This window comes from Salmo salar, chromosome 11 (genome assembly GCF_965601325.2).
Source record: "Salmo salar chromosome 11, fSalSal1, whole genome shotgun sequence".
Lineage (NCBI taxonomy): Eukaryota > Metazoa > Chordata > Actinopteri > Salmoniformes > Salmonidae > Salmo > Salmo salar.
The window spans coordinates 98,300,248-98,361,195 of record NC_138301.1 but is presented as its reverse complement, the minus strand read 5'-3'; the positions used below and the strand labels follow the sequence as shown (position 1 = coordinate 98,361,195).

The window sequence follows — 60,948 nt, the reverse complement described above, 5'->3', positions numbered from 1 at the left end:
CCTATCAAATAAGACATTTGACAAGAGTACAATTGTTGGATATCATCATCACATCATACCATTCTATATTTGTAATATGTTTATACATAAATATTTATTTTCATTCTGAAATTACATCCCTGGCTACATGATGTCAATTTGTTCTCATAAACAAAACAGTCTCGAGGATGAGAAAGAGTACAGTTACAACTCCCACAGAGCGACAAATGATGATTGTAGCAATATTGGCCTCAAGAGGGCGGTGTGGTCCCCAGTTGGTTTTGACATAAATATGTTATACTGAGGTGAGATTCTTCCAAAACCTAGGGATCATCATCATCATCATCCCATCTGAGATTATAAGGACACAACCCCTTTACTCTTGATAATACGTAACATTTTGGGTTATTGCTATGTTATTACATTGTAATAAACCATGTTGAATGGGTTATGGAAAGACCAAACTCATGCTTCTGTGATTTATACCTTATTTTCTTTCATTAGGCTGCTACCGGTCGACCATATCTCATTGTTGTCGATTCACCTGCGATGCAAAATCTCAAAGAAATCCCTACTATTACCTTGAGTCAGCCTGAAAGTGTCTCTCACAATGTTCTGTGCTGACAAGCAGTGCGGGTATTGACGTCAGTCACCGGCATTAGCACCAGCGCGCGAAACTCTTGTCTTTGGGAGTGGTACGAAAGTAAATCTGCGCTTCCCCGCCCGCCCAGCTACACTAGAAAGTTTATGAGCGTTTACATGACTGACTGCTTCTTTTGCACTCGTGGATTATACCCGCAATTTAAAAGGGACAGTCTCCATTGATATGTGAGTTTCTTTTAATCAATGCTTTGCTGACAGCTTTAGCTGTTGTCCCTGATACAATGTATTCTCTTGATGTGTTGTTTATTTGAAGCCAATGATAGGTGACAATTAGGTAAGATAAGTTGTTAACATGAATTATAAAGTTGTGAACTATGAGCTATTGTCAGATAAACGTATAGCCTATAGCCGTATTATCGTACATTTCTGAAAACCAGAACTATGAGTTTCACTTATCCATCCTATTTATTTCAGCCAAATAAAAAAAATAACGGTGCTGCTTTTGTTTCACTTTAATAGCCCGTCTTCCGTTTACCTGAAATATTCAACTACTTTCTAATGACCGTTTTCTATAGTTAAACCGTTATTAGGCATTTGACTCAATAATTCGTGTTTGTCTGGTTAAGGAAGTAGTCAAAGTTACTTTTGTTTTGCTTTGGTTGCATAAACAGTTTATATAGTCTTTTCCCCTCGCTCTATATGAATCATATAACAAGAGCAGTCTCCCCCGCTTATCAGATCTCCCTATTGTAACATTATTTAAAGAAAGCGACGCCATACTGTTTCCTGGCAGACTGGGCCAGCAGTTACTGACCACTGGATAACCCTAGAGCTCTGGGCCCCGATGATAATATTCTAGGCTATCCAAGAACAGACAATCTCATTGGAAGTATAAGTGTAATACGTTTGTAGCCTATCATTAGTTGCACATGCAGAAGTTGATGGCAATGTCACGTGTCAAGTTTTAACTAATTATCCCATTCTTTATCTGAATTTGGTATGGTAGCAACAGTTCTAACTAATCAAGCGCCTTACTAGAAATGGGGGGTAGTTGAGTAGAGAGACTACAGTACATACATTGCTCAGAAATGGCCTTGTTAATCATCACTAACATAGATGTTAATCAGTGTACTTCATCTGATCCTGGACGTTTATTAAGAGGCCCTCTGGAGAGAACATTTTATCCTATAATATTCTCAGATGCCACTATTCCAGATAAAAGACAGAAAAAAGATAGTGATGCGGTTTATAATCTTGGCAACACCATTTCACAATTTAATTTTCAACAGGAAAGGTTCTTGAGAGGATTTGTTAAGCTTGCCAGCATTGAGTGTAGAGGATGAGTATTACATTGATTAATATGCATTGACATTATATTAATTCTACTCTGATGTAATTATATAAATGTGCAGCATCAGTAATATCAGAGGTATAGACTATTCCTTATTGATTGGATATTTTCAGTATTCACCTCATCTATGACTTTGCTTGGCAGTTGGCAATCTCCTACTGATGCCCAGCCTCTTTTCTCCTAGCTGACCTTTGACCTATCAAGGCTGGATTTGTGTAGTCACCCCTCTGGAGCGGAACCACTGCCACCACAGTCACAGCCGTGCTGCCATTGGACGAGGACGCTGCCCGAGCACCTAGACACCAGCAAGTTCTTCATTGAGACTCCCACAGATATCTGACTTAGAGATGGAGAGCAGCAACATGTCACTTTTACCTCTGCTTCTACTCTGCCTTGCCATCGCCACTTCAGGTAAGACCAACGGTTGGTTGAACCTCCAACTTCCATCTCTTCTTAATGGTTGTGTAAGTGAAGAGCTGTTTGGTTGACTGCTAGGGTGCTAGACTCGACTTGGAGACTGGTGCTGAATTGAAGCCTAGAGGGTCTTTCCTTCTGTGTAAGCAAAGTTCAAAAACCGGCATTAACCTTGATTTGAACTGTCATGATTTACTTATTCTAACCTCATCTCTTTTTAAAAAAACAACCAGGGCTTTATTTTCACTGCTTTTTTCAGTGGTTGTCTCTCAGGATTACCAGTTGATTGGATGAGTCTGTATATAGATGTGTATAGTGACTGACAATATTTCCTAAAGACTACTTTCATTAAAAGTCGTATAGTATAAGGATGAAATGAGAAATGTGTGCATCAGTTTATTATTGTGCTGGTATACGCTATAGGTAGCCTAGATTTGTCTTGGTTTGCGTGTTTATTTGACATATTTATCAAGTACGTTTTTGGGGCGTATGATAAAACAAATAGGTATGTTAAATAGAGCTCGCCAGCTTGTAGTCCTAAAAAATGGAAATTAAACTTCAGGTTTGTTCAGCCATTGCTAAAAATCAATGGGGAATGAATGGGGTTTTGGGATAAACACAGAAAATAAGATTTGAGGTTAACACAGGCTTAGATCTTATACATTTGTAAATATCAGTCAGTTAACATGACCTTTATGAATTATGAAGCATTTATCTGCTTTATGTGCTTATTTTCATTACATAAATGTTTCAAAATTCACAAAAATTGACATTAGCTGATGGAGATGTCATAGAACAAAACTAATAAGATCTCCTAAGCCTGCGTTTACCACAGGTCTTATTTTCCTCTTTTATCCCAAAACCCTACAAAAAAACATTCATTTCCCCATAGGCTTTGGCCAACAAGCGATGGTGGTCCCCTGCATTAGTTCCTACCAAAAGGAGCCATTACAATTGCTCTCTGTGGCTACAGTGGTTAGTTGGCAGTTAGCCGGAGTGTTATGTAGGAAATGGAAGAGTATCTGCAGTGTTCAGTTATGCTCTGACAGGTCTTGTGTTATGCTCTGGCCGCTAACATGTGTGGATCCTTGGAGTGATGCTTATTTCAGATAGTTACGTCAGAGAGCAGGTGTAGTTCATGCGATTCCAGTGGCTCCTCAGGTTTATGCACTGATATCCTCCTTGTGCTCAAGTGGTACTTTTGACTCAATATGCACATTTGTTGTATTTGGCTCTAGCAGACAAAGGAAAGCTGTCCAAAACAGTTAGTATTATTTTTTAAATTGTATTTCTTATTGTTGTACCATTGTGGAGAAGGAACCTGCAAGTAGCATTTTGTTGGACGGTATATACCATGTGTATCCTGTACATACGACTAATACAACTTGAAACTGCAACTGAAACATAACCGAGACATGCCAAGACATTTATTGGAATATTCTGTGAGACTTCCAAATAGGAATCCTATAGCAACGTTTCTGAACACAGCATTTTTTACACCCATCACTAGTGAGTGGCTGAGGTTGTGGCTACAACTGTGACTGTCTGTCGACAGTGTAGCCCTCTGTAGTGGATTCTAGTTGGGAATCTGTGTCGACTGCTTTGGTCTCACTGGATTAAATCCCTGTTGGCCCTGTTGGGGGCCTCCGTTTGGGCTCCAGACGGTAGTTGGACTCCAGACTTCTGTTCTGTAGTTCCATGGGGGCCATCAGCTGTACAGGCCCTCTCTGGGGGTGTCCCTACAGGAGGCTAGGTTGACTGTAGGCCCCATCGGCTCCCCAGTGCAGTTAGTTCCCTGTGGGAGCCTGACGTGATGGTTGTCGACTCTTGGCCTCCCGCTGCACTTCCTCCCAGCCGGGTCCTTCTCCACAGACTGGAGGAAAAGTACAAAAGTGATTAGGCAGCTGCTGTTGAGGGAGGGGAGCCTGAAGGAGAGCTTGGGGGAAGCTGACAGACTAGGGGGGAGGGAGATGGAGGGAAGAAAGGTAAGGAGAGTAGCAGAACAGCAGGCAGGGAAGCCACTAGGACCACATCCTGAGGAAGCTATGGTGGGGGGTGGGGGGGGGTGTTGAGGGGTGGAGATGGTGGTGGTGGTGGTGGTTAGGGGTGGATTATGTAACTATCCAACAACACATCAGTGAAAAAGTGGGTTGATCGGGAAAGGGGTGCAGAGAGAGAGAAAGGGATGAAAGGAGAGAGAGAGAGAGAGAGAGAGAGAGAGAGAGAGAGAGAGAGAGGAGGGTGAAGTGAGGGATGAGGCAGAGCAATTGAGAGACAGATGATGCTAAGGAAAGGTAGAACAGAAAGAGGGGGAGGGACTAAAGAGAGGGAGAGATTGTATGTGAGAGAGAAATACACTATGGCAAGATGCAGAGAGAGATGAGAGCGAAAGAGAAGGAGAGAGGGATAAAAAGAGGTGACAGACAGCTCCTTAGTAGGGCCTTGCAGAGGGAAATAACAAAAAAAAAAAAAACCTGCTGCCTCTGTTAAAAATGGCGTTGAGAGTCTAAATAGCCCACTTCCCCACACTGCAGCCAGACTGGGTGGCAGGACCAGGGAGACATAGTGACGCGACCACTTGTCGCTGCTGCAGACCGATTTCTATCTCACTGTTGCAATCAACAATCCATTTCTGACTGCCTCTTTTTCTCTCTTTGACTAGCAGTGCTGAGCAGGACTAGCTACCCAGTGGGCACACGCTGGTTGAATAAATGTTGTTTCCACGTCATTTCAATGAAATTACATTGAACCAACGATGTTAGATGTTGAATGTTGAATTGATGTCTGTGCCCAGTGAGTATGCTACAGTGTGTTGTTCACCTCTCTACCTATTTCTGTCTGTTGTACCTAAAAGGGAGAGTAAGCGCTTGATGAGTTACAATAATGTTTGCTGCCGGATAACTTTTCCTGTTTGTGTATAGATTATGAAGGATGTGTGATGGTTCACTTTATCTCTGGAGTAAAGCAGGGCAGCAGCAGTGTCAAGTAAAATGTTTAGAGAGCCAAATTATTTTTTTCCAGCTTGTGAGTTGTTTTTCTTGAAGTAAGTTGTTAACAAGGCAACCCTCATGCGGTAAGGCATATATCAAAGCACTGTAAAACACATCTAGCTCACTCTATTTAGGCTATGCATCACCAAATGTTGATAGGCACACTTTCATCTTAGAAACCATTTAATTTAAGACTTATTTCATATCTAGGAAAAACATTTTGCGAGTAACATACACAATCGTTTCTCATCTGCAAGGAGATGTTTGAGCCTCAGTAATTATTCTATTACTTGGCTGTGAGGCAAAGAGAGAGAGAGCACTAGTTCCATTGAGCTCTTAACAAATACACACATAATTATTTACGTGGAGTACTTTAGTTAACAAAAGATGACCATGTTAAATGAAAACATAGTCATTGATATTTAAGTGTCCACTCGTTTCAGCCACTGTTTCTGGACCTTGCCTGCCTCTCTTTCTCATCGTGGTGCACTATCCCTGGGGATTGGTAAGGCCCAGGTCCCCCAGGTCGGTTTGGTCGGCTGACAGTGGCGTGCGACCTGAATGGCTCATTAGTACATGGCGCTGAGATAAAACTCCTCATCAGAATGGCGACCGCTATGTGCCCATGCCAGCGGCGGCCGTCTGCACACTGTGGACAGATAAGGCATGGCGTTGTGTAGCTATTATCTCTGGCCAGTCTGTCCATACTCAGCCAAGGGTCTGCCCAATCAAAAGAAGTCTTGAAAGGGGATTTGTACCTGTCCCTTTAAAAATTATTTTGGGGTTATCTTCCCCAAATCCCAGAGAGAGTAGTACTTGGGTTGACTGTTTGGTACCTATTCTTTATTTCCCACTATGCAAATTCATAAACTATTTAGTGTGCTATGTTGATGTGCTGCTTTCTTCAGGCAGAACACAGATAGTTGTCAGCTAAGCTTCTAAAGGACAGGAAATTATTATTGAAGAGTTGATGCTTTGAAGCAATGACAGGTGTCATGGGCTTTAGTTGAAGCTTGTTGCGATGTGTCTCACAAATCTTAAAAACCGCGATTGAATGGTGTTCAGAATTGAAACAACGTAGGGTAGCTACAGTCACTTGTTATTTGACCCTAATGGTAGAGCTATGCAAGCCTGGGTGTATAAAGTTGTACGTTCGTGTTGATTCAGGTGTCATGCTGCTTTCTCTGGATTCATGTGGTGAAGCGCTCAAAATTCTCTTTGATTCATGACAAACTTGGTGTGTGTGCTTGTGTGTGTGCACGCATGAGTGTGCTCCTGTGTGTGTTGGCGTGTTAATGTAGGGGCCACATTTAGGGTTATAGAGAGTCCCTCTGAATATGATGGAAAGCTTTTGATAGAGTCTTTTCCCATTATTAATACATTGAAAAGTAGAAAGTGTGATCAAGGGAGAGGCTTTAATTAAAGGCTCTGGATTGCAGATGTTTGTCATGTGACTCCAACAAATCCCAATGCCATGCTCAGGGCTCTTAACAGTCTGTACTTATCTTCCTGAGGGAATATAGTCAAGCTTGTTGACAGCTTTCCACTCTCAGACTATTTCATTACTCTTAGAGGAAGAAAAATAAAACTTGGCACTGCAAAGCAGCACAATCTTTCTGTCTTTGCTCCAGACTCTACCTAACTCCACTTCTTCAACTTCTCAAACGTGTCGAAAAGTAGCAGAACCTTCATAGCTATGCTATCTATGATGCGACGATCCCAAAGTGGGCTCGTTAATATTTTCTGGGAAATCAGTGGAGAAAAACGGGGTAATGTCTGTTGGTTCTATGAGCAACATATGCTGTGCAAAGCGACATCAATCTTGAATGATTGGAAGCACCCAGTGTGCAATGCGTCTCTGCCGCTTCCATCTGCTCGGTGGAACGGAGTTAGCACAGCGACCGCTAAATTAGTCTTTCCCTCCAAAAGCCACATTTGCTAATTAATGCCTGGAAGATGAATAGACTCTCACTATAGAGCAAATTCACAATGTCTCGCCATTTAGTGATAAATTAATTTGTTCACACTGCGACCAACCTGAAGACAGAGAGCTAATAGAGTGTTTATGGAACACCTTGTCAATTTGAAGGAAGAGGCAACCAAAGCAACGAAACGGAAACATTGCACACGCTGATGCTGCCTGGAATATGACAGATATATGTTTCTGTATGTGTGTGTTTGTGTGTGTCTGTGAGAGAGACAGAGATAGAGAGCCTGTAGGGTATCAATGGGGAACGGCAATGTATTTAACATTCGTCATATCTAAAGTTCCTAGCATCACCATTCTAGGAAAGAACTGCTAGTATAGTGAATGACAAGAGCACACTAAGTTTTTCAACATCAAAGCATCAGATTGCCTTAGGAACAGCAACAGACAGACAAACCATAAAGATGAATTGAGAGACAGCTCTCAAGCTTCTAAGAGATACGTGTGTGTGTGTGTGGGTGAGCCATAGGCCCTCCATGGATTTGTTGTACTACTTCTGACATGAGGAGATATCTGACAAGAGGTGTAAACAAAGCCAATTATATATGAAGACAAGCTGTCTACAGACCAGCTTTCACATCCTCAATGCCAGTGGTGTAAAAATACTTGAAAGTACTACTTAAGTAGTTTTTTGGGGTATCTGTACTTTAATTTACTATTTATATTTTTTCACAACTTTTACTTTTACTTCACTACATTCCTAAAGAAAATGATGTACTTTCTACTCTGTACATTTTCCCTGACACCCAAAAGTACTCGTTACATTTTGATAGGAAAATGGTCTAATTCACACATTTATCAAGAGAACATTCCTGGTCATCCCTACTGCCTCTTATCTGGTGGACTCACCAAACACATGCTTCGTTTGTAAATTATGTCTTAGTGTTGGAGCGTGCCCCTGGCTATCCGTAAATTAAAAAAATAAGAAAATGGTGCCATCTGGTTTGCTTAATATAAGGAATTTGAATTGATTTATACTTTTACTTTTGATACTTGAGTATATTTTAGGAATTACATTTACTTTTGATTCTTAAGTACATTTAAAACCAAATACTTTTCGAATTTTACTCAAGTAGGATTTTACTTGGTGACTTTCACTTTTATGTGAGTCATTTTCTATTAAGCCATCTTTACTTTTACTCAAGTATGACAATCGGGTTCTTTTTCTACCACAGCTCAATTCCATTAACACACCTAAATAACCACACACACGCGTGAGCGTACACACACAACAGGGCTGTCCCCAATGTAAAAAATCTTGGTCGACCAAAAGTCGGCTGTTCTTTCAACCCAATTGACTGGTTGAAATTTTACCATATATAGACACATATGTGTTTTAAGAAAATCTACGATATACTGTAGGCAATGCATTGAGCTTTTCTGATGCTTTAAGCACACTATTTGATGAAATAAGACACAAATGACTCGAGGGAGCCAGAGATCAAGAGAGCCAGAATTTTTATTTTTTTACCTGACCCGACCATCCTTCTCCTGCTCCTACTGGGTTTCGCAGATTCTGCCTTTACACTGCTGAAGTTGCCGGTCATAGGCTACATGAGGAATCTGGAACCATTTTCATGTGGAATGCCAGTTTATTTGATCATTTCTACCGATATGCGTGCCAGTTATGTTTTCATGTGCACATTTTCATGGAACAGTTTCATTTAATTTATAATAAGGTCTACGTATCTCACAATCATTGTCATGTGGTTAATCCTAATTCTATACAAATCTAAAGGAAAATTATACAAACCTAAAAGATAACTTCTATTGCCATTGCCAACTATGTAAAAACCGCCTATAAAGCCAACAAATGAAAACATTGCAGCCTGCAGGTAGAGAATATCCTGATAAAAATAAATATCCTATAAATCAAATTGGCTACACATGGCCTGTCTGCAACGAACTTGAAACATTGTATCAACTATTACCTTGAGTCAGCCTGAAGCTCCTGCTAGCAAACTTGCAACATTGTTTAAAATATTCTGGGCCCTCAGAGTTTCCGGTGCCAGTGAGCTTGGGACAGACACAGCTGTAGGCTATTTGCACAAGTGATAAATAGTAATCAGGTAGGCCTATTTCATGACGCTTCCACTGGATCTGAGCATAACATTTTTCCCTTTCATGACCGTAACCAAACAAACATTGTATATTAGAAATTATAGGAATTATTGGGAAATGTACTACTGGTGATATATGGAATCAGGAATAGATAGACACTAACAATCAAACGCAAACAATGAATGTGCACAAATTGTCGAGAGAGAGCGCATTCTGGAGAGATACATGCATTGTGAATTTAGCCACACTTCTTGGACTGTGCCATCCCCGCGGCCTCCTTAATGCATTAGTCTCAGCCTCCGCAATGGATTAGTTCACATTAGTTCACAAGACATGTTTCGTCTGCCATAAATTAAATTATAAATAAATAATAAAAAATATATACAGTGCATTCGGAAAATATTCAGACCCCTTGACTTTTTCCACATTTTATTACGTTAAAGCCTTATTCTAAAATTTATTAAATCCTTTTTTCCCCCCACCATCCATCTGCATACAATACCCAATAATGACAAATCAAAAACAGTTTTTTAGAAAAGTTAGCAAATTTATTCCAAATAAAAAACAGAAATATCACATTTACATAAGTATTCAGACCCTTTACTCAGTACTTTGTTGAAGCGCCTTTGGCAACTATGACAGCCTTGAATCATTTTGGGTATCACGCTACAATCTTGGCACACCTGTATTTGGGGAGTTTTTCCCATTCTTCTTTGCAGATCCTCTCAAGCTCTGTTCGCTTGGATGGGGAGGTAAATGTAAATATGGTATTTCTGTTTTTTATTTGTTATACATTTGCAAACATTTCTAAAAACCTGTTTTCGTTTTTTTTTGGGGCATTAATTTAATCCATTTGAGAATAAGGCTGTAACGTAACAAAATGTGGAAAAAGTCAAGGGGTCTGAATACTTTCCCGAATGCAGTGTATATACTGTATATACAAAAATATGTGGACACGCCTTCAAATTAGTGGATTCAGCTATTTCAGCCACACCCGTTGCTGACAGGTGTATAAAACCGAGCACACATCCATGCAATCTCCATAGAAAGACATTAGCAGTAGAATGGCTTTACTGAAGACCTCAGTGACTTTCAACGAGACACCGTCATAGGATGCCACCTTTCCAACAAGTCAGTTTGTCAAATTTCTGTTGGAGCTGCCCTGGTCAACTGTAAATGCTGTTATTGTGAAGTGGAAACGTCTAGGAGCAACAACGTCGAAGTGGTAGACCACACAAGCTCACAGAACGCGACCGCTGAGTGCTGAAGTACGTAGTGTGTAAAAATGTCTGTCCTCGGTTCGAACACTCACTACAAAGTTCCAAACTGCCTCTGGAAGCAACGTCAGCACAAGAACTGTTCGTTGGGAGTTTCATGAAATGGGTTTCCATGGTCGAGCAGCCGCACACAAGCATAAGATCACCATGTGCAATGCCAAGCGTCGGCTGGAGTGGTGTAAAGCTTGCTGGCATTGGACTCTGGAGCAGTGAAAATGCTTTCTTGGGCGTGATGAAGGAGAATGCTACCTGCACGAATGCATATTTCCAAATTCCCCGATTTAGGTCAGTTAGGATTACCACTTTATTTTAAGAATGTGAAATGTCAGAATAATAGTAGAGAGTGATTTATTTCAGCTTTTATTTCTTTCATCACATTCTCAGTGGGTCAGAAGTTTACATACACTAAATTAGTATTTGGTAGCATTGCCTTTAAATTGTTTAACTTGGGTCAAATGTTTTGGGTAGCCTTCCACAAGCTTCCCACAATAAATTGGGGGAATTTTGGCCCAATCCTCCTGACAGAGCAGGTGTAACTGAGTCAGGTTTGTTGGCCTCCTTGCTCGCACACACTTTTTCAGTTCTGCCCACACATTTTCTATAGGGTTGAGGTCAGGGCTTTGTGATGGCCACTCCAATACCTTGACTTTGTTGTCCTTAAGCCATTTTGTCACAACTTTGGAAGTATGCTTGGGGTCATTATTCATTTGCAAGACCCATTTGCGACCAAGCTTTAACTTCCTGACTGATGACTTGAGATATTGCGTCAATACATCCACATAATTTTCCGTCCTCATGATGCCATCTATTTTGTGAAGTGCACCAGTCCTTCCTGCAGCAAAGCACCCCCACAACATGATGCTGCAACCCCCGTGCTTCCCCCTTTTTCCTCCAAACATAACAATGGTCATTATGGCCAAACAGTTCTGTATTTGTTTCATCAGACCAGAGGACATTTCTCCAAAAAGCCTTTCAGGTTATGTCGATATAGGACTCGTTTTACTGTGGATATAGATACTTTTGTACCGGTTTCCTCCAGCATCTTCACAAGTTCCTTTGCTGTTGTTCTGGGATTGATTTGCACTTTTCACACCAAAATACGTTCATCTCTAGGAGACAGAAAGTGTCTCCTTTCTGAGCGGTATGACGGCTGCGTGATCCCATGGTGTTTATACTTGCGTACTATTGTTTGTACAGATGAACGTGGTACCTTCAGGTATTTGGAAATTGCTCCTAAGGATGAACCAGACAACCAGACACACACACATTAGTAATAAAAGTGATAGTGATAATTAGGGACTTTTTTGTAGACTTTGGGGATTTTGTTGGCGTGGGGAGAGAGGAGGAGAGAGGTGAAGCACAGTGTAGTGTTGTGCAGTGTAGGGGTGAGAGGCCAGGGGACACTGCGGGCCCCTGCAGAACGCTGATAAGAGCTTGTTTACCTTCCTGTGGATGGTCAAGCCTCAGTCTGCGGCCGCGGAAACACCAGGACAATAGGTGTGTGGAGCTGGAAAGGCTGGGGCAGACCCCCACCCCCCCCCACCCCCCTCCGTGTGCTCCGACCACCCCCCTACCTCTCCCCTTCACCATCATGGCTCCTCCAACCTGACCCGGGACGCAAACAGTTTACTCTGCCTCAGTGAGACAGTAGCCCCAGACACTGCTCTGTGTTTGCCAGGATTTACCCTAGATTTACAGATAAGGCGGGGTTTAGATGTGATGCAGACACCATTTTTGGAACCAGTTGAAATACATTTTATACAGAACAATTGATTCATGCCAGGGCAATACATTATTTTGTCGTTTTTAACATATATTATGGCATGTAATATGCTTTAGTTGATTGGTAACTTATCATTATGGTACTTTGATGCAGTAATATACAGCAGTTAGATAATTGGAGAGCCAAGCCACTCATCTTGATGACAGTTCCAGAACTTTGGGCATGAGGGTGTAAGTGGGGAAAAAAGTTACCCACAGACCACATTTATTTTGGAACATAGAACTGTTGACAAAATAGAGAAGTGAATTGCTTCCAAAGATGTGGTAAATATTGAGCCAAGATAAAATGGAAGAAAAAGTGTTTCCTCCTATTTATTTTTTGTCAGAAAAGGGGTTGTAGTGAGAGTAGTAAAGGACTACTGCTAGAATAAAATAGAAACAGTTGTCATCAATAAGTAAGATTTCTTGTTAAAGTCCTGTTGTAGGTGACGTGCTTTTGGCAGACTACTGTATTCATGAATTGCAATAAAATAAAAGTACTCTGTTGATTCCCCAAATCAAATTCTCATGTCTAAATTAAAAAGTGAATAACCTCTCAAATAAAGGTGAATGTAAGATAGTACAAGTCAAAACTGCTGTCAGTTTTGGCAAATTTCCTGTCCCTCCCTGTCAAAGTGAATAGCGGTTTGATCTTTTGACTCTGCGAGGAGACTCAATAAAGGAAGTCAGTGTTTCCAGGATGTGCCTTGTTGCTGGCAGGGTCACAATGCCTCTCTTGAATATATAACGTTTAATGTCAGAGTTGTGTGGGTTTTTATTTCCAGCCAAGGTCCTCTTTCTGCTGAGTTGGGAGATCCACCCTACAGAATACTGACGATGAACCTTTCACCCCCCCAAACAAGAACTGGTAGTCCGATCCAAGTCAGATGAGGCTGATGATGAAGTCATGAGTTTAGTATTTCTGCTTTCTGGCAGTTTTTTCTAGGAAGGAGCCATGCTGGCTTTTTCTGCTACAGGATGTTTTTGTTCTTAATTCACCTACAGTATGCCTTGAAGAGTTGCAAAAAATGTTTACAGGATTGCCAATAAAAAAGAACACATTTTTTGCTGTTTAGTTGTTTACTACGTCAGTGACATCTGTAGATATTAAACATTTATCACAATGTTAGGTATAAACGTTAATATTAAACAAACTATTTCTGTCCAAAAAAATAAACAGTGGTCTACTGTCCTAAGACATACACTCACAGCCACAGATGGTAGACTTGGAATGTACCAAGCTGCGTCAGAGGGATAACTTTGTGTACTTTACAGCATTGAGAAATCTCCCCCTCCTAACTCGAGCCCCCGCACCCCCCACCGTAGTCCGCCCCTGCATCAGACAGGAGACACATGCCTGATTGAGCATTTTCTTTGGCTCAAAATCAGGTTTGGGAGTTGACCAGAACAATGAGACAAGAAGGGACAGTCCAGAGATAGACACAGACAGGGAAAAAAAGTACAAGGGAGGAGGAGAGGTATGAATGGCAGATTCAGCAACATGGCCAGACACGTTTCAAGCCAAGGACTTCCATACTCAGAAAAACACTGTGACACAACACTGAAGCATGAGGCTCATCATCATTTCCTATACATCCTCTATCATCTAGAATCATTATGATGGATTCCTTCAAAATCCCTCTGACTCCCCCTCACATCTATATGGGAATCACCACCATCTTGGAAAAGAAAATTGGAGGCGCTGCTGATAAAAATAGATAAAGACAGAGGAGGAATGGAACGGCGCTTCTCTATAGCTCATTTAACAGCAAACCGCTTAATGAGGCAGTTGGCATTTCCGGGTCAGGCAGAGGGGTCAGTGTGACTATGGTTTATATCCTTAGTGACCGGTAAATAGGATTAGGGGAGTATCGGTGTGTGCGTCTGTGTGTGTGTCTGTGTGTGGGCTTTGCAGACACCAGGGGGTGATTTACGCAAAGTAGTCTGCCCCTGCCGACGCAGTCACAGGCTGTTGATTCTGTCACAGTGGAATGAGACGGTGCTTCTTTATGGGAGGTAATCTGGCTGTTGAGTGGACATTAAAGCACAGGGGCAGAATAACAGGAAGCCGGTACTTGACCAGAGCAGAAGAAGAGGGATGATGAGAAAAGACAGGGAGGATCTCTCACTGCACAGTGGGGAAAGAAATAAAGAGTTAATTAACGAAAAGATGAGACGCTTGAAAGAAAGAGCTGTTGGTGTGGTGGGCATTGGCTTGACTTTACTCATACCCCTTCTCTCTCTCCCTTCCCTACCTCCATCCCTTCCCCTCGTGGTGACGACAATGTCCTCTGCCAGGGCTCTCCGTCATCATCAGGCCAGCCGTCTAAACAGGGCATTTCCTGTTGCCCTCACAAAAGTTGTTGTTTCCTGTTCACCCCCACACCCCCCTTCCCCTCTCTGTCTCTCTATCCTTCCATGGCGCTCATCAACCATCAACCCCTCCCCCAAATGCTTTGCACCTTGTAGATACGGAAAATCCTGAGTCTTCAGACGTGGGCCCATATTCAAGAGTCTCGGTGTATGAGTGCTGATATAGGATTCATTTTGCCAGTTAGATCATAATGAATAAGGTTATATGGACAGGGGTGACCTGATCTTTGATCAGCACTGCTACTCTGCTATGATTTGTGCATAGAAACGGACCCTGGAACTGAGAAGCTATGATTGTCTCTTAGGTGTTCATAACAGTTTTGATCTTTTGTAATAAGTTCTCAGATTAAACTATTATACCGGTCTAAATAAGAGAATGTAATTATGTCAATGTGAATAGTATCAGCCGAATGATAACTGATCTCTCTATAAAATGGGGACGTATTCGATTCATCTTTACTGCTGACTTATACCAAATTAGTATAATGAGAGGAATTTAAGCATCAATCAGCACATAACGAGCTGAAAATTCTCATCAGTTTTCCCAAAGAAGATTGTACTTAAGAAGTACTTAAGTAAAAATACTTTAAAGTTCTACTTTTGGCGTATCTGTACTTCACTTTTTATATTTCTAACTTTTACATTTACTCCACTACATTCCTAAAGAAAATAATGTACTTTTTACTCTATACTGTACATTTTCCCTGACACCCAAAAGTACATTTGGAGTGATTAGCAGGACATGAAAATGTTTCAATTAATACACTTATCAAGAGAACATCCCTGGTCATTCCTACTGCCTCTGATCTGGCAGACTCACTAAACACAAATTCTTAGTTTGTAAATGATATCTGAGTGTTGGAGTGTGCCCCTGGCTATCCGTAAATAGATAAACAAGAAAATGATGCCGTCTGGTTTGCTTAATATAAGGAATGTGAACAAATACTTTTAGACTTTTACTCAAGTAGTGTTTTACAGGGTGACTTTCACTTTTACTTGATTCATTTTCTATTAAGGTATCTTTTACTCAAGTATGACAATAAGGTACTTTTTCCACCACTGCCTCTGTGCTCAATAATATCATCCCTTTCCATAATGGGTGTCAGTGGTGATATTGTATTCCGTTTAGATGTATGTCTACTGATTGGGATTCAGACTCTCAGACCAGGGTTGTCTCTGTATCAGTCCTATGATACTATCTGAGTCACATCCAATAGGGTCAGGAGACAGACAGTCTGAGGTAGGGGGCATCAGGGCCCCAATCAGATTTCCCATCTCTCACTAGGCTGGGCGGGACTTGGTCCTTGTGCTGACTGTTGATTGGGTAGGACGCAGCACCTGACCCTGCTCTTCCTGAAGAAGGAGGTGGTTTACTGGTGAGCAATATTTATTGAGCACCAACAGGATACTCCCCCAGGGGACAAAGTAAAAGGAACAAAAAGAGCAAATACATTATTTCAATGGTTCCCTTCATCTTCAGCCCTGACACACACAGCCTCACATGCAATAAATCAGCTGCCCTTGTGTCTGTGTGACAGAGAGCAGAGGTTGGGGAGGAAACTCCTTGCAGTGCAGTGTGGTGCAGTCAGAGAGTGAGGGATAGTAGGGAGGAGACGAGTGGACTTGATTTAATGTTGCCCATGTAGCCGTGAGGTCCCAGATAAACTTGACCTATCAGCCGTGCCGATCAGACCGGTAGCCCCTCCCACCCATTTAGCATCCATACTTCTTACTTTATCTCCTGATTAGAAACACGGCAGCACTACTTCCAAATGACCTGCCATGCAACCCTCCTCCACTCCCATAGACAGTCACTGAAGCAGGAGTGATGGAGTGCATGTGGAGGAATCAGAGACGAATAGAACAGGAAAACAACACCCTCCATAGGCTAGTCTAGGCTGTAGCCAAGAGGGTGATTTAGTATGTGTTTCAGATCATGCATTATATTGCTGGTCTACCGAGCTCTTTGTATGTTGCCTATAATGTGTATGAATATATCTTACTAATGATATAATGTGTTTTAATGTATTTATGGTTGATGCATAAAACATTTCAAGGAAATTCATAATGCATTATTCATATGGTCATAATAGAGGGTGTTAGCTCTACCAGCTCTCCTTGGTTTTCACTCTTTATTGTACCTATGTTCTTGTACCTAATGCATTTCACATCGTCAGTTATTTTTATGTAGGGTTGCAAAACTACAAGTAATTTACCATATTGTCCATACGTTTCTAGTAGATAGGCCATATTGTTCAAGAGAAAATAGCTTACTTTAATCAACTATTTCAATTACCTCTGCAACTCGTCCAAATATTGACATTTTTCATAACTGACACCAGTTTGACACCAAAACATTGACCACAAATACATACTGTCATAGTAAAGCAAGGCAACAGTAAACATATCGTTCCCCACGAATGATGCAACGCCCCCCTTGGGCCAATCAGTGTACTTTCGTCAAAATCGGGCCAGTGGTGTTTGAGATATTGCGTGGGTTTGCTGGACTCATATCCCTGAGCATACAGTATGCCACATTTCATCACTTTGAGTAAAACAGATCAAGTTGTGCTACCGTGTGGTCAATATGAATGTTCTTGCATATGTTGAGTATTGACAGCGTTTGCAACATGTGTACCATATTTTGTTACAATACGAATGTCCTTGACTGATTTATATGCATTTATCTGCCAGCCACATGAATGTTTATTAGTAAATAGCGGCCATGTTTTTTTAGGTACTAGATTGGAAAATATTATTTGAGAGAACCTTGTCCATAGACGCCACATATCAAGTTTCGTGCCGACGGGTCATTCGCTGTGTCACGTCCTGACCAGTATAAGGGTTATTTGTTATTGTAGTTTGGTCAGGACGTGGCAGAGGGTATTTTGTTTATGTGGTTCGGGGTGGTGATTTTTGTAGTAGGGTGTTTGATTTATTATTTCTGGGTTTTGGTCTATGTTCTATGTTTTGTATTTCTATGTTCTTTCTGGTTTGTGGTATTTCTATGTGTAGGTTAATGGGGGGTTGGACTCTCAATTGGAGGCAGGTGCTTTCTCGTTGCCTCTGATTGAGAGTCCTATATATGGGTAATTGTTTGGTGTAGTGTTGTGGGAGATTGTTTCTTGTTTTGCCTGTGTGAGCATGACAAGACTGTTTTGTTGTTCGTGCGGTCTTCGTTTTGTTGTTCTCTTTTAAAATAAATATCAAGATGAGCATCCACATTCCTGCTGCGTTTTGGTCCTCTATTCCCGACGACAACCGTTACACGCTGCCAGAAGAGTAGTGTTTTTCACAAAATTTGAAATGGCGGAAAATCCATCATGGCGGGTCCCTAGGCAAATTTGTTCCTTGTGAGGAGAGGGACCTATGTACTGAATTTCATGACTAGGTCAAACAGGGTGAGGGCCTTTCAAACCTTTCAAACTTTGCATTTTCAATCTCTTTTTATAGCACCAATATCTGGCAAATCAGTGTAATTTTGTTACTTGAATGTTTCCAGCTATATACCCTCCTTTTGAAACCCTATTCATAAGCATAGGCCTGTTTTGCAAGTTTAAACATGGCATTCAAGGCTCTAGCCACTTGGCCACGATTGTAAATAAGAATTTGTTCTTAACAGACATGCCTGGTTAAATAAAGGTTAAATAAAATGTATGGTCCTAGAATGTGTGACCTCTCTACTTTGCTTATCCAGGTTTGCCCCTTGTCTCTCCCCCAGCATCCCAGCAGACGTGTGAGCCAGTGAAGGTTCCTGACAACCAGAATGCCTGGATCAGGGTGAGGGAGATGCCAATAGGCTGCTGGACCAGCTACACCACTAAGGACAGTAAAGAGGTGCACATCCTCAGCCTGCACTTCCTTCCTGAGGTAAGGCAATCTACGTACTGTGTGTATGTACTAAACTACTGTGGAAACCCTCCACTAGAATTAGATGCATCCAGTACACTCATTCTGAATAGTCCAGTGCATTGAAAACACAGGTTCATTGATTCCAGATGAGCATTAACACACTAGGCTAGTTTACACATGAGATTGATGTCAGATAAATTAGCTAGCTTTCCCATGTGGCTGAGAGTCAACATGACCGACACCTCCTCTGCTCAGCCTGATAAGTACAAACACATGCCAGACATAACATGGAGCCAGGGTCTCCCCTGAGGTGACTGGGTTTCCTTACACTATACAAAGCAGTGTGAAAACGCACCACCTCGTACAACAGCCTGCATGGGGAATGGGGCTAAGTGTGTAGAATACAGGTTGATTTCAAAGTTGTACCCCAAATTGTATAGCAATATGTAATTCCAATTATAGCCATTTGGGCGTTAAATGACGTAACTGTCCCAAGACCAGTGCTTAGGAGGAATGTAATCCTACACTGCTATTTCACCCCAGACTTCATTTTCATTCTTTGACAGTGTCATGTCAGCACGTATTCGTAATTTCTTATCAATGATCTCTATCACACACACACACAGAAACACTTTCTCTCATCTCATTGACTGTTTGTCCCTCTTGAGATGCCATAGCCAGTACACTTCCTCAAAATAGTTTGAATTACTCTAAGATAACTCTGTATCTGTATTTAATTTTGACGTTTTTGCTGAGTTCTTAGTTGCGCAATTTTACGTCTAACTAAGGTTAGATGTAAGAAAAAAGATAAAGGTTCAAGAAAAAAGGTTCTGTGCTCGAACAGCTGGAAAAAACCTGCTGAATGCTGTCGAACACCAAAACAAATCGCAAAATGCTGTCATAATATACACTGAAGGTACAAAACATTAGGAACACCTGCTCTTTTCATGTCATAGACTGACCAGGTGAATCCAGCTATGATCCCATATTGATGGCACCTGTTAAATCCACTTCAATCAGTATAAATAAAGGGGAGGAGACAGGTTAAAGAAAGATTTTTAAGCCATGAGACAATTGAGACAGGATTGTGTATGTGTGCCATTCAGTGCGTATATGGGTATGATATAATATTTAAGTGCCTTTGAACGGGGTATGGTAGTAGGTGCCAGGCACACCGGTTTGAGTGTGTTAAGAACTACATCGGTGCTAGGTTTTTCACACTCAACAGTTTCCCAAAGGACATCCAGCCAAGTTGACACAACTGTGGAAAGCATTGGAGTCACCCGGGGCCAGCATCCTTGTGGAACACTTTCAACACTTTGTAGAGTCCATGCCCTGACGAATTGAGACTGTTCTGAGAGCAAACTCAATATTAGGAAGGTATTCCTAATGTTTTGTACACTCAGTCTATGTGCGAACTGTTTCGACTGGGCAGCATACGGAAGCTTTAGACTACGCTGTGTGGTGTGTGTGTGCGGTGGCGGCTATCCTTCCTGACAGCTACTCTAGCAAAGGTGAGATAAATGCGTACACAACAAACCCCTTTCCAAACATATTCTTTGAGTCTTTGGCCCATTTATTAGCAGCAAAGATAAAACATTTCATACAGGCAGATGCCAGTGCAGTAGGTTTCATAGTGAATGTGCAAAGAATACAGGCTTATTAACATCAAACAAAACAGAATGAGCATCTGTACTTTTCACAAAACCAATAAACTGTGTGTGTGTCCTTCCATTATACAGACTAATTGGTCAGAAGTGGGGTAGAAGAGGCCATCCAGACATGCAAGGTATCTGTTAAACATGGCAAGAATACAGGCCTATTAATATCAAACAAACAAAAACAGAATGAGCATCTGTAAGCTTCAACAATCAGCATGACATCTTGATAGCAGAATACAGTAGCAAAATTCTCCCGAAAAGCTGAGCTTTGTAGAGATGCACATTTCACGAAACGCAAAAAAAACATATGGTCAAACAGTGTAGATGACAGCTTGCTTACCTTCTCACTCAGGCGATTCTTGCGTTTGCTCAGTTGCTCCACAAAGCTTCTTCCAGACGTCAGTCAACCTGTATACTTCAAGTTGGTACTGAAATCGTTTATGATTGGACAAGATAACACCTCCTGAATTGACAAATGTGAAAGCAGTGTTTTCAGGAGAGCGCGAAAAGTGGTTGTCAGAAGCGTCAAATCACTCTGGCCTCACTGATTGAGGGAGCTCGCCTTGATATCAGAGAGACATGCTCATGAACAGTTAATAATCAGGCAACATTGACATTTACAACATATTAAGGAAGATATTTATGCAAAATTATTTCAATTTAATTCAGTTTATCAAAATATCATGATTTATAAAGTGAGCACCAGCATCAAATAGTAAAATTATCGCTCAGCATCCAGATTTTGTCTCATGACCTAACACCCTATTAAATGGATAAATCCTGGAAGAATCTTCCTGTCTTCCTCTGCTTCTCCCTCTGGCAGACCTCCTAGAAAACAACTGGAACATGCTGACTTGTTCTTAACCATGTTTTTATGTACACAATTGAACAAAGATAGATTTCTGCCAAGAAAGGTCCAATAGTGGTCTGAGAAAGAGAAATGTGGTGATGCGCTTCGCTGCCAGGTTTGTGGAAGGGGAGGGCTGCCATCTTATCGGCTCTTAACCAACCATGCTATTTCGTTCATTTTTTTGCGTTGTTCGTTTCTTGGTTTGTACATAATGTTGCTGCAACCGTCTCTTATGACCGAAAGGAGCTTCTGGACATCAGCACTGCGATTACTCACCTCAAACTGGACGAAGAGTTCTTCTTCAATGAGTCAGATGGGAGGGATATAGTACAGACACCCGACCAGGCCCAGATCCCCGTTATTCACTGGAGAAGGAAACGCAGATTTTGGGGTACGAGATCAGGGTGCCTTGTGAGGATCAGGCGACGAGTGGCTAATCTACCCATACCTTCCGTCCTGCTAGCTAACGTTCAATCGCTGGAAAATAAATGGGACGAACTGAAAGCACGTTTATCCTACCAACGGGACATTAAAAACGGTATATATTATGGTTCACAGAGTCGTGGCTGAACGACGACATTAGGAACAGCTGGAGGGTTATACACTCTATCAGCAGGACAGACCAGCAGCCTCTGGTAAGACACGGGATGGGGGCCTATGCATTTATGTAAACAACAGCTGGTGCACGATATCTAAGGAAGTCTCATGGTTTTGCTCGCCTGAGGTAGAGTATCTCATGATAAGCTGTAGACCACACTATCTACCTAGAGAGTTCATCTGTATTTTTCGTAACTGTCTACATACCACCACAGACAGAGGCTGGCACTAAAACCGCACTAAATGAGCTGTATTCCGCCATAAGCAAACAGGAAAACGTTCATCCAGAGGCGGCGGTCCTAGTGGCTGGGGACTTTAATGCAGGGAAACGTAAATCAGTTTTACCTCATTTCTATCAGTATGTTAAATGTGCAACCAGAAGGAAAACAATTCTAGACCACCTTTACTCCACACACAGAGACGCGTGCAAACAAATGTCGAAGCAGGAAGCACCAGTGACTCAGTCTATAAAAGAGTGGTCAGATGAAGCAGATACTAAACTACAGGACTGTTTTGCTAGCACAGACTGGAATACATTCCGGTATTCTTCCGATGGCATTGAGGAGTACACCACATCAGTCACTGGTTTTATCAATAAGTGCATCAAGGACGTCGTCCCCACAGTGACTGTACGTACATACACAAACCAAAAGCCATGGATTACAGGTAACATTCGCACTGAGCTAAAGGGTAGAGCTGCCGCTTTCAAGGAGCAGGGCTCTAACCCGGAAGCTTATAAGAAATCCCGCTATGCCCTCTTACGAACCATCAAACAGGCAAAGCGTCAATACAGGACTAAGGTTGAATCGTACTACACCGACTCCAACGCTCGACGGATGTGGCAGGGCCTGCAAACTATTACAAAGGGAAGCACAGCCAAGAGCTGCCCAGTGACACAAGCCTACCAGACGAGCTAAATAACTTCTATGCTCGCTTTGAGGCAAGTAACACTGAAACATGCATGAGAGCGTCAGCTGTTCCGGATGACTGAGTGATCACGCTCTCCGCAGCCGATGTGGGTAAGACCTTTAAACAGGTCAACATTCACAAGACCGCAGGGCCAGATGGATTACCAGGATGTGTACTCCGAGCATGCGCTGACCAACTGGCAAGCGTCTTCACTGACATTTTCAACCTCTCCCTGTCTAAGTCTGTAATACCAACATGTTTCAAGCAGACCACCATAGTCCCTGTGCACAAGAACAATAAGGTAACCTTGCCTAAATGACTACCAATCTGTAGCACTCACGTCTGTAGCCATGAAATGCTGGTCATGGCTCACAACACCATTATCCTAGAAACCATAGACCCACTCCAATTTGCATACCACACCAACAGATCCACAGATGATGCAATCTCTATTGCACTCCACACTGCCCTTTCACACCTGGACAAAAGGAACACCTATGTGAGAATACTATTCATTGACTACAGCTCAGCGCTCAACACCATAGTGCCCTCAAAGCTCATCACTAAGCTAAGGACCCTGGGACTGAACACCTCCCTCTGCAACTGGATACTGGACTTCCTGACGGGCCGCCCCCAGGTGGTAAGAGTAGGTAACAACACATTCGCCACGCAGATCCTCAACACGGGGGCCCCTCAGGGGTGTGTGCTCAGTCCCTTCCTGTACTCCCTGTTCACTCATGACTGCACGGCCAGGCAGGACTCCAACACCATTATTAAGTTTGTTGATGACACAACAGTGGTAGGCCTGATCACCGACAACGATGAGACAGCCTATAGGGAGGAGGTCAGAGGCCTGACCATGTGGTGCAAGGACAACAACCTCTCCCTCAACGTGATCAAGACAAAGGAGATGATCGTGGACTACAGGAAAAGGAGGACAGAGCACACCCACATTCTCATCGACGGGCTGTAGTGGAGCAGGTTGAGAGCTTCAAGTTCCTTGGCGTCCACATCACCAACAAACTAACATGGTCCAAGCACACAAAGACAGTCGTGAAGAGGGCATGACAAAACCTATTCTCCCTCAGGAGACAGAAAAGATTTGGCATGGGTCCTCAGATCCTCAAAAGGTTTTACAGCTGCACCATCGAGAGCATCCTGACGGTTGCATCACTGCCTGGTATGGCAACTGCTCGGCCTCCAACCACAAGGCACTACAGAGTGTAGTGTGAATGGCCCAGTACATCACCGGGGTCAAGCTTCCTGCCATCCAGGACCTCTTTACCAGGCGGTGTCAGAGGAAGGCCCTATAAATTGTGAAAGACTCCAGCCACCCTAGTCATAGACTGTTCTCTCTGCTACCACACGGCAAGCTGTACCGGAGTGCCAAGTCTAGGTCCAAGAGGTTCCTAAATAGCTTTTACCCCCAAGCCATAAGACTCCTGAACAGCTAATCAAATGGCTAACCAGACAATTTGCATTGCCCCCTCTCCCTCTGGAACCTGCTGCTGCTCTGTTATTATCTATGCATGGTCACTTCAATAACTCTACCTACATGTACATAATTACCTCAATTACCTAGACACCAGTGCCCCCGCACTTTGACTCTGTACCGGTACTCCCTGTATATAGCCCCGCTATTGTTATTTACTGCTGCTCTTTAATTATTTGTTATTCTTATCTCTTACTTTTTTGAAGGGTACTTTCTTAAAACTGCATTGTTGGTTAAGGGCTTGTAAGTAATCATTTCACTTGTTGTATATGGCGCATGTGACAAATAAAATTAGATTTTATTTTATTATGAAACACGAAAAGATTGGAGAGTAGGAGGAACACAAAGGCTGGAGTTGAAGCCTGCCGTGTGATCCCGTGGACATTCCATGTTCTCCTGTGGGACCAGGCTGAATGTTTGCAATTGGAGAGTGATGGGTCATGTCATTTCTCTACACACACAGCCTTATCACTCCCTTTACTGCATCAGTTTGGGGCAGTGCTGAAAATGTAAGATTTTGAGGTTTTGTTTATCGTTAGACACAAAGCAGGGGTATGTCTTTGGCTTAAGGCAAAACTACCAGAGGATGGAGAACAGTTATTTGTTGTCGTCCCCTTCTGTCTCTCTACCCCCCCCCCCCCCCCCCTCTGTTTTCAGCAGTTTAGTTTGGGGTTTTGCAGAGTATTTCAGTGCAGACCTGCATGCACTCCACACAGACAAAAAACAAATCCCTCCATCCTAAACAAGAGTTCACATGACCTCCCCCCGCTCCCATCATCACCCCTGAACACCCCTCACCCCCTGCCAGGATACAACCCTGACCATTCCTCAATGTCCACCAGGCACTGTAAACAACTATGATGGAATATTAGGCCCCCTGAAGAGGAGAGGTAGTGACAAAGCTGTTTGTGGAAAGGGAGAGGTCATATAGGAAGTGTGGCTGCCTGGCGGCCTGTGTATGGGTTCAGCCTTGGAGGGGGATGGAGGGAAGAGGGGGGGTGGAAGGCAGGAGGGCTGGACAGGGCAGGAGGGAAGGGGCTTGCCAAGACCCCATTGATGTCACATTCAGGCACGAGTGTGAGGGCCTTGGCTCACAGCCGAGACTGGACCGTCGGAGCCGGCTCGGGTTAGGGGAGAGAGACAAAGAGTAACGGGAAGCTGTTATGCACCAGCAAAAGCCTTTAAAAAAAAGTGGCTCTCAAGAAGCTCTCTCTCTCAAAAAAAAAGGAAAACAATTGTATCTGGAAAGCACAGGAACAAAAATAGCAAGGGCGAGTGACCAGGGACGGCAATGTGCATTGTTCAAACTAATAGAGTGAAGCGAGAGAGTGATGGACAAAGTTAGAAGAAGGGAGGACAGTTCTTTAGTAAAGGCCATTGATTTTTGGTTTAAAGTGAAATTACTGTTTCCCAACTGATTTGCAAGAGTAAATCCTGTCGACTCATATATTAGTCACAGACACATCCTTGACTCTATTGACTCAAACTGAGTGAATCAGTTGCCCATAAACTGTGAAATAACAGGAAAATTAGTCACACATTTACTGTATACTGTGTGCTTTTCAAGAACTCACTCATTATTTAACAATATGATTCCTAGCAATCCTAGCAACCAGGATAACTCACGTAAGACCCTAGTATGTTTAATCAACCCTACTATGTTTAATCGAATGGAAAGTGTATAGTCTAGTTGTCAGAGAAGTACTTAGCTTAGAAAACTATGGCCACTTCACTTGTTGAGGCAACTAGAGGTCAATTTATATCATGAATCCCAAGAAGAAAGAAGACATGCATCTATCAGCTGACTGATTATTGAGTTATTCTTCAGGGTATTCTTCAGGGAGTTTTGATGATAAACATTTTCGGACACTGCTAAAAAGACTAGGCAAGCAGTGTGCTTTAATACTCTGTGATGATAGACAGTTGGGAGGGCAACTGATCATTTAATCAGACGTATTACCAGACTCATTGTCCCTTCTATTATCACACACACACACACACCAGCCAGGTCACCCGTGATACAAGTCAGTATTTGACGTCCATACATGTCCGAGGACGTCGGGAGACGATGTGGAAACCGGCTACTAGCGGCAACAGTGAGTGCTGTTACCTTTTAGCAGTGGTGTAAAGTACTTAAGTAAAAATACTTTGAAGTACTACTTAAGTAGTTTTTTTGGGGTATCTCTACTTTACTGTTTATATTTTTGACAACTTTTACTTGTACTTCACTACATTTTTTAAGTAAATAATGTACTTTTTACTACATACATTTTCCCTGACACACAAAAGTACTCGTTACATTTTGACAGGAAAATGGTCGAATTCACACACTTATCAAGAGAACATCCCTGGTCATCCCTACTGCTTCTGATCTGGCGGACTCACTAAACACAAATGCTTTGTTTGTAAGTGGTGTCTGAGTGTTGGAGTGTACCCCTGGCTATCCGTAAGTAAGTAAATAAATAAATAAATAAACAAGAAAACCATGCCGTCTGGTTTGCTTAATATAAGGAATTTGAAATGGTTTATACTTGTACTTTTACTTTTGATACCTAAGTACATTTTTGCAATTCCATTTGCTTTTGATACTTAAGCACATTTAAAACCAAATGCTTTTAGACTTTTACTGAAGTAGTATTTTACTGGGTGACTTTCACTTTTACTTGCGTCATTTTCTATTAATGTATCTTTACTTTTACTCAAGTATGACAATTGAGTACTTTTCCCACAACTGCCTTCAAGTAGGTTTTGGTTTTGCTAAGGTGTTGTGGACAAAGATGGCGGGTAGTCATAAGCATCTGCCTCAGGTGCCAAAGGTTGCATGTTCAAATCCAGCAATAGAAAGATGATTTTTGTTTTAAGCCTATCCCAAAACTTAACCCTTATCTTAACCATCAGTGTTAATGGCTAACCTTAAGATTTAAACTTAAAGGAAAATTCCACCCCAAAACTATTTCTGGTATTTGGGGCGGCAGGTAGCCTAGTGGTTAGAGTGTTGGACTAGTAACTGTAAAGGTTGCAAGATTGAATCCCTGAGCTGACAAGGTAAAAATCTGTCGTTCTGCCCCTGAACAAGGCAGTTAACCCAGTGTTCCTAGGCTGTCATTAAAAATAAGAATTTGTTCTTAACTGACTTGCCTAGTTAAATAAAGGTAAAATAAATACATGCGTTTCATTCGTCCATTGTTGACATATTTCCAAAATATTTTGCTTGTTAGCAATCAAGTTTTCAACATATGTAACTTTCAAAATACAAAAAAACATCCCATTTTGGGACTATGTCAACAATGGAGTAATGAAACAATAGCTGTCTGTCTGTCTGTCTGTCTGTCTGTCTGTCTGTCTGTCTGTCTGTCTGTCTGTCTGTCTGTCTGTCTGTCTGTCTGTCTGTCTGTCTGTCTGTCTGTCTGTCTGTCTGTCTGTCTGTCTGTCTGTGTGTGTTGAACATGGCCCTTGCAGAGGCCTTGTGTATTAGCCCTGTGGTAGGCCTCAGACAATACACTGGTGGTCTCCTCCGACCAGCTCCAAACATCAGGGGTCCGATTATTTCATGTCGGCCCCTCGCCTCAGCCCAGCGTGGCCCTCTCGGAATGCATGCTGTCAGCAGCAGGCAGCAGACAATCAATTTAATAAGAGCGAGCAGATACGAACAAAAGACACTGTGTTCCTCAACACACTCATCCACACAAAGAAAAAAGGCCAGCAGCAAAGAAAATCCAGCTCCAAAACAAGCAAGAGATTAGAGAAGATTTTTTTTTGAGAACCGCTACGTCAGGATAAAATATAAATAGTTAATTCCCCAAAAGCACCTCTTCAGAACTGTGTGTTAGAGGTATTTAAGTACTTTCCTCCACTTCAGTATTTTAACAAAACAATGGGATTCACAACCGCAAACCTTTTACCTTCCTTTCCTCCCTACTGATATACATAGGAAGTAAATACCAATTCATTTATGGTAATTAATTGGCAAGTTCAAAACAGAATATAAATAACCTGTCTTCCTCATCTCTATCTTTGTAAACTTCACTAGCTTATAACCCATTCTTGACTAGAGGTCGACCGATTATGATTTTACAACGCCAATACCGATTATTTGAGGACCACCGCAAGCCGATACCGATTAATCGGCCGAATTTTTTATTTATTTGTAATAATAACAATTACAACAATACTGAATGAACACTTATTTTAACTTAATATAATACATCAATTTTGCCTCAAATAAATAATGAAACATGTTCAATTTGGTTGAAATAATGCAAAACAGTGTGTTGGAGAAGAAAGTGAAAGTGCAATATGTGCCATGTAAAAAAGCTAAGGTTTAAGTTCCTTGCTCAGAACATGAGAACATATGAAAGCTGGTGGTTCCTTTTAACATGAGTCTTCAATATTCCCAGGTAAGTTTTAGGTTGTAGTTATTATAGGAATTATAGGACTATTTCTCTTTATACGATTTGTATTTCATATACCTTTGACTATTGGATGTTCTTATAGGCGCTTTAGTATTGCCAGTGTAACAGTATAGCTTCCATCCCTCTCCTCGCTCCTACCTGGACTCGAACCAGGAACACATCGACAACAGCCACCCTCGAAGCAGCGTTACCCATGCAGAGGTAGGGAAACAACTACTCCAAGTCTCAGAGCGAGTGACGTTTGAAACGCTATTAGCGCGCACCCCGCTAACTAGCTAGCCATTTCACATCGGTTACACCAGCCTAATCTTGGGAGTTGGCAGGCTTGAAGGGGTGGGTATAATTTGTGGAACGTTCTAACAGGAATCTGTTCCAAAAAACGTAAAGTAAAAGGTTGCCAACCAACAACGCATACAAACCTAGCTAACTAGCTGCCGAATAGGCATCAACTCACCACGTAGCTTATTCTTAATGTTTGTCCATAGGCAACCAGAGTGAGGACAGACATTTTTCGGAACAAATGTGATGAGTGAAAAACGTAATGAAATAGACCACTCACTACTCGGTATCTTATTCTGCCGCTATACAACTTTGTTTGCGTTGTTTTTTGGCAGCCTTGTTATTTACGAAGTTTTTGGAATAGATTCCTGTTGGAACGTTCCACAAATTATACCCACCCGGCTTGAAGTCATAAACAGCTTGAAACACAGCGAAGAGCTGCTGGCAAAATGCACGAAAGTGCTGTCTGAATGAATGCTTACGAGCCTGCTGGTGCCTACCATCGCTCAGTCAGACTGCTCTATCAAATCATAGACTTAATTATAACATAATAAACACACAGAAATACGAGCCTTTGGTCATTAATATGGTCGAATCCGGAAACTATCATCTCATCTCGTGGAGTGCAATGTAAGGCAGGTGGTTAGAGCGTTGGACTAGTAACCAAGGTTGCAAAAACGAATCCCCGAATCCCCCCTGAACAAGGCAGTTAACCCCCGTTCCTAGGCCGTCATTGAAAATAAGAATGTGTTCTTAATCTGACTTACCTAGTTAAATAAAGGTGTAATTTAATAAATAAATAAATATCGGCAAATCGGTGGCCAAAAATACCGATTACCGATTTGTTATGAAAACTTGAAATCGGCCCTAATTAATCGGCCATTCCGATTAATCGGTCGACCTCTATTCTTGACTGTGGTCAATATTGCAAGAACATATTTGACTGACCGGAAGTTGAAGCCCAACACTGTTCACCTGTTGTCTGCTGGTCACAGATGCCTTTAAAAACATGTAGAGGTGTGGATCAGAAAACCAGTTAGTATCTGGTGTGACCACCATTTGCATCATTCAGTGCGACACATCTCCTTCGCATAGAGTTGATCAGGCTGTTGATTGTGGCCTGTGGAATGTTGTCCCACTCCTCTTCAATGGCTATGCAAAGTTACTGCTCAATGGTTAGTATGTCTGGTGAGAATGCAGAACATGGAAGAACTGGGACATTTTCAGTTTCCAGGAACTGTGTACAGATCCTTGTGACGTGGGGCTGTGCATTGTCATTTTGAAACATGAGGTGATGGCGGCGGATGAATGGCACGACAATGGGCCTCAGGATCTCGTCACGGTATCTCTGTTTATTCAAATTGCCATCGGATAAAATGCAAGAGCACACTTCTCCAGCGTGCCAGTGGCCATCGAAGGTAAGCATTTGCCCACTGAAGTCGGTTACGCCGCTGAACTGCATTCAGGTCAAGACCCTGGTGAGGATGACGATTTCTGATAGTTCTGACAGAAATTCTTCGGTTGTGCAAACCCACAGTTTCATCAGCTGTCTGGGTGGCTGGTCTCAGATGATCCCGCAGGTGAAAAAGCCGGATGTGGAGGTCCTGGGCTGGCGTGGTTACATGTGGTCTGCGGTTGTGAGGCCAGTTGGACGTACTGCCAAATTCTCTAAAACGATGTTGGAGGTGGCTTATGGCAGAGAAATTAACATTCAATTCTCTGGCAACAGTTGTGCTGGACATTCCTGTAGTCAGCATGCCAATTACATGCGCTCTCAAATCTTGCGGCATTGTGTGGCATAAAACTGCACATTTTAGAGTGGCCTTTTATTGTCCCCAGCACAAGGTGCACCTGTGTAATGATCATGCTGTTTAATCAGCTTCTTGATATGCCACACCTGTCAGGCCAATAGATTATCTTGGCAAAGAAGAAATGCTCACTAACAGGGATGTAAAATGTGCGCACAACATTTAAGAGAAATAAGCTTTTTGTGTGTATGAACAATTATAAAAAACACTTTACATGTTGCATTTATATTTTTGTTCAGTGTAGAATATGCCTCTGACCCTCTGTACAGCTGGCTTCCAGCCTGCTGAATCCTGTACTGCCTAGTGGAGCTTTTCTTTGTGAGCTAAGCATGTGTCGAGGCCACTGCCACTCAGAAAGAGGCTATTTAATCTCCTCCAGGACCTCTGAAGCAGATAGTGTGCACTACAGGAGGGCATCCATGCACATCCTGTCCTCTCTCTGTCAGGGTTGGGAGTCCACTGTATGGGGCCGGCCAGGTGGACATGGTGACTCTGCTGTCACTGGAGAGGGGAGAAGAGATTAGTGGAGTGGATATGGCTAAGCTTCTCACCTCCACTCCTCCTGGTAACCCAAGCCTCTCAACTCCACTCCTCCTGGTACTCCAAGCCTCTCAACTCCACTCCTCCTGATACCCCAAGCCTCTCACCTCCACTCCCCCTGGTACCCCAAGCCGCTCACCTCCACTTCTCCTGGTAACCCAAGCCTCTCAACTCCACTCCTCCTGGTAACCCAAGCCTCTCAACTCCACTCCTCCTGGTAACCCAAGCCTCTCAACTCCACTCCTCCTGGTAACCCAAGCCTCTCAACTCCACTCCTCCTGGTAACCCAAGCCTCTCAACTCCACTCCTCCTGGTAACCCAAGCCTCTCAACTCCACTCCTCCTGGTAACCCAAGCCTCTCAACTCCACTCCTCCTGGTAACCCAAGCCTCTCAACTCCACTCCTCCTGGTAACCCAAGCCTCTCATCTCCACTCCTCCTGGTAACCCAAGCAGCTCAACTCCACTCCTCCTGGTACCCCAAGCCGCTCAACTCCACTCCTCCTGGTACCCCAAGCCTCTCAACTCCACTCCTCCTGGTACCCCAAGCCTCTCAACTCCACTCCTCCTGGTACCCCAAGTATCTCACCTCCACTCCTCCTGGTGCCCCAAGCCTCACAGCAGGAACTGTTGCTGTACTGGGATCACTGGTTTTGGAATGGTGTTGGGTTGGATTCACTGGTGTTGGATTGGTTCCATGAGCTGGTTCTGCTAGTGTTGTGCTGGTTTGACTGTAGTATTGGACAGGTGTTGCTGTAGTCTGTTCCTCTACTACAGACTTCTTGGAGCTTCAGTCAGAACTTTCTGTCTGCCAACACCTGCCACTTGGGGTGAATATGTCACGTTTCCATATTGCGCCATAATTACGCAGTGATTTATAGTAGATAACATTATGTAGTCTCTCTAGCATTGGGAAAGTTATGTGTCTTAGATCAGCTGTCTCTATCAAATCACACAAGTGACCTACCATCAACAGAATTCTTGTCATCTCTGGAATTGTAGAAGTGAAGAAAGTGGTACATAATTTGGCATGCAGCCCATCCTTGTATTTTTCACACGTATTGTGCTGATGTGATGCCTCTGGAAGGGAACAGAAATGCGCTTTTCTCAATGACTTTCTCTGTGGGAGAGACAGAACACAATAGAAACCCTTGTGTTGAGCTGTCAGGCGACAATTCAATCCCAAGCCTGGTCCCTTCAAAATAAATGAAGGTGTTAGATTACATTTGTGTCTTTCGAACGCCATGTGTTACCCCACCACAGGATCATTACATTGCAGTGTGGAGTCATTGTATTTTGATGATGCCATGCACTGACTCAGTGAAATGTAATAACACTATTGGAGAAGTAGATTTTTCAGGATGGAGGTGTGGAGTCCATATACGTGTGAGGGGAATAGATTGGGAACCAGGTTTTGTGTGTGTGCAGTATGTGCTAGTCAGTCAGACACATATGGAAGCAGTAAGCCTCATCCTTTAATCTGTCATAAAGTACATTTAGAATCTATGCCAGCTCACAATTTATCAAGAGACTCTCATAAACAATGACATTGCATAATTACCCTTATATAAGGCCTATAAGGTGACCAAACAGATTAGCTCTTAGAATCCTACAGTAAACATTGCCCTCACTGCGACCCCAGTGTGATCTCTTACAAAAAATGTTTATACTGCTTGATTCTTGATTTTTATTTTCTAATCACAGCAAAGTTCCTGTGGGAATTAAAGCCACCACCGCTTCCCCTGCCAGCCACATGTTTATGCTATAGCTACTGTACATACCATGCATGGCTCAGTTTTGAATGTACAACCATTGTTGATGTGGTGATTAAGTTGATGTGTACTGTACACTCAGATGGATGGTGGGGTGGGTGATTGGGGGTGTGTAAGAATTGTTTGTCTTGCAGTAAAAAACGTGGGGTGAATTGTGATAAACATGATGATATCATGCTTTTTTTTGCATTTACAGTCATCACAAACTTGAATGTATTTTTCTTGAAGTTTAACTTGATTCTTCGGTCCCCTCTAGGCTTCCACCATGTTTGAACTAAACATGACCACTGCCAAGCCAATGCACCTCATCATCACCACAGACTCAGAGCAGGCCATACACTTTCTGCCCAATGCTAACGTGGATGTCAGCTTATACGTAAGTATACCTTCTCTACTCATTTAAGTGTTTCCTTTTGCCACTTGTTTCCTTTGGGGTTGTGTATCAGTTAGTGTAAGGGCATTACAGTATGTCAGTGTATGAAAAGTACACAAAAGTTATATGCAAATTATTACTCCAGGAATTACAGTATATCCTAGCCGGGAGAAAAGCAGATACTGACTTCTATTAGACACCTTAATGCCCAATCGCCTACAGAAATAGAGAAGGACTCTCAATAGGTATTGCCTGATAGATAGCTGGCTGCATTGCCTGATAGCTCGCTAATGGGGGCTTGGCAAGGGCTAGGAGTCTAGCCTGGCAGCTCTCCTGTTCCTGCCAGCTGAGCTGCTCCACTCTGCTCTGTTCAGCTCCAGTGTTTGGAGCCGGGGGAGGGGGGGGGATTAGAGCCTCACTGCCAGGCTCCCTACTTCCATAGTTAACCAGAAATGCTTTTCTGCAGGCCCAGATGGGCTCTCCAAACCAGCCACAGCTGTGCAAGCCCCTGGGACAGTTTGGAGAAGCAATTACCCTTGTTTGTTTAGTTTCCCAGTACCGAAGAACCTGTGTGTATTTTATATCTGGTACACATTATAAAAATTCTTAAAGTGTGTTGGAGCAGGGAGCAAGCTAATAGTCTCTGTCAGACACTGGGGATGTATAGTGTTATAGTGGAGACATTAACTTGAGTATTGTGTTCAACCTATCTACTAGATTTACACACTTCAAGTGAGTTTTTAGAAAGAAAGGACTCCTTCAGAAAGAGATGGTGTGTCTCAAAGGGTTTCGTCTTGTCAACCGAATTTTGAAAATGAAGCAGAAGGGACTGATGGGATGTTTTCTTTTGGAGTTTGACAGTAAATTATAGTGTTATTGATTTTGGATCCCTGCCTGGGACTCAAACCGCAACTTGTCTGTAGGCACCCATTCTCTTGAAACAGAACTCTTGCTTTTTATCACAATGAACACAAGTACCAAGCTGAGTTGAGAGTTCAGACCAAGTCCACAGCCCAAGCATCCTCCTCTTGATCTCTGCTTCTCACACAAAGGGTAAAATAAATAACATGATCTTTTTTCTATTTCGACCCCCTTCTACCCTCTATCCTCTGTTTAAACGTATTAAGATGCTGTTAAAACTCAGTAATCTTCCACGATAAATAGGATGATTCAATGTTTACAACACTGTCAGCAGTCTGTGACAGTAGGATAGCCTATCGTGTCCTGCAGAGAGGGGAACCATTTTACATGAAGAGGGGATGTGTGTGTGGGATGGGAGAATGGGATAGTGTGTAGTGGATCACTTGGGAATGTTACCATTTGAATGGAAAAAGGAAGTGCGTCACGAGGCTGACAGATCTGTTGGGTACAGGCCCAGTGTTCTATCCAGCTGTGACCGGGACAGGGAACAGTCCCCACACACACTCAGAGGGGACAGAGTACATTTGCGTACATTCACAAAAGGCCACCGACCTGTGAGTTCATCGTCAAGGTTCAAGGTCTCGTATCCTCAGTTGTCCCTCCTCCCTGTTGTAGATCTTGTCGTTTGTTCTCCCATCTAATATGGGGTGGTAATTTAGCTTCACACCAAGACATGATACACAGTGGGTGTTTCTCAAAATGCATACTACCGTGCTCCAAGCACGCAAATTGGAGCACGGGAGGCTCGGAGTATGAGTCCAAATCAAAGTATGCGAAACAGAGCACGGAGGGCAGTAATCGAATGCATACTCCGTTTCTACATATTTTGAAGCATGCATCGATGCAAGCTTCAACGGAAAGTATGCAAAGAAAAATACACTCCGATTTGGGAATGAAATGTTGCCTATTCACTTCTCATATGTTGTCTGACTACAATATTTTATCTTGATTAAAATTACATTTTGAAATGTTTACCTGCCTACGTACCGTAGATCGCAAGCCCATAATAAGTCAATAGGGCTAACTGGCTAGCTACTACTGTTAGATAGCCATGAAGAATGGTTAGCTAGCTACCAACAAAGAATTGAGATCTATCTTGCATAATATTCATTTCAGGTCATTTTTGCCTGTTAAACTATCTGGTTAGCTACATTATTATGATTCACATAGCTGATAGTTATGAAGTAAAACGTTTGGTTTGTGTATATCTTGTTTCGTCTATTGTTGCAATTGTCCTGGCTGGAAGAATGTTCAGTGAATGGGAAGGTGCAGCGTGAGGTAATATAGTAGGGGGAGTGTGAGTGATCCTCAAATGTAATGTTTTATGCGTTCTCCACACTCTTGTCCTCGCAAGAACGTACTCAAGAGAACTTCATCTGAGAATTCACTCGGAGCATGAGAGTGTGGAGCACGGTAGTATGCATATTGAGAAACACCCAGTGCTCTCTCTTCTATGTTATGTAAGAGTTGATGACCCCTCTGGTATTGTCCCCCGCACGCCCTCGTGCAGACAGTTCACGATGCGTCCTCGGAGCCAAGGGGACAGAGACAGACAGATAGGCGAATGGCCTTGACCTCGAACCTAATCTATTTTGGATGGGTGCCTGATCTAAACAGCCCACTAGATAGCTCTCTCTGACAGTGACTTGAATCCCCCTGACTCCTCTGTGATAGCAATGACACAGACACACAATGATGAGTGTCACGGCTACACACAATACAGTGTCTGCACAGCGTCTGAGCGATAAGGTTCCTAGCTGTCACTCCAGTGTTCTCCACAGGGTTAATGATGCAGTACGAGAGGAGATGAGAAGAGGGGAGTAGAGAAGAAGAGGAGAGAAGTGAGGAGAATCAGAGGGGAGGACAGAGAAGGAGAAAAGAGGAGAAGAGAGGCGATGCGAGGAGTATAGGACAGGAGGATGCATGCTTGTCATCCCTGGCTCATTCAACCCCTCTGGATCAGGCCAAAGGAAGGAAGTCTAATCTGAGAAGTGTCTGAAAGTGCCAGTAGACAAAGCCACTTCTTGCTCAGACTACTTCCTGTTGTGCGTTATGTCCCCGGGCCGTGCAGCGTCGAACTCTGACCCCCAGGAGACAAATTCATGTCAAAGTAGTTCCTTCTATCATTCGCTGATCCCTCTCACTCTCTTTCTCTCTTCCTTACTTACTCCCTTCTCTGCCCCTCCTCCTCTCCCTCCATTGTGATGTTTTTTATGTTCTCGTCTCTGTAGTTTCCCGTCTTTCTATTTCGATCCACATTAAACAAAATATACACGCATGAGAAGGACCAATCAATCACACAGGTTTACTTGGCTCTCAGCAGAGCGTTCTGACTGGCTTTATGGGGTCTGGCTGCAGCTGGCAGGCCTTAAAACACACATACACACACACTGACCGCCAACATGGAGGTCCACAGAGAGAACAATCAGTGGTCTTCTTTCCAGCCCTTAGTTTTCACCCTAAGACCTCGACCACCAGGAAATATATGGAATTATTCCTCAAATGCCAAAATCATTGCCAACACAATGGCTGCTGCTCTCTCCCCCTTCCCTAGCCTCTTCTTGGAAAAACACTGAGCACATACTGTACCTCCTGTGAGTTTGTGCAATGCAGCGTAGCTAATTGTTTGTTGTTGTTTTTATGCTATCCATTATCCTGAAATTAATTGTAACAACACATCGGACCTATATAAGTCCCGCCAGTCCAGAACAATTTGTCCATCTGTGTGGTATATTAGCTGGAATGCAACGGGAATAGTGATGAGAACATTGATGGGGGAGAAAATGAAGCCATTGTTGAGACAGGATCCAAAGGGAAATGGATATCTGCTCCATCCATATGCTCTGTATAATATATAAAGGAACTCTATTCTCAAGCTCTTGGGCAAATAATGAAATTGTTTTTTAATATGCTTATAGAAGTATAGTTGTCTTTATACAAATATTTGATTAGCAGATGAGTACAGATTGGGCGCGACTCTTAGGTTACACCAAAATGGCACATAACCGACCGATATATTAGAACACCTACTTGAGTGCTTCATGTACAGTCCATTATTTCTCTGGCCTGTTGGGGAAACGGTAATGTGTGCTGTAGTGTGCATACACTAGGCTGGATGTATATATTTATACCCGTATGGAGCCAGATTCCTGCCGACTCCACTGACGCACAGAGTTAAAAAGGTCCCCATTTCCTGGCCCCACTCAGGAAGCGAAGGAATGACCTTGGCTCCAATGGGGTTGTTCAACCGGGCTTGTAGACACTTTAGCATAATAAACATTCCTCTTCAAATGGCTCTGCTCTGCTCAGAGAATAAAGAGAGCGAGAGAGAGAAAAGGAGAGATGGAAAAAGAGATCAAGATATAGACAGACAGAAAGAGGGAGAGAGCGAGACAGAGAGAGGAAGAGGAAGGGGGGCATGCTTTGATGTGGCTGTTGTCAGACACATTGGGCAAACATGAGGTAGCAGCCTCTAAATAAGGCGCTGACTCACCTGATGCCACGGTAACAATGAGCAGACAAACAGAGCTGTCTGACCCTCATAGAGGTAGAGTTGCTTAATGACTTAGGGTTGTACTGTATATAAACAAGTATCCCTCCACGTACATTAAGGAAATTAAAAATAATGGAGTGGATCATGTTAACAGACAGATTCAATCAAACTTGCCTTATATATGTAGTGTGTTTTTGTTTATGAACTACTGCCTTGGCACACGCCTCTTCTTAATAATTGAATTGTGAGGGGAGTCTACCTGAGAATATAACTTAATAAGTAGCATGTACATTTTTATTCTGTGGTCTAGTTTGACCAGCGGACTGTGTAGCATTATTGCAATATGGGTTCAATTGAAGTGAACCCATAGTATCATAACTTGCATACAATAGATAGTCAAAGAGACTTGAAATTAAATGTCTAATGTATTTTCCTTCACTCTCCAGGTGGCCAATAACTCCAATATAATGTTTTATGGTTCAAAAGGCAACGTCCATAGAAAAGCCCTGCCCACAGACAACGAAGATCTAGTGAGGTGGGCCACCGAGGAGTTTGGTGGGGTGACGTCTTTCACCACCGTCCAGAACCCAACGAGCATCGCTTCCACAGGCAGAGAGGGTAAGACACTGTCAGATACAGTCAGATACATACAACGTACCTCAAACTTACACAACTGCCACAAACTGTCCGTTTTTGCTGTGACCGAAGAATGACAGATGATGTAACAAATCTGAATAATAAATATGAATGATTTTACAGGAACAAGAATCCTTCCAACTGGCTCCAACAACTGTACACTTGAAAATGAATGGCACTCCCTCAAGCACTATTTGACATTCAAATCAAGCATACCTTCCTCGATCAAGTCCTGCTCGAACCAGCCTCTCAACAGTCACACTGAGAAAGAACTATACATCGTTAACATCCCTGAGGATGTCAGCATTCGGTAAGACACTGAAGAGTCTCTTGGCTGAAAACATTAGCAACACTTTCCATGATAGTGGCCTTATACGGGTTATTGTGTTGGTTGTTGGTGCTCTTGGTACGGTAAATCAACACTATTTTATGGTTCCAGCTATGTCTCTGTGCACGTCATCAGTGAGAGGCAGATCAGTCTGTTCCTAAGAGGTCCTCAGGGTACCACGTGGAGCATCCATGACCCACAGCACACCAGCTTCTGTGTAAGCACTGGATAACATCTACAATTGACTAAATTGTAGTATCAATGCCTGAAACTGAATCACCAATGACTCAGACATTTTACCTGCATTTGTCTGGTCATCATTTCAGGCTCAGATCAGTATGCATTATACTCTGTGACTGACAATGGTGTCCTATATACATTTGAAAATAACCATACAGTACTATCTATTATATCAAATTATGTTAATTGTATCTCTATTTTGCTCAGTCTAACAACGTGATCATGCTTGCTGCCACCAACATGATGCATACGATCCCTCCCACGGTCGACATCCCCACAGACAGTGCTGATGCTGTACAGAAGAAGGCCTTGGACCATTTCAAAGCAAGCACCATCACCAGCTACTCTGAGATCCGAACCGAGGGCACCATGGTCACACTGGTCCTTGGGAATAAGGACCACACACCAGGTAAAATACAGTTATAGTCACAGTGAGCATAGTCAATATTAGCCTCTAGCAAGGGTAGCATGACTAGGGAGTTTCTGTAAATTTGACAAATGTTCCGATTAGTTAATGTATGAAGTTAATGCAAATTCCGACGCAGAGTGACCAGCTCTACAATCATAAATGCTCATACTGTTGGTTGGTATAATGGTGCAAAACTGCAATAAGAATATGCTTTATCAAGCTTTCTCAGTAATTGGTAGCTAACACTATGCCACTGTTGCCAGCAGGCTCCGGTACTAGACTAGCTAACTAGCTTAGCCAACATTATTATTATTATTTATGATTTTATTAAAACAAATATATGGTACACCTATCCTGTAGTATCATGTACAAATGGATTCTTACTGACAGGTGAACGTTGTGTCTTGCTGTCTCAGTCACAGAGACTGCACCCACCGAGACCACCCCATCGCCCCCTAGCCCCCCTCAGATGCCTCTGATCATGCAGCTGTACACTTCTCCAGACTACCGCTCCCCTCTGGACCTCAACGCCAAGGTGCAGAGCGACAAGAGGATCTACGCAGAGGTGAGAGCCTTTTTATTTATTTCACTCCAACACCTTCCTGTTCTTTCTAATGCTCTCCCAGTTCCTCCGCCGTGCCCAAATTCTCATCCTCTAAGCCCTGCACACCTTCACATCTGTATGACTCCTAACACACAAAGCAAAACTCTCTTCGATCTACAGGTATTAATTAATGTTTGGGGATGTAGGTCCATCCAAGAGAGGTCCTGGATGTAGCTACAGTACATAGTATTGTCATATTGATATACAGTATAACACCATATATGATATAGTGACCATTCAATGTAGTATGCAGTATGTACATGGGAGCAAATGCATCCACCAACATCTCCCACCAGGCCTGCTCTAGGCCACAAAACAACACCCATACTGCAGTGTATGCAAACATTTCTAGCACTCCAATCATTCCTGTCCCCACTCATCCCTCTCCTCTCCTCCAGATCTCAGGGAGGATGCTGGGGGAGATTGTGCTGACCATCAAGGTGATCAACTGCTCGGTGCGCTCCAAGGGCTCATGCCCGGTGGTCAGGGACATGCCCTTCAGGTCAGAGATGTGCGCCTCCACCATGTGCCCCAACAGTACCAGGGTTAGCTTCTCCCTAGAGCTGCTCCAAGACCTGTCGTCCACTAGCTGGGACCTGGAGTGCTCCGTCAAACTCTGCTTCAGTGAGGTATGTACAGTTGAAGTTGGAAGTTTACATACACCTTAGCCAAATACGTTTAAACTCAGTTTTTCACAATTTCTGACATTTAATCTTAGTAAAAATTCCCTGTCTTATGTCAATTAGGATCACCACTTTATTTTAAGATTGTGAAATGTCAGAATAATAGTAGAGAATTATTTATTTCAGCTTTTATTTCTTTCATCACATTCCCAGTGGGTCAGAAGTTTACATACACTCAATTAGTATTTGGTAGCATTGCCTTTAAGTTGTTTAACTTGGGTCAAAGTTTTTTTTTGGTAGCCTTCCACAAGCTTCCCACAATAAGTTGGGTGAATTTTTGCCCATTCCTCCTGACAGAGCTGGTGTAACTGAGTCAGGTTTGTAGGCCTCCTTGCTCGCACATGCTTTTTCAGTTCTGCCCACACATTTTCTATGGGATTGAGGTCAGGGCTTTGTGATGGCTACTCCAATACCTTGACTTTGTTTTCTTTAAGCCATTTTGCCACAAGATTGGAAGTATGCTTGGGGTCATTGTCGATTTGGAAGACCCATTTGCGATCAAGCTTTAACTTCCTGACTGATGTCTTGAGATGTTGCTTCAATATATCCACATAATTTTCCTCCCTCATGATGCCATCTATTTTGTGAAGTGCACAGACCCTCCTGCAGCAAAGCACCCCCACAACATGATGCTGCCACCCCCGTGCTCCATGGTTGGGATGGTGTTCTTCAGCTTGCAAGCTTCCCCCTTTTTCCTCCAAACATAACAATGGTCATTATGGCCAAACAGTTCTATTTTTCTTTCATCAGACCAGAGGACATTTCTCCAAAAAGTAGGATCTTTGTCCCCATGTGCAGTTGCAAACCGACTTCTTCTGGCTTTTTTATGGCGGTTTTGGAGCAGTGGCTTCTTCCTTGCTGAGCGGCCTTTCAGGTTATGTCGATATAGGACTCGTTTTACTGTGGATATAGATACTTTTGTACCCGTTTCCTCCAGCATCTTCACAAGGTCCTTTGCTGTCGTTCTGGGATTTATTTGCACTTTTCGCACCAAAGTATGTTCATCTCTAGGAGACAGAATGCATCTTTTTCCTGAGCGTTATGACGTCTGCGTGGTCCCATGGCGTTTATACTTGCATACTATTGTTTGTACAGATGAACGTGGTACCTTCAGTCATTTGGAATTTGCTCCCACGGATGAACCAGACTTGTGGAGGTCTACAATTTTATTTCTGAGGTCTTGGCTGATTTCTTTTGATTTTCCCATGATGTCAAGCAAAGAGGCACTCAAATGATGTCAATTAGCCTATCAGAAGCTTCTAAAGCCATGACATAATTTTCTGGAATTTTCAAAGCTGTTTAAAGGCACAGTCAACTTAGTGTATGTAAACTTCTGACCCACTGGAATTGTGATACAATGAATTTAAGTGAAATTATCTGTCTGTAAACAATTGTTGGAAAAATTACTTGTGTCATGCACAAAGTAGATGTCCTAACCGACTTGCCAAAACGATAGTTTGTTAACAAGAAATATGTGGAGTGGTTGAAAAATGAGTTTTAATGACTCCAACCTAAGTGTATGTAAACATCCCACTTCAACTTTAGGTGTAGGTGTGTGTTGGGGGGAGGTGTGTGTGTGTATGTAGGTGTGTGTGTTGGGGGGGGGTATTGTTTTTTTAAATTTACTTCAATGAGAAAATATGTTCTAGTTTTTTCTTTTAGTATGCTTTATTTCATTATTGAGCATTTTTCATAGATCCTTGAATACATTTTTCTCTGACAAATTGATTTCAGTCTCATAACAGCAACAACGGTTCCAGAAAGTGTACATTTAGAGCTAGACTGAAAATGAAATATCATACACAGAGAATATTCTTCAATGGATAGTGTGTGCCAACTGTTGCTCACTAAACATTGTTCATTCTAAACTGTAGCTTAGTCAACAACCCAAATATTTAGTGAACTTTCCCTTTCACCTTAAAGCATTTTTGATGTTTTGAGTTGGTTTTAGTATCTTTGCCAACAAAGCAAAATGAATGATGTGTCTCACTCTCTTCGTATTCTCTTGTAGAAATGTGGAGATGGAGGAAGAGTGAAGAGGAATTTGGAGGTAACCCAGACATACATCCCACCACCAAGTGAGTTCAGTTAACTCCAAATCCTTCCAGCTCTGTTGTTGTGTTGTAGTGTAGTTTGTCCTTCTAGCAACTCAACCCTTACTTTTTCTCTTATCAGCTTTGGCATCAGTCAACATTTACAGTACAATGATAACCCCAATGTTGGCCCTTAAATGACAGAATTCATAAATTCAAATTGAGTGTATTTTTAAACATGACTCTTCTCTATCGTTGATATGACCCCCAACTTCCCCTATGCTATAATGTGCCATCTTCTTTCCTGTGGAAAACCAAAAGATATCCAAATGAAATCAGCACTAACACTGCTGTCAAATGCAATAATAGGAGAGCCACCGCATTGTCCTCCTCAGCAATTCCCCTCTCAGAACATTCCATCATCCATCTCATTCCAGCCACAGCAGCTGCTGCCAGTCTGTCCGTCTGTTTCAGTTGTCTCGCCTTCCATCGAGCTCCACTTTAACGTTGGGCCTGTTGTCATGGCGATGATGAGTTCAGGATATACGAAAAGAGAGGGGTCGTAGAGGGGATGCGAGGTGGGGTGGGGCCTCTTCCTTAGGAAGGCCTGCAGCCTGACTTTGTGGCCACAATCAGCCAGTAATGACCCTCGGGGGGATCCATTGTGTCCGAGGTCTGGCCGAGCGGCTGTCTGTCCCAAAAAAATTACTGGAGCTATTGTCAGAAACCCCCGAAAACAAAGAGGGGAAGGTGTCGCTCTTCAAAGGGGAGGACAATCTCTGGGCAGATGAGTCAGGAACTAACCTTGCATTCCTCAACCCTCTGCAAGCCCATTATTTTGGGGTGAAAAAGAAAAGAGAACGAATCTCAGGTTCATGTTTTGGCTTGGAACATAGCTCCCCAGCTATACCAACAAGTAATTGTTTCCTGCAATTTCCTCATGCAGGAGAAGAAGAGGATACAGGTTGGAGCATCAGCGGCTTGATGGTGATGGGGTTGGAGGCGACACAGCCAGACCCTCGCTGCTCATTTTTGTTTTTGCATCCTGTTTTATTGGCCAGCCCATTCTGGTTCTTATGTAATGGAAAGGTGATGTGAGCGTGTGGAGGGACTCAGGGACTTGTGATGGAGAATGGCTGAACGGGAATCAGTGGCAAGGGAACAACGTTTCCTCCCATTAAACTGCAGGCAACTCCTCATTGACCTAAGCGCTTCTTTTTATCCACGCCTGCCAAGTGACTACACAGTGCACACACCAAACAACTGGAGCCAGCCAACTTTCTGGGCTCTCAGTTCTGCTTCAGAATTCTGGCCAGAGTGTTGGAATTTAGCTTTTATGACAGTTGAAGCAGGCTGACTCCTGATGTTGTTGCTGGGGGTCCCGCCTGCTTTCATTGGCCAGGATGTGACTCCCCTCGGTTGTCCTTCCTGTTTGGTAGCTGTCCCCCAGAGGGCTCTTTGGAGTAGTAGTGTCGTAGTACAGGACTGCTGCTGTCCGTCTTCTCCACCTCCTCCCCACCTACAACAAGGCTTCTGCTTCCTGTCTCTGTTTGTTCAGCTTTGCTGTCTAACCCAAACACACAAATAACAAGTCGACCCATTCTGGAAAACAAATAAAAGAAAGACTGTAAAACAGGTTTCTGTTTAGACATGAACTGGGACAGGGCCTTTGCATTTTACATTTTAGTCATTTAGCTGACACTCTTATCCAGAGCGACTTAGTTGTGAATGCATACATTTCTTTTTTTTTTTTTTTGCGTACTGGTCCCCCGTGGGAATCAAACCCACAACCCTGGCGTTGCAAACATCACGCTCTACCAACTGAGCCGATATTGTTAGTACAGTAGTAGATCATTAATTATCCTCCTATAAAGATAACTTTAATCACTTACAATCTAATTCATTAGACTTTATTGAAGGATGTATTCTCCACATTAGTTTAATTTCATTGGCACACAAAGGTTTCAATATATTGTGACAGTAGAGCAGTGATGATTAAGTGATTTTAATAAGGTGAGGCAATGAATGATCTTTATTATTATTATTTAAAGAACAGACTATAACATAGACACCATAAATAACAATGTTAACCAGATACACATGGCTTGGATGGTGGCAAGAGGTGCAGCCAAACAAACAGAATGCTGTCCCTCACCCTTCCTGCATCCTGTCTTTCCTTCAGGAAAAGAGAGAGCGGTCGGTAGCCTAGCATAGTGCTGAGCCTAGCATGTAGCGCAGTGGCACAGGATGCTTAAGGTGGCAGGTGAGAAACTGCACAGGGTAAGAAACAGGATGGCTTCTGCCCATGGGACTGATGATTAGCTTCCTCCCAAATTCTCAGGATCCATGTTGGAAATGTTCACTAGTAAGGAAGCAGAAGCAGGGAAACGTGTGTGTGCCTTGGTGTGCATGCATTTGTGCACATATGCTCAATTGCTAGGATGCACACATGTTTGTGTGTGTGTGTGTGGGTGTGTTAGTGTCAGAAGCCTGTGTCAATGCAGCACATGGCCAAGGCCTGTTTTCTGACTTGTCAGAATAGTTGATTTGAGAGTTCTGTCGAGAGAGAGCAATTCTGCCTCAGCCATTGGCTCCAGTTGTTTTGTTTGCAACTACGTCTGTAATTGCTGCAACGGCTTGTGCGGGACCATGCCACACACAGGCTGCCCTGATGGCACTGCCAGGGCCAAGCTCTTGGACTTCACATCGCATGATGAGAAAGCCAGAACTAGCGAGTACACAACAGCGATAAGCATTTGCTTCCACAAACAGATTTGGCCTAAATTGTGCAATGTGCTTAAGACAACAACAAAAAATGTATGAGCTTGTAATGTTAACTGGTTGTGTGCCTATGAAGTGTACTGAAAATGAGGAAATCATAGGAGGAATAATAATGGTTTAAATTACAAGCATTTCCCTGCACCCGCAATAACATCTGCTAAACACATGTATATGACCAATACAATTTGATCTCTGTGATTCCGCTGATATCCAACGATACTAGAAAATACCCCAATGTAAGACATGCATTCATGTGTTTCTTCTGTGTGTTCTAGCTGTGTGTATTGACTTTGGTCTGTCAGCCGTGCTGGGCATCGCTTTCGGAGGCTTCCTGATCGGAGTTCTGCTTATCGGAGCTCTGTGGTTTATCAAGATCCGCACAGGTGAGTCGGAGTCCCACTATCTCTTTTGTGGTGTTACAATGACATGCTTCAAAAGTGTTTTAGAGGTCTTTTTTTCTTGATTTGAGATCTCTCTTAATTTTACCATGACTTCATTTTAAAATTGTATTATTCTGTTTTATGGGATCTAGGATATCCCACCGGACTGGATGTCGGGTCGACTGCAGTAAACCTCTCAGGTAAGATGCTAGTCACTGTTTCTGGTTGATGCCAGTTACAGTTAAACATAAAGAGCTATATTTTCCATGAATAGGGAATGTTAATGTAGGCAACGCATATAGATCAGGAAAACCCGTCTTCTCCTTTTCTGATCTCTCTCATGGTCTTTCTCCCTCAATCATTCATGCAATCAATCAACCAACAAGTAAATTAGTCTTTATTAGAGGCAGAGGGAACTGGTTTGCACCCCAGAGGCAACAGTTTTGCAAGCTGAAATTTGGTTTGCCATAAATCAAAAAACATTTTCTTTCTCCCCAGGATGTCCTTGCTCTCTGACCAGCAAACGGCAACCCGTTTCTACGAACCCCTCCCCCTCTGAGAACAGTAGTGCTAATGCCAGCATTGGCAGCACTCAGAGCACGCCAACCAGCAGCATGGCATGAGATCATCAGCACCACCGTCTCCCCTTTCTGACACACCGAGGGGCCTCGTGCTATTTGGTCGCTCTTTCACCATGCTTAAGAAAGCATTACCCCCCTCTCTTTAGTCACACCACAAACACCCACCCGTTCTCACCCGTGACCCCACCTGAAAGTGGTGAGGTCGGGGGCGGGGTGGGAGGAGCAGGAATGGGAGGGTGGGGGGCGGCTCTAGTCTAGTCCAGGCTCCTAACATTCACCTCTCTAGCCTCCCAGCAAAAGTTCCAGACGGAAAGTCAGCGAGGGTGAAAAAAAAGACCCCGGCTCCTAGCAACAGGAAAAACAAAGCATATCCCCTAAGAACTAACAGGAAATTCATTGCATTCTTCTCAATGAATTGTGCCTCTCTGATGGCGGCACAATAAGTCAGTCAGTGAAAAAAAGAGACAAAAGATTAACTTTTAAAAACATTATTAGAGAAACTGTTTTTGTCTCTCGACATCCACAGTTGTTGTGATTGGAAATGTCAAGGCCCCTTGTTGTAGGCAATTTAGAGATAGAACAGGTGTCAGTCCAGAATCTATCACATTGACTGTAGTTTTAATTAAAATTGTATTACTGTATATGGGTGGCTGGAAGACACCATGTCAGATTTAAAGATTTCAGACAGATCAACAAAGCTAAAATATCCAATGTTCTCCAATACCAAGGGGTATCTGTCTTTATATGAGTCAGGAAAGATTGGGAAAAGGCTACCTCTTAATTTATGTAGATGTCGGATTTTGAAGCACAAGCATGAGAATGGGTTATTCTGGTGAGCTAGTCAGATACCTTATTTTTTTGTTTCTCTCTTTCATTCCGTTTCACTTGAGTTACAATGCATTCGGAAAGTTTTCAGACCCCTTCCCTTTTTCCACATTTCGTTACATTACAGCCTTATTTTAAAATGGATAAAAATATTTAAAAAACTCATCAATCTACAAACAATACCACATAAAGACAAAGTGTAAATTAATTTTAAAAATATATATTTTTTATCTATTTAAATATGTATTCAGAGCCTTTGCTATGCGATTCGAAATTCAGCTCAGGTGCATCCCTTTTCTATTTATCATCCTTTTCTACAAGTTGATTGGAGTCCACCTGTGGTAAATTAAATTGATTGGACATGATTTGGAAAGGCACACACCTGTCTATATAAGGTCCCACAGTTGACAGTGCATGTCAGAGAAAAAAACAAGCCATCAGGTCAAAGGAATTCTCCTTGGAGCTCCGAGACAGGATTGTGTCAAGGCACAGGTCTGGGGAAGGGTACCAAAACATTTCTGCAGCATTGAAGGTCCCCAAGAACACAGTGGCCTCCATCATTCTTAAATGGAAGAAGTTTGGAACCACCAAGACTCTTCCTAAAGCTGGTCTCCCAGCCAAACTGAGCAATCGGGGGAGAAGGGCCTTGGTCAGGGAGGTGACGAAGTACCCGATGGTCACTCTGACAGAGCACCCGAGTTCCTCTGTGGAGATGGGAGAACCTTCCAGAAGGACAACCATCTCTGCAGCACTCCACCAATCAGGCCTTTATGGTAGAGTCGCCAGACTGAAGCCACTCCTCAGTAAAAGGCACATGACTGTCACGGCGTTCAAAAGGATCGGACCAAAGTGCAGCGTGGTTGTAGTTCCACATTTTATTAAATCCGTGAAACTTTGCAAAACATAAATAACTGAATTTACAAAACAAACCGTGACGCAGAGAGAAACAAACACTACTCAAAAGATATATCAACTACAAAACTCATGAAGAAAAACCCCCACTTAAATATGATCTCCAATCAGAGGTAACGAGGACCAGCTGCCTCCAATTGGAGATCAACCCAAAAAACAACAACATAGAAATAGAAAAACTAGAACTTAAACATAGAAATAGAAAACGTAGAAAAACTCAAAACACCCCCTGTCACGCCCTAACCTACTCTACCATAGAAAATCACATCTTACTATGGTCAGGATGTGACAATGACAGCCTGCTTGGAGTTTGTTGAAAGGCACCTGACCTGTGTGTAAGAAACGTAGATTATCTGTTCTGATGAAACCAAGATTAAACTCTTTGGCCTGAATGCCAAGCGTCACATCTGGAGGAAACCTGGCACCATCCCTACGGTGAACAATGGTGGTGGCAGCATCATGCAGTGGGGATGTTTTTCAGCGGCAGGGACTGGAAGACTAGTCAGGATCAAGAGAAAAGTACAGAGAGATCCTTGATGAAAACCTGCTCCAGAGCGCTCAGGACCTCAGACTGGGGCAAAGGTTTACCTTCCAACAGGACAATGTCCGTAAGCACACAGTCAAGACAACCCAGGAGTGGCTTCGGGACAAGTCTCAGAATGTCCTTGAGTGGCCCAGTCAGAGCCCGGACTTGAACCTGACCAAATATCTCTGGAGAGACCTGAAAATATCTGTGCAGCTACGCTTCCCATCCACCCTGACAGAGCTTGAGAGGATCTGCAGAGAAGAATGGGAGATCATACCCAAATACAGGTGTGCCAAGCTTGTAGCATCATACCCAAGAAGACTCAAAGATGTAATTGCTGCCAAAGGTGCTTCAACCAAGTACTGAGTAATGGGTCTGAATACTTATGGAAATGGTAATATTTCAGTTTTTAATTTGTAATATATTTGCAAAAAAACTGTTTTTGCTTTGGCATTATGGGGTATTGTGTGTAGATTGATGAGGGGAAAAAATGATTTAATACATTTTAGAATAAGGCTGTAACGTAACAAAATGTAGAAAAAGGGAATGTGTCGGAATACTTTCCAAATGCACTGTACATCATACTGTTTTTCTCCAAGCCATCTGTTACATACAAGCAGAATGTATAACTAAATGTCCATGCATGACAATGTTACTTAGGAGCCTTTGTGAATGAATACTTTTTATAGTCCTTTTTAAAAAATATAATATTTATCTGAAATTGTATTATGTCTAGATAAGAGACACATTTTACTTTCCTCAATGCAAACTAAAGTCAACCCCAAAGCAAGGTTTTACCCAAAACATTGTGAGATTTGTAAAGACCAACAAAAAAAGAAGAATTTACATCTAAATGATTGAACTCAGGAAAAACTATATTTGGAATTATTGTAGGTTAGGGAGTAATTATTTATGTCCAGTGCCAAGAAAAATGGAAATCAGATGTGATAGATGGTTGAACCGTAAGTGTAAACCCATTCTGTGTGTAATTGTACAAATGTAAATGTATTTTTATTGTATTGCCTCTTTTTATCTCTTTGAAAATGCTCTCACAATACAAAGAAAAGCTTTGTGATTATGACCTGCTGGGTATAAAGACATTCCCTTCAAACATTCCATTCAGCCATGTTTCTTAAAGAAACAGCAATACTGTACCAAAATTATACAGTTTGTATAATAATTTTTGATTTTATTGTTATGATTGTACTAGTTATTGTTCATTACACAAATGTATATTTGTTGAGTAATTAATTAGTCATTCATTTGTTTTGATACTGTCACCAAAAGCAGCCATCTTAAAACCAAGTGAGCTTCCTCAACCAAACATTGTTTTGAATGGACCAATATGTTTTTTTCCCCCACCTAAATTATTATGTAGCTAACTAATAATGCATTGTTTGTGTGTTTCTATGTGCATGTGTGAGTGAGTGCATGCATGCAAGTGTGCATGCTCTAACTTATTCCGTTCAACTATATACATATATAGATATATATCAAATAGCTTAGTACACACCCCAAAACTTTTCAAATGTTCAAATCAAAAGGCTATTGTGCAGATAAATGTGGACAGTCGGGTGCATCGCAAATTCAGAACCTCTGGACAGCAACATAATAAACTGAAGTACTGATCATTGGGAACGAGATCAGAAATAGGTAGCCTCGCCTACAAAACTAAAACACCCCATATGTTCAAATCAAAAGTCCTGATTTAACATGACATTAATAACACAGCCACATCCCGAGTACCCGGTGCCGACACGTTCAGAAATCAAAAGATGGTTTGTGCAATAGACCACTGCGCCACTCGGGAGGCCCCATTGAAGCTATTATGAGCCAAAACTTTTGACCCACAATAGTCAGCATATAAGGGGAGCACTGGCGTCCCACTGAACTGAACCTCCACAGGCAAGTAACAGTGAATGAAGGGGGTGTTGTTGTATCAGACAGTCTGTGACAGCTAGGCTCTCTGAGAGTACTGACAGAAAGCAGGGTAAATCAGATGGGCTGTCAGTTAATCCAGTCGTTAACCCAGCAGATTCTGGCCCAGCCTCTGACAAGGGCTTCCTTTGCTCATAGATACACACGAGCCAAGCAATCCTCAACACACGGCACATTTCCCTTTCTCACAATGTTAGACACTCGCAAGGCGAGCAGACTGTGTGTATTTGTGTGTTGAAGACAGAATGTGTGCATGTATTACAAGAGAGTGTCTGTGTGTGTGTGTGTGTGTGAGAGAAAGTGAGTGTTTGTCTTTCGGGAGGTGTCTTTGTTTAAATCCAGAAAGGAGAGTGACTTAGGAGGTGGTTATGAGCTCTTTGTTATTGAGTGATACACTCAACGCAGCTCTTGAGTTGGGAGGCTCCCAAACGTACAAGGTCTAAGTGTGGAAGAAAAATATTATCCAATATTTCTTGCATCATATGCAATTGAAATCACAAAAAAAAGGGGATTACTTTTTTTCTTTTATCACATTTTTTTGTAACTAATATAATATGTAAAAACAGAATATATTGAAACTCATCTGGACAGACAGGAATAATAACATTACCAAGTATCTTAACCCTTGAAATGTATTCACAGTAATACATTTTTCTGTTATCTATTTTTTCCTATAAGCAGCAACATGAAGTCATTTCCCTCATTTTGATCTGTACTGGGCTGCTGTGTTATAAAATAATGCCTTAGATTAAAGGCTTGTTTGTGCCTGGGTATAATGTGTCTATACAGGATGTCACCCTTCAGGATTGTTAACAACGTTGTTAGAGTTTGTCATCTTAACAAAATTACTGCTCCAATTCTATGCATGGATGAAAAATCCAGGGAATTCTATAACCCTGGCTAAAGTGCCTTCTATGGTGCACTGAACAAATTCAAATGGTGCACTGAACAAATTCAAATGATATGTTGTCTTTTGAAAAGTATATATATATTTTTTGTGTATCAACCGTCTTAATAAAATTAGTTTAAGAAACTAATTGGGTGTTTGTGATTCTTATTGTGATATCTTCAGATCTATTATGATTCCCTTGCTGGCTTACATGTAAGAGCAGGGTCAAGGTCAGAGGAGAGTTAACGTTGCAGAACATAGCTGCTGTGAGACTCAAGCATAGAAAGATAAGCAACTCAAGCATCTGCTATGCCTTGGGTGTCCCACAATGTTATGCTGCGTTCATAACCAAGTGGAAAGGTGGTATTTACCTCATACGACTAGGAGAAATCCACTTGAATGCCCCTCCAACTCGTAATTACTAGTAGGAAACTCATCTATCATCCCTGAACCCTGATCTCTCCCACATTCTGAAATCTCCTACTAAGGAAATTACCTTGATAACAGCATTTTCAGCAGTTAAATGAAACAAAACATTATTTATATAAAGCAATTCATTAATATGGTTTTTGAACACAATCATTTGTTTACAAACATGATAGCTGTACTTTTAGTTTATGGTTGAAAGAGCTTATTGGCCATTAGCCAATCAGCGTTTCTCAACGAGAAATGTGAATGCAACTGGGATTTACAACATCACAACTGGTAATTACCACATTCTCACTTAGTTATGAACATAGAATAAGACACACAGTATCAGAGAGCAATTATAATATAGCAATTTGGGCCGACCACTTTCACAGCCAAGTCAGGGAGCGTCACACGTGAAGCCAGCAGCAATGTGCTTTTAGTCTTCAATTAAACACTTCTGATCATGATGAGACGAAAGAAACAATTATGCGTTTTTAAATTAGAGCAGTTGGAAATAGCGTATTGTTAAGTAGCACACATTGATTTATTTGTTGATTAGGAGTGGTCTTCAAGGATTAGTTCTATGTCTATAAATGGCAAAGTTGACTTTTCTGCCTTTGTGTGGTTGAAGGTCAGGATTACATGGGATATAACACACACACACTTTTACTGTATGTCAAAGTTTACATTCATATAGTGGACTAAACTCCACTCCAAGTTGAACAAAGTTTCTGATGAACTTCACCAACAGAGTGGAGCAGAGACCAGGCTTTGTGGAATCTAGATCAGACTACATCCATTCGTCTAAGGTCAATACAAAATCTAATCATGTACCTTGTACCTATGTTTGTCCTTTGTAGTTGCATGCCTTTAATTGTTTGCTGAAATCCTTACTTTTACATTAAAAGTTAATCAAATTCAACCAAATGTTCAAATTTTTGTTGATGTAATTGGTGCTAGATTTCACAAAGCCTGGTCTCTGCTCCACTCTGTTGGTGAAGTTCATCATAAACTTTAGAGTTTAGTCCGCTAACATTCATACTGCTTGTTTGAGGATGTCAATGGATGTATAAAGCAGATGAGACATTAACACTTAGATGTCTCTGACTCAAGCTAACAAATAATCTGTTGAAAGTTGTCTGTGAATGTTGACATAGTTAATGACCGAAACATCTGAAGTAAAGTATTTTGGTTTGATTGGTTTTAATTTGTTTGCAGCAGAAAATGTATGTTGGATAGTAGCAAGTTTTTCCACATTTGCTTGCTAGTACAGTGGGTTTTAGCTATCTATTGATTAGATACTGAATGTGAAACTTGACTCTAGTTGGCAGCTATTTTGCTACATTAGTTAGCTAGGAAGCTAGATAACCTAGCTAAGTGATGTTAGCTAGCTACAATATTCTATCTTACAATGTTAAGGCTGCAATATGTAACTTTTTGGGCAGCACGACCAAATTCATATAAATGCGATAGATGTGTTCTATGTGCACTATTTCTATGCTTCCAGTTCTTAATAACAAACTTATATTCCACCCATAAATACAAATAAATTGTTGAATTACGAGCCTAGTTGGTTTAGCCACAGAAAAAGGTCAGGAACCTTCCTGCTAGCCATGATTGGCTGAGATAATGGATGGGATGGACATGCCGGGAGATGAGTTTGGATTCGTCTGCCATGTAGCTTGCTTCTGTCTATAACGTGGGCTGTTCAGTATGTGTTTACAGTAATTTGTACCGTGCCGTTTTTGAAAGATAAAACGTTAGCCATTGAGAACTACAAAAGTTTTGCTACTTTTCTCAACAACATAGTGCCAGTTAAATTTAGGGCATCAATCGACAGATCAGTTGGAAAAAAGTGATGGGCTACTTTCTGCACACGTGACTTGACACAATGCTGGTCAAACAAGATGTAGCTACAAACAAAACAGAGTTAAATCGTTCCAGTCTGCCGTGAAGCATTCATCCATGTATTCATCCATCCATGCATGGTAAGATGTAGCTACATTTTCAAATAATTTTCTAATTTTGTCAGAAAGTCGTTTTTATTAAAGCGTACTGTTAGTTAGCTAGTAAACGCTAGCTTGCTAGCTAACGTTACGCGTATGATCTGTGTAGTAATATTATTCTAATCAGAAAAGCATTTGCATTGCTAGTTATAGCCTAATGTTATTTAGCTAACATTGAACCTAGTTTGTTAGCAGATTCATACTACAACTATGACAATGTTTTTATTGGCAGTAGTATGAGTTGGGATTATGCCGGTTCCTTGTTTAGCTAGCTAGCTACCTAGGTACTTACATGTCTAAACAAAAGACTCCACTTTGGCCGGATTGTTACATGCCCCATCAAGTTAGCCAGGTGTGTCTGGGGGTGATTACGGCCATCTATTGTATTTCATGAACATGTGTACATGTCTAGATGATAGTGACCCATCCACTTAGCTATATGTGGCTGGGGGGTGGTTATAGCATTTCCTTTACATTACCCATCAATTTAGACAAGTGTGTCGGGTAAGCATCATATAATAATGATAAAATATTTATAAAATATTTTTATCTGGGCACTTTCTGTTTTTGATATTGCTACTATGCCAGTTACCACTTCACTGTACCGTTTACACCTTCTGTATCCTGTGCATGTGACAATTAAACTTTTCTTTGATATAGGGTGTGTTTACCGCATGGCTCACGTGAATCCTTAAAGAGATGGGTGGAGCTAAGGCTTTAGAGGGTGTGAACATGCTGAATTGGTGTAGACCAGCCTTAAAGTATGGGTCGCGAAGTGTCAGAGTAAACTTATAATTATTTAACTCATTACTGGAATTGATTTGGCCAAGTGCATCTGTGCTCTCTGTTCAGTGCGCTCTCTGCTTAGCAGCGGTCTCTGTCTCTGCTTAGCAGCTGCGCAAGTTTGAGGGAGATGCCCGTGTGCGTTGCGGTTTACCGGATCTTTTTTCTGCAGTTTTCTTGAAGATCACTCTGCGAAACACACACGATGCAACGCTGTCGTTCAGCAGCAAGTGATGCGCTGTCTGCCAGTGACTTGTTGACCTCCAACTGCTCAAATGCAAGTAAAACTGAATGCATGCTCTTCAACTGATCGCTGCCCGCACCTGCCTGCCCGTCCAGCATCACTACTCTGGACGGTTCTGACTTAGAATATGTGGACAACTACAAATACCTAGGTGTCTGGTTAGACTGTAAACTCTCCTTCCAGACTCACATTAAGCATCTCCAATCCAAAATTAAATCTAGAATCGGCTTCCTATTTCGGAACAAAGCATCCTTCACTCATGCTGCCAAACATACCCTCGTAAAACTGACTATCCTACCGATCCTTGACTTTGGCGATGTCATTTACAAAATAGCCTCCAACACTCTACTCAGAAAACTGGATGCAGTCTATCACAGTGCCATCTGTTTTGTCACTAAAGCCCCATATACTACCCACCACTGCAACCTGTATGCTCTCGTTGGCTGGCCCTCGCTTCTTTTTCATTGCCAAACCCACTGGCTCCAGGTCATCTATAAGTCTATGCTAGGTAAAGCTATATAGATGAAGCTATATAGATTTTTCTATTGTGTTTTTGACAGTACTTTTGTTTATCCCATGTGTAACTCTGTGTTGTTTTTTGTCGCACTGCTTTGCTTTATCTTGGCCAGGTCGCAGTTGTAAATGAGAACTTGTTCTCAACTGGCCTACCTGGTTAAATAAAGGTGAAATAAAAAATAAGAAAAGGGAGGTGATGGAGTCCAGGTGAGTCTGATGATGAGCAGGTGCGCGTAATGATGGTGACAGGTGAGCGCCATAATGAGCAGCCTGGTGACTTAGAGGCCGGAGAGGGAGCACACCTGACAGGAATGCAGAGGTGTTGCGGATGTCCTGCACATGGTTTACGAGCCTTCTCCACTTGGCCTCCATCACATCCGGATTTCCACTTGGAGTTGAATCTGCCGTCCACTACTGATGATTCACTATGGACAGCTTCCAGAGCCTCAAGTCCTCGCACGCCTTCTCCCTTGACAAGGCATCAAATTCCTTCCCCAGACCTGTTTTGGAGGCAAAACAATACTTGGACATTAAACACTCTTTGACACTTAATTATGTCTTCAACATACCTTTGTCACAGTGCCAACAATCATAGAAATGTGTTGTTCCATGGGGACACAATGTCTCTCTCACCCACCTGGCTACAGTTAAGCCTCACCCATCTCTTTACGGGTCATGTAATTATCTGGCAAAGTGGAGTCTTTTGTAACTAATTCATACAGTACTAGTACTAGAAATAAAAACGTATTTTCATAGCTAGCCACCATTCATGAAATGCTGTAGTATGAATCTGCAGATAGCTAAAGCTAACCAACTAAGTTCAATGTTAGCTAGCTAACAGGCTATAACTAGCAATGCAAATGGCTTTCTGAGATACTAGTAATATTACTAAACAGATCATACATCTAACGTTTGCTAGTGAGCCAGCCAGCTAACGTTAGCTAGCTAGCTAACAGTACGATTTAACTTGCAATGAAAAATACTTTTGGACAAAATTAGAAACATATAATATCTGAAAATGTAGCTAGACTCTTTCCCATATACATGAATGAATGCTTAACGGCAGACTGGAACCTCTTTAACTAAGTCAGACATCCTGTGTCATTTCCGTTTTGTTTGTACCGCTTGCTTGGCCCGTTGTATTAAGTTACTCCCGTTCACACTAACCATGTGCAATTTCATAAGAATCATCAGATCTTTCTCCCTCTCTGTAACGGATGCAATCAAAAGCCAGAATTTTCTCCATCTCCTTCTCATATTCTACTTCCACTGGGCATTCCACTGATTTCAAAACTCAGTCAACTTCATCCGTGACAACAACACTGTTGATCAATGTTTCTTCCCTATCACTGTCATCAGAATACTTTGCAATGTTTGGTACAGATGGCAAGTGTTGATGATTAGTTATTTGAGAAGGAGACCAAGTCAAGACGTTGGACCGGGTGATTCAGTTTATATTAAGGCAGTTTATTATGAGACAAAGATATTTGGCAAAGCATGCACGGACTCCTTCGTTTAGCTCATAGGGAACTAGCAGAAGAGAGCCCCGAAACATAGTGTGCATCTAATTTATACAATGAAATGACAGTGTGTTGACGTTGAGTCTAGTAGGTCCGCTCTCCTGACTGGTCGATGAGTGGAGGGACGGTCCACTCTCCAGGTGGTGTCGACTTCCCATTGGCCCTTGGCAGTGTCCTTTGTCCTCGGAGTCCAACACACCTAAGTGTGTGTGTGTGTGTGTGTGTATTTCTGGTAATTCGTGTCTGGGTGCTTGCGATATTCATGGAATGTTGTTCTTTACACCAGTGGTCAGTTCGTGTGGCTAGGGTGCTTTCATGTCTTGACATTTTTGTGTGAGTTTCTTAAGTCAGCCATCTGTCCTCTGGGTGTGGTCGTGATTGGTATCAGTTGGTTGCTCAATATGTCTCTGGAATTTTGTTGTGTGCTGTTGTGAAACATGTTGTGCAAATGCCCTCCTTATATATCATTAGGTAAAACGTTAGATTATCTTTATTACAAATCCCCCTCTTCACGTCTGCAAGACGTGACAAAAAAGAACAATCTGCGGCACAGCGGGAGTGAAAACAAACAAACGGAAGTACACAAATTTGTCAGAGACAAATTTTGTGAGTCCCCCTCTTCACGTCTCACCTCAGCAGATAGCTTGTCAAGTCTCAATAGGGATTAAAATCATATCATTACCATTACAATCCACCCGTTTTGCTAGATATTTCACATACATTATAACACATCTATTTTGATTGGATTCAGAAATTTCACACAAATTCAAACTAATTCATGCATCCCAATAGATGGTCTCATCTAACATGTGCTCCTCATATTTGAATGAATCCTCCACCTTGCTCGGCGGTAGGTACTTGTCATCTCATTGATCTGAACTTTGACTCGGTCCGTAGCTCACCATCTGCCTAGAGTTCTGGTGATTAAACCTCTTGCACACGGGACCAAACAACTACCACACAACCCAATCACACTCATACAGGTGAAAGCAGCCCATAATACAGTTCTTGCAACACTTTTCCATTTCCCAAACATGAGCTGTGTTATCAAAAATGTACGTACAGCAATGAACCTAATCATTCTACCTACACCATCCTCTTTGCCCGTAACCTATCGAGAGTCAGTCTATTTTACCAGGTCATGAGGGAGGTGGCGGATAATTGGTCAGAGAACCTCTTTACTGCATCCCCCGTTTCATTCATGAATATCTGTTGATTAAAAGATGTCATTAATTCAATCCACATTATTATTTATTGTCAACTACCAAAATAATGTAGTGTTAAAGCCTTCACATATTTGATTCATAGCTTTGTATTAATCTGGAACTTCCCTGAGGATGCCAATAGCATCCATCTTGTAAAGCTACTCCCATCCTGGTCAAAACTCCTCCTGTGCCTACTTTAGCCTCCTATAACTGGCCTCTGATGACTAACTCGAACTGGTTAGACCAATAACCCCAGAGCGCAATTCCTAACCACCCTTTGTGGTAATTTCTGTCGTATGCGTCCTTTGCTGGTACTAGCCCACCCTTCAGCAGTTATAGGTGCTGTGAGGTTAAGAATGTTCTATTCATCTCTCAAACCTAAGTTAGTCACATTAACGATTACTTTCAGCCATTAAAATCATCTTAGTTCTCGGTGCCATTCTTGTATCTATAACACTGGTATTCATCCGGAATTTAGGTGAACCGAGGTGGGTTGGCTGAGTACAGTCTGGCCAACCCCAATTCCTGTAAAGTTGTCTGCTTCCCCAGGAAATTGTTTAATGTTTACCTTAAATTCTACATCTTGATCTTCTTTGATTCCTTATTCTGTACGTCACTCATCAGTGTATTATATAGTTTATCTTTTACTTCTTCTCAATGACAACGGTAACCTATGTTTAGTACCCGTAGGTGTTGGATCTGAATGTATCAGAAAGATTAGACTATGATGCAGCTCAGAGTCTCTACTCTTCCCAAAAACCGTCAACCCCCTCCTGCCCTTAGTCTCTCTGCTTGGTACCACCCCATACTCACACCTCTAGGAGCACACACAGTGATGAACGGTCGGGATAGGGAATCTTCGTTAAGGAGGTAACCCCCGGACCCTGTTGGTATCGGTTCTTCTCCTAACTCTGTGTGTGATCAGCAGTGGTCATATGTGTACATACCTCCTTGCAGTGGGTAACGTGGACCCAAGTGACTCTCTCAGCTTTTCTAATGGCAAAGGCAATGGTTTAACGGCACCTGGTATGGGCCTTCCCCACGGGGCTGCTTCCCGTCTTTTCTCCTCAGGGACTGGATCCACACCCAGTCTCCTAGTTGGATTGAGTGAATCACCTTCTCCTGTAATTCACCTGTTGAACACAAAATCTTGGACATACGGGTTTGGTTAACAAACAGTCTTCTCATGTGCTCTGCTAGTATATCTTTAACTTCTATGTCTACCTGTTCTGGTATCTCTATTCTCCCTAACTCTGGCATTCTATAGGCTCTACCTGATTAGCTAAACTGTCATCCATCATTTAAAGAGATAGATCCCAGTATCAACACTAGGGATTTTATCTTGTCCTAATATTCTAGCTACCATAATCATGTCCACCAAGTAAGTTGGGAACACTTCTACCCATTTGCTATACTTATCTGTTATTGTTAAACACCCCTTCTTCCCCTCAATTCGGAATAGTTCAATAAGTCCATTTCCAAATGTTGGAACGGACATTCTACAAAAAATTTTTTTGTTCTAGTAGCATCCTATCCTGTTCTATCGCCTGCTCTACTATACTCCCCCTTACTCCCCCTTTTTATACATGGCTCAAACCATGTATCAATTTTGCTGTATTTCTTAACAATGTCTTTTGTAAGGTTAGTAAATTATCCTTATGTCAGCCCTTCTCTTGTAGGATTGCCCCCTTTCATATACCACATGTACAATTCTCCCTGGGGCATTCATCCTTAGGTACCCTGTGCATTTCTCTATCAAGTGTCCTATCTTCTTTAAGATTGAACAACTTCTTTCAACTAAATTATCATATCTTTTCCTAGCGAATTTGACCAAACATAACTTAAAATCAAAACTATAATACATGCCTATGGAGCCGATAGTCTCTCTATGTATTAATATCCTAACTAAATGAACCTAACTAAATTATCCTGCTATCTTCTATTCTTATGTCTTTTCTGTCTCTCCCAGTGTTATTTCTGTCCTCACCTGTTTATAATTTAACTATGCTGGTCTCCACTCACTAACCGTTATCTAATTCTATGTTACTTTTATCTTCTCTTCCTTGTTTATGCTCTCCTCCTTCTACTTCCAACCCATCAAGGTCTCAGCAGTGCAGGGGAGTACTAAATGTCTCATGGTCTTATTACATAGCTACTTACATTTATCTCGATACCCTCAATAATCCTGGATTCCCTACAGATGTCATATATTCCTGTCCTGTTGGCTTAAGTCTACCATTATTAACCTGTTTTATCAACAAAATATAATATTACTATTATATTAATTCCACAGTCTTGTTGTGTTAAATCTCTTCCACTAAATACAACCACAGCTGACTTCCTAAGGGAAAATAAACTTATCTAGATAATGTAAAAAGTACCCCTACTTATCAAACGATATTCACGTAACATAATCAGATCAAAATGACTAATCTGAACTACTCCCCAAAGAAAAATGATTGTACCCTTTTCGTCATTTTGCTTCTCATTGGTTCAAATTATCAATTGTGTCTAAGAACTTTAACTCCATCATAATTATCAGTTCTCCTAGTTTCCTTAAAGTTAGTATCCCAAATGACCTTAAATTCACCATCCAATGGCTTTTCATTGCGGCTGATCAGACCACAAAAGGAAAAGTCACCAGTGGGGTCAAAAAAGTCATAACCCCTTTTCAGAACCGTTTTTTCTTTCTTACTACATTAGACAAATGAAAGCTAATAACCTTATCTAGATTTCGTATCTCAA

General features: G+C 42.1%; 1 protein-coding gene across 1 annotated transcript; it reads left to right on the top strand.

The window, feature by feature from the left end:
- The first annotated feature begins 613 nt into the window (after positions 1-613).
- eng (endoglin) lies at positions 614-51,666 on the top strand. Its single transcript, XM_014128696.3, has 14 exons — positions 614-807; positions 2,118-2,344; positions 18,518-18,666; positions 33,223-33,342; positions 38,200-38,371; positions 38,513-38,699; positions 38,829-38,934; positions 39,165-39,366; positions 39,783-39,931; positions 40,369-40,599; positions 42,665-42,731; positions 45,743-45,850; positions 46,000-46,047; positions 46,346-51,666. Exons 2-14 carry the CDS (start codon positions 2,281-2,283, stop codon positions 46,468-46,470), a joined length of 1,728 nt encoding a protein of 575 aa, XP_013984171.3. The 5' UTR covers positions 614-807; positions 2,118-2,280; the 3' UTR covers positions 46,471-51,666.
- The last annotated feature ends 9,282 nt before the right edge of the window (positions 51,667-60,948 follow it).

What these genes read in the sequence shown, in the direction of transcription:
- eng (XM_014128696.3), top strand. Translation starts at nt 2,281, where the DNA reads ATGGAGAGCAGCAACATGTCACTTTTACCTCTGCTTCTACTCTGCCTT. An exon ending in ACGTGGATGTCAGCTTATAC is followed by an intron (nt 33,343 to 38,199) that starts GTAAGTATACCT and finishes TTCACTCTCCAG; the next exon opens with GTGGCCAATAACTCCAATAT. An exon ending in ACAAGAGGATCTACGCAGAG is followed by an intron (nt 39,932 to 40,368) that starts GTGAGAGCCTTT and finishes CCTCTCCTCCAG; the next exon opens with ATCTCAGGGAGGATGCTGGG.